This window comes from Atractosteus spatula, chromosome 6, assembly GCF_055471065.1.
Source record: "Atractosteus spatula isolate fAtrSpa1 chromosome 6, fAtrSpa1.hap1, whole genome shotgun sequence".
Lineage (NCBI taxonomy): Eukaryota > Metazoa > Chordata > Actinopteri > Semionotiformes > Lepisosteidae > Atractosteus > Atractosteus spatula.
Genome location: NC_142711.1, coordinates 9,443,672 through 9,507,761, shown reverse-complemented (window position 1 = coordinate 9,507,761; position 64,090 = coordinate 9,443,672). Strand labels below are relative to the sequence as shown.

General features: G+C 39.1%; 2 protein-coding genes and 3 non-coding genes across 8 annotated transcripts; 2 read left to right on the top strand and 3 right to left on the bottom strand.

Annotated features, from left to right (window-relative positions):
- Positions 1-4,247: 4,247 nt before the first annotated feature.
- trnay-gua (transfer RNA tyrosine (anticodon GUA)) lies at positions 4,248-4,333 on the bottom strand. Its single transcript is given in 2 exon segments — positions 4,248-4,283; positions 4,297-4,333. It is a non-coding gene; the product is annotated as a tRNA-Tyr (tRNA).
- Positions 4,334-6,681: 2,348 nt separating this feature from the next.
- Positions 6,682-6,754, top strand: trnaa-agc (transfer RNA alanine (anticodon AGC)). The gene has a single exon. It is a non-coding gene; the product is annotated as a tRNA-Ala (tRNA).
- Positions 6,755-8,356: 1,602 nt separating this feature from the next.
- Positions 8,357-34,763, top strand: LOC148831784 (tripartite motif-containing protein 54-like). 4 transcript variants are annotated; one of them, XM_088919374.1, is made up of 11 exons: positions 8,357-8,706; positions 8,888-9,060; positions 15,590-15,767; positions 17,836-17,931; positions 20,924-21,157; positions 22,384-22,406; positions 22,502-22,626; positions 23,190-23,407; positions 26,190-26,459; positions 28,193-28,283; positions 34,013-34,763. In XM_088919374.1, the coding sequence occupies exons 1-11, from the start codon at positions 8,542-8,544 to the stop codon at positions 34,021-34,023; spliced, it is 1,584 nt and encodes a 527-aa protein (XP_088775500.1). In that variant the 5' UTR covers positions 8,357-8,541; the 3' UTR covers positions 34,024-34,763. The 4 variants fall into 4 exon arrangements, with proteins under 4 accessions (XP_088775500.1, XP_088775497.1, XP_088775499.1 ...); XM_088919371.1 differs by lacking the exon at positions 28,193-28,283; XM_088919373.1 differs by lacking the exon at positions 28,193-28,283 and having other exon boundaries at positions 8,370-8,706; positions 15,593-15,767.
- On the bottom strand, positions 26,792-26,864 carry trnaa-agc (transfer RNA alanine (anticodon AGC)). Its single transcript has one exon. It is a non-coding gene; the product is annotated as a tRNA-Ala (tRNA).
- Positions 34,529-36,435, bottom strand: LOC148831783 (corticoliberin-like). Its single transcript, XM_088919376.1, has 2 exons — positions 36,304-36,435; positions 34,529-35,463 (listed from the first exon to the last, which is right to left on the bottom strand). The coding sequence occupies exon 2, from the start codon at positions 35,441-35,443 to the stop codon at positions 34,943-34,945; it is 501 nt and encodes a 166-aa protein (XP_088775502.1). The 5' UTR covers positions 35,444-35,463; positions 36,304-36,435; the 3' UTR covers positions 34,529-34,942.
- Between the last annotated feature and the right edge of the window lie 27,655 nt (positions 36,436-64,090).

Below are 64,090 nucleotides of genomic sequence, written 5' to 3'. Positions count from 1 at the left end.
ATCAGTCTTTCATTCTTTTCACAAAATAAGTGTATAAATCAATTTATGTGATTTGTGGAGATAGTTCTCTAATGTGTGAAGCAATGCTTAAGTGTTTTACTTTCAGCATTATTCCATGTATATATTTATTTTTCTCATATAAATGTGAATAAAGGATCTGGGATTTCTAGATAGTATTTCTTAATCCCAGAGAGCTCTGTTGTTGTTCACGTTGCTTCAATTCATAATAAACATAATAAATACTACTTCTTTGAGTCACTATTTTTTGAAATTTTAAGAATTAGAATTTTGCCTAATTTCATAATATCTTTGTAACTTCACACAACCTAGGAATTAAAACAAATGTACGTATATGATTGACAAGGTCTGTGTTGGAACATTCAGATAGAGTTCCATATAGAGCATTATTCAATAGTTCAGACCCAAATTAGCCCTAATATTAATACTGGTCATTCCTAACTTTTGAATTTGAGTTCCTGCTATTTCTTGATTCTAGCTGAAATGATTCCTTTCGGATATTAAAACAGGAAATTTGTTGTATTTCCCTTGGAAAGCTACCTTAAGTCTTCATGTTCAAGGTCTTACAAAAGCAACAATTGCAGAGAAACTAACTTTAAAATTCCCACACAAATGACAGACGCAGAAGCACATCAATGTAGACCAAGGTATGAATGTTTCATAGTAGACCTAAGCAAAGAATTCAGCTGACTGACAGGTCAACACTGACAGTGACGCTGCCAGTTATCGCCAAACGTGGCAAATGACACAGAACGGTAATGAACATTTTAGAGCCTGGGACAGGGAATCTCATTGGTGTCCCCAGTGTTTCTTTTACACCTAATGCTTGGGCATTGAGTAATGATCAGAGTTCATTGTGCCTATATACTGGCATAGTATCTTGAGAGCAGCCAATCAGCCCTAATTTGCACGATTTTAGGAGGCAGTGGGAAGTGGATCCCCTGAGAACACCCAGGGAGAACAGACACACTCAGCAGAGACAGGCACCCCAGCCTGGACTCGACACAGGGACCCTGCAGCTTTGAAGCAGTAATACCCAGCACCACGCCCCCTTCATGGGCCAGTCTCTAAAAGACGACACAGAGCTGTGGGGACTCTCGTAGGGAACGGCAGGAGAATCCAACTGGGCCGTACGGACGGTTCATTTCACGTTACCCTCTTCGTACAGTATGTTCATGGGGTTCAGGGAAAAGCAGGACTTCCCAAGCAATGGAAAGCATGTGTAAAGCATGAGCACAGAATTTTAGGAGGACTTGTCGAGGTCAAGGGGGGGTGAAGGTTTTGGCAATTGTGTTTACAGCTAAAAAGCTTTTAGACAACAACCACTGCAGCCTGAAAGCCTGTGTTTCAGGAGTGGAGAGTCCTGCAGGTAGCGTTTGATTAGCAACCACTTAAGAAATCAGAGACATTACTCTTCTACTAACATATTCGGACAACACATTTATCCAATTGACATTTGCAGCTGTTTATACATCTTTGTCTTTGATTTGAACAATGGGGGTAAAGTCCATTGCTCTAGGATACGACAGCTCTGTCTCATGAAAGATTTGACCCCACAACTGTCTTGTTATAAACCAAGAACGCTAATCACTGCTCCCCATTGTTGCCTTGTCATACTCACTTTCAATTCAGTAATTAAGATCAGAGATAGGACACAGGGGGACTCAAGGGCTCTGGATGACTGGAGGCACCGATCCCTGCTGTACCTCAGTAAATAACATAATGGTTCCACTTTGGTTCCACTTTATTTAAGTGCCGCAATTAGGAAATCGTGACTGTGTAAGTACACAAGCTTTGGTAGATATCTTTTGAGTCCCAATGCACCAATTCTGTAACGTTTTGTGTTTTCAGAATTAAAAACAACTTGTTGCTTCATTTGATGTGAGTCAACATTGTATGTTCATAATTACTACGGGCTTTTTGTTTAAATATTGTAGGCAGATGTACAGATGCATCTGCCTCCAAATTTATTTATGTCCTCGATAAAGTGTACTTGATCGTCTACATTTTTGGTCAATTTGGCTGAAGCACTTGTATAACAAGAACGGTGCTTTACAATGCATAATTCACTTGCTTTTTCTTTCATTATTCATATGTATGAAGACACAGTACTGTCCACAGTATCGTCCTTGCCTCACATCACCACATACAAAAAATAGTGGTGCCAAACATTAAAATACAGCCTTTACAATCAAATAAGTGATCACACGGATCTAGTTTATTTAGTGGGTGGGCAGTTCTGAGCACCAATGCCACAAAGGTGTGGAAAGAAAAACGTGAGATGGCAGCAGTGAGCTTAAACATACACTACTGTAGTTTGTCAACACATATCAGCTATAACCCAGAGTGGGCAGGTGGGCATCATTAAGGTGGTTCACTATCACGCCATTACCATTATGGACACCTTCTCGCAACTTCGTGTTCTCGTTTTAAATTAGTTCGTTTATCAATCCAATTTCTCACCACTTAATCCAACAGGGGGTCGCTTGGGAGCCGGAGGCCCCGTAGCTTGCATAGTAACGGCAAACCCTTGGTTTGACGGACTTCACTTAACAGATAAAAAACGCTAAAAAACAAATATGTGTCTAAAATCGGAAATACCGGACTTTCCTTGCAATAAAATACACAGAAATATACAAAAATAATAAAACAATACCATTTGTACCTCACACCTTAAACAGGTGTAATGAATATTAAAAGTACCCTATAGGCTAAGGTTTAGCAATATAGGCGGAACCTACAGTATATTGTTTCCTCACGGGACCTATATTAGTGTTGAAGTGGAAAAAAAAACCCTGTGCGAGTGTTTGTCCGAGTCTCACCAGTTGTTCGTAAGATGCACACACAGTTCAAGTCAAGGAAGTTAAGCCTGACAAAGTGAGGTGGTCATTGTTGTAGACGCAGCTCCGCTTGAAACCCAGGATAGGCAACTTTCCTTGCGATGGATGTTGTTTCTCTTTCGCATTGTAACGAACTCCCCCCGTGCGGGAGCTCACTGCAGCGGGGTGTGTTAGTCACAGAGCAGGTGACCTAGCTGGGAAGACTGAGGGAGAAAGCATCCTCTGGGTGAAGAGAAGGAAAATTCAGTGGGAATTCTCCCTCATTTTTATAAGGGAAAAAGGTGGGAACGGGTAATAGGGGAAATGTCGGGGGGCATTTCAATGTCATGCATGCTTTAGCGACTTTTTAAAGATCATTTGAAAAATATACATTAAAATGCTAACAATGTCAGCTGCGATCTCATCCCGCAGCTCACAACGGGCAGCCCACTGAAGCTCAGCAGGTGTGAGCCTGGTCAGTACCTGCATGAGAGACTCCTGGGAAAAACTAAGGTTGCTGCTGGAAGAGGTGTTAGTGGGGCCAGCAGGCGGCGCTCACCCTGCGGTCTATGTGGGTCCTAATGCCCCAGTATAGTGAGGGGGACACTATACCGTAAACAGGCGCCGTCCTTCGGATGAGACGTAAAACCGAGGTCCTGACTCTCTGTGGTCATTAAAAATCCCCGGGTGTCTCACGAAAAGAGTAGGGGTGTTACCCCGGTGTCCTAGCCGGATTTCTCACTGACCTTTACCAATCATGACCTCCTAATAATCCCCATCTATACACTGGCTTCATCACTCTGCTCTCCTCCCCACTAATAGCTGATGTGTGGTGAGTGTACCGGCGCACTGTGGCTGGTGGGGCTGCAGATTGGTGGTGGTGGAGGGGGGCGCTTCGAGTGGAGTGTCCAGAAAAGCGTTATGTGAGTGTAAGGAATATTTATTATGATAATTCTGTAAAATGCAGAAATGATAAAACAAGGAAAAAACTAAAATTTAGTTTGAAATTCGGGAATATAAATGGATTTTGTGTTTTCTATGCTATGATATGCGAAATAAAAAGCCTGTGTCTTTATGATAAACATATACAGTGTAAGTCCATTAAACCGAGAGTTTACGGTATAAACATATTCAAGAATCAGAAACAGATTGAATTATTTTTTTTACACAAGCAATGTCCGAGCACAAGAAAAATTAAAAAGGCTCAATCTACTGAAAAGAAATCAAACCAGTGAAATGGCTTGGTTTAACATACAAGACGCAATGAATACTTGAGATCAGCAGTTGTACCTGAATCGAAGTTACGGTAGGAAATTTAGGAAATTCAACGAGCTTCTTTGATAAATGTTGATTAAGGTATAATTAAAGAGAACAAGTTATTGTATTTAAAAAAAAAAGAAAAAGTTTAACTCCTTCGAGCCGGATTCGAACCAGCGACCTAAGGATGTCAGTGTTACCGCTACAGTCCTCCGCTCTACCAACTGAGCTATCGAAGGGTCATGACTTCTCTCCCCTCAAATACCAATCTAAACTTAAAAATATGGTCATTTCACAATATTTCAGACTGAGTGTTGTATTTTGTTGGAGGCAATCATATTTCTCCCATCCCAGTACTTAGAACCTAATTATTAGATATGAGATGAATTCAAACGCAGTGTGTTTCTATTTTGCCAGAACCTCTGCGCCCACGACGTGACTCGGCCGGTTCCGTTCCCACAATCCTTTTCTTCCTTGAAGCCGAGAGTCTCGGCCTGAGCCAATCAAGGCCCGCATCGCTACCAAGACATTTACCAGGAATTGACCAATCGCAGCGTCTGTTCTTTGTCCTGCTACTTTTTTTCGCCCAATCACAGCCCTCCCTGCTGCTAGGGCTCCGGTTTAGCCAATCACGTGTCTCTTCTGCTGCCCAAACAGGCAACGCGAGGAGTTCTGCTCTCTTACATGTTATATGTACTGTGTTCTCCTGTTTAAAACAGTTTCTTATTTTTCACAGTAATCGCGTCGGCTTGTTCTTTTATTTTAATGTCGTTGTTGATTCTCCCGCGTTCTTTGAAATACAGTTTTTTTTATTTTCAAAAGAACCGCCTCGTCCATTTTTTTCCAATGTCATCTGCCGGCGTCTCCGAAGTATAATTAACATAGAGGAAACACCTTCTGCTGTGTACTTCAAGAAAAGATCCACAGATTTGTGTGTCGATGTAAAGATCGGTTTTATTTTTTACGAATTGAGGATTTAATCGACTTTTTTGTATATCAACCCACTTACGTATATCAACCCATTATACGTCTATGATCTTTATATTATTGACGTTTTGCTTCCAAGTTTATTTTTTACTGTTAAATGATCTTAATCTGGAAACTAACGTTTAAAAGTGAGCCTGGGCAGACATCTGCCTGTACAAGAAGTGATTTGGTAGCTGGTATTGTCCGGGTACAGCAACGGTGTTTCTTCAGGAGTGGGAAAACGATAAATTGTCGAGAATGTGGTTAAAAAGGGGGAGAACTATCGTTTTTTTTTCCCTAATAAAGCGCCTTGTAATCCTGACCATCCTCAAAACACAGTCCATAAATTATACATATAAAAAAAACAGTAAGCAGAAAAGAAAATAGAACGATTTATAAATCCATCCATTCATTTCTAACTGCTTCATCCACGCAGCAGAGCCTACCCGAGAACACCATGGGCTCCAGGCGGGGTGCGGGCTGGACTGACTGATCCATTGCAGGGCCGAGAGACACTCACACCAGGCCTGTGTTCCCACGTCAGTGGGATTTCGGACTGGGGGAGGAATAACTGGAGGAGATCATCGGATCAGTTAACTACTACCTAGCTAACTACCGAAGGGTTAGATGGGTTTTCACCATTCTTGATTTCTAAATACAATTAGATGTCATTGTTACCTTTTGTGCACTAATGAGTTTTTTTTAGTAGTTAAAGTAAACGTTTTACGTAGCTATGAAGGCAAATGATTGAAAAAAGTTTTTAAACAACACTAAAGAAACTGGTTGTTAATTTCTTTTAAATTTGAAGTTTTTATTTTGGATTTTATTCCAATTAAAGTCTCTGGTCATTTTTTAAAATTGCACTGAACCACGGTAATAAAACTCACAAACATCGGGTTGCAAAATGCGAACGCTAACCGCTTTTCCACCCCACCTTTCTCGGGTCATGGATTGTGACATAAAACAATTCTTGGTCACCAAAAAGCCTATGGGCATAAATTTAGACGATATCACGTATCCTTCAAACAAACGTGAGTTTTTATCGACATGTTCAGTGAGCTGTTAAAATTGCCGTGAAAACAACAAAAAAAAGCACTAACTATAACATAAATTTAGCCTAAAGACCGCGTGTTATCAAAATGAGCAATTTTTAAATAAAGGTGGCAAATTCATTGACAATAAAATGTGAAAATGAATCACATCACCCGTACACACAACGTGTCGATGTCTTAAATATTACAGCAAAAATAGATGCTTACATTAATATTGAAGGCTGTGAACTGGATCTTGCGTCAAGATCCCGTATTTAACCGTACTTGTAAATTTAAACCACTAAAGTCATCAAGTGCTGAAGAAAAGTCGGTGGGTGATATTGACGCAATTAAGCAATTTGATATCGTGTTACTTTTTATGCATTGATGATTTTTTTAGTGGTTTGGTGGTGTTTGAAATTAAAAACTGAAACATCTTTTGGCAAATTAGTTTAGTTTACAAAAGGTGTGCATTGAGGGCTGACTGCATATCCTTTTGGGGACAGCACTAGATATAATTTTTATTCAAAGAATAAATAGCACTAAAAAGAAGGATTAAAATAGCAGGAAAAGGGGATCTACACCGTGGTGGGGAATTAGCTCAAATGGTAGAGCGCTCGCTTAGCATGCGAGAGGTAGCGGGATCGATGCCCGCATTCTCCAGTTTGCTTTTTACAAAATCTTCACGCTCACAAGTTTCACTTTCACAAAATAACTTGATAATTTACACAATGTATAAATTCAAGGACCCAGTTCTCCATCTTAGCTTTTAGCCTGTTTCAGGGTTACCATATTTGATCATTCAAAAATGAGAACACTCTTTTGACGCGGAGGAATACGGTTTGGGGGCTGGTGGTATTTGTATCACTACTAAATCGAGTACCTCTTTACAAAAACCGAACAGGTAAGCGAATTAGACAGCCCTACACCTATATTTAACGCACAATCTCTGTCGATCAACACTCCTAATCCAAAGCACCATTTCGAATCGAGAATCTGTGGGGGAAAAAGAGTAAGGGGGAAAACTCGACTTTTTAAAAATTCCTCTCGATAGAGATTAAAGAACCATAAAGGAAAATTAGTCTGGAAAAAAAAACGGATACATGGTAAACCGTTGTAATTTACGATCTTTCAGACAGTTTAAATTCGGGCGATTTGTTTCCATGCCGAGTCAGAAAGCACGTGGTAGCCAAATACCACAATACATTTTAAAAATAAACCTGAGAATCCCAGCCGTGTTCAAATTTATCCCAGCACCATCTGTGAAGCAACTAATTATAATAACATCTGCACTTAAACATTGAACACCAGCTCTAAAAGCTTCTGCATTGAGAGTACTTCGTCTCTTTATAATAAAAGATAAAGATAACATAAAAACTTACATTGCGCAATATGTGTTTATACTTTCTAAATTAAACAGGAATAAAAAGAAAAAACAGTAAAGACAGAAGATCTGAAAATTCTGTTTTATAAAAAAATGAACCTATGTAGTGAAAAAATATTGGGTGGTAAAGTATTTTTGATATTAAGGTTTTCTAAAATTAAAATTTGTGGTTAAATTAAAAAAAAGGAATACAGTATAAATAAATTTAGCTAGACCTAATGTTCTTTTAAAGATTGGGTGTTAGGAAAAATATGATTTTTTACATAAAAGTATCAGTATTTATTGATGGGGCTGGGTGTGTGTTCTATCTGATGGTTTTAGGTCACAAACTACACAATAATATAAGCATAGAATCACAAGATAAATATTAACATAATAAGCACAGATTAACTGATTATGATTGTTGAAGCCATTTACCAACCAAAGCACAGCTGCAGCTAAAAGAGAGAGTTTCATTTTAAAAATAACGGTTTTGATGACAATACCATACCTATTGTTACCCTGAAATTTATTTGAGCAGTTTGAAAGACTCAGTCCTCTTTGTTTTTTTCTGAATAATATGCCTTGTCTTTGGCCTTTCAATTAGAGAAGGCAACGTAATGAGGAAGACGTAGGGCAGTGTAGCGTATTCGAGCGTATTCTTGTGGTTTTAAAAAAGTTCCTGCACCGTGACCTCAGCTGTTGGTCTCCTTAAAGTATGCGGAGTGGCTGTGTTTTCTTTGAACCCACAATGCTCCTTTCTGTCCCTTTCAGTGGCGGAGCAGCTGCCAGGATCTCTCCTCTTGTCATTTTCATATATGGTCAAGTCAGCATGGCAACCTTTGACGTTGGTGTTTCTAAAAACAGCGCCCTGACACTCAGCCGACCGCTGGCCATTAAGCAATGTGATCTGAGTGAAGATACTCTGAGGACGTTTCTTCAGACCCTGGGCTCTGCATTGTTACAAGGAAAGAACCTCCTCCCTCCCCCCCCCGCAGGTACAACTTCGGCGAAACTTTTTTCCCCTCTTTTGTTGGGGGATTTTGCTACGTAAGTCACCTTGCCTTGCGGTTCTTTGGAGTGTGCAATGAGTACTTCCCTGGAGCACTCGTATTCCAAAGAGAATCACACCATGGACAACCTGGAGAAACAGCTGATTTGTCCCATCTGTCTGGAAATATTTACCAAACCTGTGGTCATCCTCCCTTGTCAGCACAACCTCTGCCGGAAGTGCGCCAATGATATTTTCCAGGTAGGTGTTGTAATCAGCCTGGAATTAAACTTTGCATACTGTGTTGATTTGTGTGCTTTTCACTCTAGGTCATTTAGTAAGAATATCTGCAATTAAACATTGAATATTAAGAACATGTAGTGGGATTGCTGGATCATTTTTGTTTTCTGTGCCCTTGTGCTTCTGTTCCTGGTGGGTATAGGCCTCAAATCCTTACTTACCCACCAGAGCGGGCACCACAGTGTCATCAGGAGGCCGGTTCCGATGCCCATCCTGCAGACACGAGGTGGTTCTGGACCGACATGGGGTATATGGGCTGCAGAGGAACCTTCTGGTGGAAAACATCATCGATATGTACAAAATGGAGTCCATCAGGTGAGCCTGCATTTGATGGAAATAATCATGCTACTGTACGGTATGTGAAGTCAGCTGTACTCACGCTCTGTTTCAGTCTACACTACGGTCATAGCTGACTGGAGAATTTCTCTCTTTAGGATACAAATAACTCAAAATGCTACATTGGTAACTGTGATGAGATTCCCAATTCCAAAAAGGCTGCATCACATGAACACAGTTGTGCAAAAGGCCTACCTTACATTCACTGTTGTGAGTTTCACGTCTACAAAATAAGAATTAGAATCACAGTTGAAATCTTTTTTATGTTCCACATGCAGTAGATATTTTCCTTTGACCTCAATGAGACACCAGGAGAATAAGTTGTTACATAGACACGCTTTATCTCACTGCTTTTTAGAAAAAAAATTAAAATGTTTTCTCTTCTAGTATGCTGTTTTTATTTAAAATTAGCTTTTTAAGAGCTATGTTTAAGAGCTTTTGTTTTAGTTCACAACCTTGTGCTTTTGCACAAAAAATTTCGACTCCATCAAGACTGCCCTCAAGAGATACTGTATAACAAATTGGCACAGTTAAACAGAAATCTATCGTCTGTAATGTTGTTGCATGTACAAGACAAAACCCACTGTAGTCATGATGTGAAAACTGCAGCACTGAGAACGTTTCCCCCTACGTGCAAATGAGTCAGCAAAGCAGCATTCAATATCCGGACAGATCCTTCTTTTAGACAACCTTGCAGCTGTGATTTGGACACAAGCAGCGTGACTGAGGTCACACCTTTGATGGCAGGATGAAATTAAATCTCATAACTAACCGTTCGCACCAGGCTATATGGCGCTGGTTGTACTTTTAGTTTCTGCAGACTCCCACATATTATGTGTTTACCGGAGTTGAGCGTGTTTTTTTGTGAATTCTCCCACACAAGCAAATAATGTATGGGCTGTCCCAATTTGTGGAGGAATCCGAAATGCACTGGGCATTGAGCATCCTTTCTGATTATAAACGCTGCCACATCCTGGTGTCCTTTTATGGTTCTAGATGGTAATATCAGCTGAGATCTAACTCTGCTGAAACTTTCTTATAGCTGATTCAGGTTACATTCAGGTGGAAAATGCAAATAACCTTCTTTATCACAGTGCCTGTAATAGGACCCAAGAGATTATGAATGGAAATGTGTACAGTACATCTCTGATTTATGTGGTCACAGATCCACACTGTGAGAAGTGATTGTTTCTTTCTACCGTGACACATTATATTGCAAAATTTAGTAGTAATATCCGTGATATCTTGAAAAATCACATTACTTACACCTGTGTGCTGAACTAAGCAAGCAGAACTTGAATATTGCCCTCACACTTGTTTGGCTTGGCTGTTGGGATTAATATATTCTTCTGATGAGCAGGCTGGTTGAAGTGACTTGATCCCAAAGGACACAATCTGTCTTAAATTACCAGAAGGGACATACAGTACTTGTCACCACAGGGTCTTTATTGGGCCCTAAAATTGAATTAATATACACTACAGCAGTAAAGCTACACCTGTTACTGTTAAATGTTTCAGGCACATTTGTGGTGATTACTTACGTGAATATTAAATGCTCCTCAGGTGGTTTGGATTCACTGACTCCTTTCCTGTCACTTTGAATTTTTCCTCATTTGCCAAGACTTTATTCCTAAAAGGAACATATTTCAACCAGAAAAGAGTCGCTCATCGATTTGTTAACTTATTTAGGTAAATTAAAAATTAAAAATGGCCCAGCTCATCAGTTGAAATGGCACAGTCAAACCTCATTTGGATTGCACTCAGGTGGGGTGGGGATGGGAGACTTTTAGAACAAGACCACTCCACAGAACTGCACTTGAGGTCACGGAGCTATAATGTGTTTTGATGACTCACTTGGCAGGACAACCTTGGCGGTGGTCCCAGCAGATCTTCGCTCCCGGCTAACCTCTTCAGAGGGGCCTCTTGTGCCTGAGTTTGGATACACAAATTTCTCTTTGCTGTTTGAAAGACAGCAATTATCTAAATAATAATAGATTCATGTTTGGGCGTGGAAGAGGCACCTGGAGCTTTTAAAACCGTTCAGACTGCCCAAGGTATTCCCGAGTGCCTTGTTCAGCCCCGGTGCTTTTGCTGGCTGAATCAGTTCCAGGACACAAAGCATCAGTCAGGATTTTTCCGTATTATTTGCTAAAACAATTATTTCTGAACTGTATTAAATTGAATCATTTACGTCGCAGTATAATGCCTAAATGTTATGAGCCAATGTTAATGAATGTCATCATTGAAATGCAGAAGACTGTACGCAGTGCGTTTGGAGAACTATTCTATTAAATGCCATTGCTTTTGTTGCAGTTTCATGTGCGTTTTAGAAGTATTATACTCATTTTAATTTTACCGACACACCAGGGTCATTCAAAATAGCTTTGAGAGGTCCTTAGATAAATGCAAGTCCAGCAAATCAAACTGTTTTCTTTCATTTACCACACTTTTACTTTCTTTATGTTCAGATGCTCTAACTTGTTCGTGCCATTACTCAAAAGCTGCAAATAAATGAAGCCAGCAATCATTGTTTGATTCCATTTTAAAGATAATGCAAACCCGACTTTAAACCCTTGTGTTGTGGCTTAAAATCTGGTGCGATGTTAAATAAATACAAACTACTGTATACATTAAAGGACTTGCTTTAAAATATGGCTTAACCGCTGCAATTGTTAGGCAAGCCGCATCATTTATACAATATATTATCAGGCAGGACTATTGTTTTGCCCGTCATGTTGATCTGCATGATGTGCTCCTCCTAGTTCAACTGGAAAATGTGTGATATCCATGATAACTGTATCATAATGTCCATTACCGCAGTTTTAACAACACACTCCTGTGATTTGATCAGGAGGATAAATACTGATGTGTTTACTGCAGAAGTCTACGGCAGGAGGGGTTCATGTTACAATCGAACAGACATACAAAAAGGAATAGAGTATGAAGAAGCTCTTATTTATGTCTTTTAACTTTATTTAAAAATTCATTTTAGCAGTGTCTCTGCCCCCCTCACTGTCACCAGAATTTAAGAATTGATTTTCTTCTGGTGTAAGATTTAATTGGCAGTTAATCAGGCCGAATAGTGACCACAGGTGAAATCAATGCCTTGAAATTCTAGGGCTTCAGCTCAGCACCTTGTTATGGCAGTGTCTTGTTTACAATGAAGTCTCCTCATGAATCCTGTAGAAAGGCGCTACCGTTCCTCCGCAGGTTAAGCTCTCATTGTCAAAATTGTAATTGTTGTGCATAAGAAAGACGTCTTTGAATTACCAAAAGGGTGGAAACCGAACAGCACAGTAACACGTGACCTCTTGACAATCTCAAAAATACATCCCGCAGCAGAGCATAATATCATAACCTTATTGACATATTTCAGCACAGAAAAAGTCAAGTATTTCCAGGAAGGCATACTATTAACAGCATTCTGAATCCTGAAAAATAACAGGTTTAACTTTAGGACTGTTCAGACTTTTAGCCTGGCTGGATCTGACTAGTACTATATATGTTTAAATGATACCGTATCTCTTTGTGGTCAAACTGGCATAGCCTGTTGTCTGGAGATAAACTATATATGGTGATAAAGCATGCTCAGAAGACTCTAGAAGACTCTTGTAGAAGGAATTTTCAGATAGTTACAGAACCTTCAGCACATGGAATTTAAATCCGTAAGAAGACATTGCTTTCCATTTTATTAGCATTGCACAAAACAGTGAAATTTCTTGCAGAATCAGGAGGAGTGTTTAGACAAAACTAAAAGGTATGTTACTATTAGGAGCAACTAATGTAAAACACTGAAAAATCCAGAAAGCTATTAATATTTTGGTGTTTAGTAGGCAAATGAATCCTGAATTATTCATTATATAAGTTTCTTCTTAAACACTTAGTGTTCTTGGCGTCAATTGTGTCTAACAAAAATATTTTTTTTACTTGCAAGCAGTTATTGTTAGGATTGATTAGTACTGAAATTTTACTTTATTTTAATATTTTCTTCTGATATTCATATTTTTCCTACTTTCATGTCTCGAAAGAAAGCTCCTTTTTTCCGTCAATACTGTTTGGAAGTGTTCAAAAAGCATCAGTTGTTTAAAGAATGTGCTCACGTGGTTTTCTGAAGAATCAAATAGAAGCCCAGCTACATGTGATGCAGAAAGAGCCAGATGAGCACAAGGTTCTGTGAGATCTGAGAGAGTCAGGCAAGAGTCAGACAAGACTACTTCATGACTGTCTTGGCAAAGGCTGATACTCCTGAAAATCTGATTCTATTCAAAATTGACTCCTGTTTAAAACATTTTACTTGAGATTGAAAATGTAGTGTAAAATGCTTAGCGTGGTAAATTATGGGGCAAAATGAAGTAAATGTACAAGAAAAGCTGCAGAGATGTGGTGCAAGTGTAGAATTGTAGGTTATACTAAGCATAAAGGCAGCTCTGTATGTACCCAAAGAAGCATACATAAGTAACAAGTTCACAATGTTATTGTCTGGAAAACGACAGATCCTTTTTTGCAGCAGGAGCACAACATTTCATTAGATATGAAGTAGTTCAATTCGTTATACTGACTAACATTTATCATCAACATGGCTGATTATCTGTGAAAGTCACTGCCTAGTACTATGGTCACTCCTGGAAGTAATACAAGCTGCACATCCACACTGCAGGCTTTGCACCAGGTTGTAGATACTGTCTTGTGGGTTTGTGTCCCATTCCTCTCTCTGACTCTGGATGTCCATGCTATGCGTATCATACTGCCCATTAATAGAGTTCAGTGCAGCTCAAGCACTTACCTGTTCACTGGTCTTGTCACGCCCTCTGCAGCCAGAGGGCGCTCCTTCTCTGTCCTGTCCCTAGTTTCCTGCCTGCTGTCCTTCCGGTCCCTCTCTTTCCCTTGGGCTATATATTTCCGGGTCTTGCACTCTGCCCTCGCTCAGCATTGATGTTCGGATGTCCTGAGACCCGCCTAGCACCAGGTCGCCCCACGTCCCCTACCTGAGGGCATAGGTTTCTATACGGCATTCCTGAACTCTTTGCACTAACGAGCCCGGGCCTTTTTCCCATTCCGCCGCTACGCATATGGGTCTTTTTCCGCTCTCCTGCTCTCCACGGTTAGTCCCTTTGGACGTCCGTGACAGGTCTCTGTACCACGAATGACACAAGTCATCCCCACTCAGTTCACAATTGTTCTATAAGACTCAGAACTGGCAAGTACTGTAGGACATCCGTGACATAATTGTCATATCCTCATCTTGCAAAAACCCTGTTGATACATGAGCCACCTGAGGATACTGTATGTGTTGTCCTGCTCAAATGTGGTCACATTAGAGTGAACCTTCTGGGAGTGCGGCAGGTGTGATGCAGTACGTGATCTGTGTAGCGCCATGCAGTCAGGCCTCCACTAATCACTGCTGGAATTCAGCAGTGACTAAACACTCCTCCCCAGACTAGCACACGTGAAGCTCCCCATTGATTGGTCTGCTGTGCATTACAATTAATGTATCGTTCTGCACATCCCTGAAACTCTGACATCAGTGTTGTCCACATTAAGCTTTGATTCATTCCTAATGAGGACCTGGCCACAGAGAGACACAGTGTCATTTTTGCTGTAGTTCCGAGCTCTGGGAAAGTTTCCTGTTATGGTTTTTAATGATCGATTTTGAGAAGATGCACAGTACAGGTGTTTCCTGTATTGTCATTCCAGCAGATGAATCCCGTGGTTCTGTCTAGCCTTCTCTGGATCCCTGTGGAGTGTGTAATGAGAGGGGAGTTCATTCATCCCCCAGTTTCCTGTTCATAATTCTTGTCTTCCTCTGCTAAACATCTTCGCTTTGTTCCTCCCCCGTGTCCGTGCATTTGTAAACTTCTATCATTACATACTGCTCCTTGTTGCTTTACTGTAAGAAAGGCACAAGTGAAAATCATGAAGATACATTTTCCAACCAGGGATAATGAAGGTCTTTCACCCTCTCATCGGGTTGCAGTTTGATCATCTTTTGCCAAAAAGACAGCCCGATGTGACTCTGTTAGCTAGACATCTAATTATCAGCGCTATTAGCGGGGTTTCCACTGATAAACGTTTTTCATCTTATAAAATATGGTAGAAAATACAAGTCGGAGCACTTTCAGCTATTTTGGTAACTTGGCTACACTGAACTTTATCTAGGCAGTGAGATTGGTCTTCAGGGAACTAATAATCCCATTGAGATAAAGTAGAAAAGTACTATGGCATTTAGACAATGTCATTTGTATTTTAGTAGGTACCTTCAAACACAAAGACTGTACCATCTACTAAGACGAAAGGTAAGTCAGGCCATGATGAACATAACCATAAGCTGTAATCAACTGCCTTAAAAACAAATAAATCAAAGCTCACGTTTCTAATCGAAAGCCATACAGCCGTTAACATTGTTTCATGGAGAAGGTTTAAGGGTATCTTATCAAATATTATGTGACAACATGAAATAGCAGCTTGGAGTGGTCTTGGAACTGAGTCCCGGCCACGTGTTTCTCTTCAGCAGTAAATCGGGCAGCGAGAGGAAGTGTGAGCAGCCCACGTGCGAGGAACACGAAGATGAGAAGATCAACATCTACTGTGTGACATGTGAAATACCAACCTGCTCCCTGTGCAAAGTGTTTGGTGCGCATAAAGACTGCGAGGTGGCGCCGCTCTCAAACGTTTACCAGAGGCAAAAGGTGAGGTCCCGTCTTCTCAGCCGCACTGTGGGTTGAAAGAACCAGAACGGATTAGAGGGAAAATTACAACACAGGTATTCCTTCATGAGGAATAGCATCACCTGGAATTAAAATGCATTGAAAGGATGGTTAGTTAAGAGTTAGGAGTAGTAAACTTCGGCTTATCCCTCTTGGCTGACAGCCAACCTCAGCCTCCTGGCTGCAGGAGGAGGAAGTTAGGACCCCAGGACAGTGAGAGACGTTCACTAAGCAGGAGCTGCGAGGGTGGAGGGATGCAGAAAGACCAATCCGACTAAGAGAGAGGAGCCAACAGTGGCATTTATAGTGTTTTCAGGAGTGACATCATGCAGAATTCCACGGTCGAGCAGCAGAACTGAGGAAGCGCTTGGTTGCTGTCATCCCTTCCAAACCCCATTTGTCTCTTTTGTTCATTGACAGCTCAACAAGACCATGGGAAAGTAGCATAGAAAAGCTTTTAACTGACTCATACTTATAGTATTCTTGGTTCACCTGGAATTGACAACAGCCAAGCATTAGGGGTATTAAAGGTTTTATTGAGAATTTCATGTTATAATAATTTGGCTCAACCAGACTAGAGTGACCAAGGGGCAGCTGCAGAGGTGGAGATGGGATGGAGGAGGGAAAAGACAGTTGTGAGGGAGAGAAGGAGATTATGTATAGTATTTCTTATTTTAATGTGAGGAAACAGCATCAAGAATGATTACGGATTACTGACAGCTAAAGGTTGATTAACCTCGGCTGTTGCCATCCCTCCTGAAGCTTCGTTATAAACTCCATTTTCTGTTTACATTTCACAAGTTTCAAACACTACCTTGTTTAGTATGTGAACAAGAGTGCCTAAAACGAATGGCAAATTTTGTTTAATTTGCAGGGATTAAAATAGAGTGTAGAGCACACAGACCTTTGAAAGCCTCTTTGTTAAATGTGTGAAATAATTTTATCACAATGAGACTTATTAGTCTTTCACATTAGAAGTCCTTTGCAGGACTCCAGATAAAGTTATTGTAAAGCCTTGATATGGCTGCTGAAATGTTTTTGTAACATTGAAAGTGGCTTGATGGTAACAGTTCTGATTAGTGTAGCACAAAATGAACAGGTAAGATTTTGTGGCAAAACAATAAATCTTTAATAGTACTGGTATTGTCTCCTTTACAATACTCAGGTTTGGAAATGCAATATCGTAATGATGCCTTCAAACACATACTGTAGCTAACAGCTTTGCAACAAGATGTAAAACAAGACAAGTAAAACACTAAACTTTGCAGATCATTGCACATAATTCAGAAGTGGTCTGTAGAGCTTCAGAGCTACTGAATCTCTCTGAGGTCATGAATTCTGAGGTTTGCACACTGACCTTTGTAAATGCAGAAGCTCTCATGCTCCGGAGTGTCAGAAAATTTAGGGAACACCACTGCTCTGTTCATTCCAGGGTTACCAGCTCTGGAAGGACAGAATGCAGGGAGTGTGACTGGACAAGGAAGAGAGCTATGCTGCCTTTGGTTATTCTTTTCATGTTATTAGATAAGATGTCAGGGGACAGACGTAGCTCACTGATATGTTGACTGGGGCTGTTTTTCAGCTCCTGTCGCACATGTGGCTGTGTCTAGATCCTGCTTACAAATACTCACAGTACAGAACTTTCGACTGCTGCTTTGGCCAGTCTCAAGCCTTGCACGTCACCGAACAGCGATGAATGAGTTCAGGCACTGACTGCAATGCCACCCTTCAGTACAGAATCTTTGAGAGCTAGGGGGATGTTCTTGTCCCCAGGTGTGACAGGATATCACAGACGTTCAATTTGCAGTGCAGTCAACACTGGTAGAGCCGTGTTACCACTAACAAGCAACAAATACAAATGGGATTTTGATTTCTTGAAATGGGGACCTGTCATTTTGACACAATCCGCATTAAAACTGCAGTTTTTCCACACATGACTTTCAGATGAGCGTGATTATTTATAAGCAATTCCAATCATGTTTGATTCATTGTTGGAAATAGTGTTAGAAAAAACTAGTCTGCATAATACTGGTGTCCATACATTTTTCAGGCTGAACTCAGCGATGGAATTGCAATGCTGGTTGGGAACAATGACAGAATTCAGGGCATTATTAGTCAACTGGAGGAAAGCTGCAGAAGCATTGAGGTAAAATTGACTACACTGCCTCATTCACGTTCTTGGCGAAGTAACTTTCCGTACAGACACTTTTGTTGTTCAGTCAGATGCTTCACTGTGTCAAGCTTCTCTTTGGTTTGTGTCTTGCCAGTATGTGGGTGATGTTGAATTCTAAATCAATTCAGACCACAGTTTTGAGGATCAAGTTGATCTATTCTGTGATGCTGGTCTGTTTGACAGTTTTTTAATTATGGGCATACAGAAATAATTGTTTGAAACCTATGCCTCATGACTCTCTGGCCTAGAATTAAAATACCATCTTCTTTTGTCTATTTAATTAGCACATTGCCACCTCCACGTATGCAGAGTATATGCTCACCCAGCCTTATGTGTTAATTCAGTGATGCCACTAATCTGAGATACGAAAGTAGTTGAGCCTCCTTTAAATTAAACAGATGGTACTATTCACTGGCTTCAATGTAAATGGCCGAGTGTTACCCTCAGTGTTCAAAAAACACTGTAATTAAACCATTGAATTAAAATGTATTGGGGCTTATACAGTGCCCATTAAGAAACAAATGAAAGACCCTAAAACAGGCATTGAAAATAGAAATTATATCTGTTATTCACCACAGACATGTTTCTTGCCAGTCATGTGGTTCAGACAGCCTTATCCAGTTTAGGGGGCTGAATCCACAAGCATTTCATTCACAGCTTAATACAGAGTTTGCCCTGCATGTTTAAGCTTTGTACTCCCAACGGGCCAAGTTACTCTGTCCTGATGCCGAATGTGATGTTTTTTCCACATGTGTTCTATTGGGTGATTGTCAAGTCCATGATGCACCATTGCTCTCATGAAGCTTAAAAAATAGAACCTCAGGACTGTGCGCACACAGTCGTCATCCAAAGGGTTGTTGATTTCTTGTGTGAGTGGGTAGAAAAACCTAGATGCGTTACCTAGCAAAGGCTTCATTTTTCACTTCAGCACGTACCATGATAATGTTTTTGCTCTTATTGGTGATGTATTTCCAGGGCCTGCTGGGGTGTGTGTACAGTATGTGGCAGGGTGGAGATGTTCTATATAATACGTGCCCATCAACACTGATTGTGAATTAATGCTACAGCCTGAAGTCATTCCATCTCCTTCCTTATTATAACTGAACCCATGCTTTCTGCTTGAAGAACTGCTTACAGTATTTATGACGGGCCTTCCCGCTGAAGCTGTCCATCCACTCCAGTTTCTCCAGCACACTTTTCTCTTTTCTTTTTCTCACTTTTCTCATGCCAGTCCTTTTTTTCTAGTCCCACTAGAGTCCTTACTGCCACAGGCGTCTGATTCAAAACTTTTCTTCTTGCCACCTGCTGTATCAAACTCCGCGCTCCTAATTATCTCCAGTCCCTTCTTCTTCCCTGGCAACGTCCCCTCTCGCCCTCTCTCCTGCTCCACGTCCGCCAGACTTTCTCTTCTCCTTCTTCTAGAGTTTGTTCACTCTCCTTCCTTTGTTCAGAATTCAGAGCCACCTTAGAGCATCTCCACAGACTCATCTGCTGAGACAGCGCCAGCGATTTCTCAGCTTTCGGTTCCTCAAACACTGGATTGCACTCTTAGACTGGTACATGGATTCTGATTGTCGCTGTAGTTCTTGTTGCTTCATTTTGTTTAGCACAGTGCTACAATTGCAGGTCCAGTTTATGCCGGCCTTCATGTAGTTTTATTAATTTATTCTTGTTGTACATACGGGATGTGACAGCTCCTTGCATTTACCTCATGTAAACATCATTTATTTTATTGTAGTTTGCCCAGGAGAAGAGCATCTACTGTACCAGGCCAATAAATGATTATAATTGAAATAAAAACATGGGATTGGGGAATTAATCAAAGACAGAGCTCTTCAATATGCAAATGCAACTTTGTTAAGTATGTGTACTGAATACATAGTTAGGAATCTAAGTCAAATATGCATAGCCAGAAAATTAAGTCAGAAATGTAAGTTTTATCCCACAGTTTATACATTATCTATAAGGTCAAATATGAATCATGGGTTACATACGGATTTAATAGCAACAGGCACATGCTGATCCTTGTTGTGTGGGTGGTGTTAATGTTGCCGCAGATACAGTCTTGTACTAAACCTACTGTAAATTTTTTTGTATTGAGTAACTTTTAGGAACAGTCTGGGCTGCCCACGCACATACTGTATGCACAAGTTCAACTGACATCTTTAAATAGACATTAAAAAATCTGTTGTTTAAATCTTAAACATCCAATGTGTAGATATTAGAAATGATGTCGTGAGGATGCAACTTTGGCGTATTCTCTGAGGTACTAAAAATCTATTGTACATGGAAAATATGTACAAACTTGCCATTACATTCTATTGCCAAACAGATACAAGCTGATTTTATTTTCTTTTTGCAATAGTGATTATGTTTCCACACCATGGTCGAACCTTATGGTGTATACAACTATGTGGTTACTATATTTAATTAATAGAACCATTCAGATTTTTACAGCATTATACTGTATTTACACAGTGTGGTCTACAGAGCCTTCAGGTGAAGTTGATTGAACCAATGCACAGTAGACCGATATAGCTATTGGAGGGAAACGTGAGAATTTCTGTCCACTAGAAATTCATGACTCATTTCATCCTCCTATCATTATTACAGCTACTGTCATATTTTCTTCCTATCTATTTTCTGAAAGGACTTGGGATTTAAAAAACCTTTAGTTTCTGAAGTGAGCACAAAGACAAGTAACTCTTTCTGTAGAATTGCACTTAAATTATGTAGGAAATTGCTTTCAAATGCAAGTTCGTGCCACTATGCCCTTTGAGAACTACTTCGTAATGAGTTTCAGTTGACTTTGCACCTTTTTCTTTGTTCATATTCACAATGTCTGTCATTTGATAGATCCTCTTTCCTTTTCCTATGGTTAAATCTTTATTTTTCCATGAAATATATTCCTTCTAAAAATAGATACGCAAATGAGTAATCTCCAGACCTTTTTTTTTTCCTGCAGGACAACTGCAGGAGGCAGAAGTCACAGGTGTGTGAAAAGTTTGATTGCCTCTACGTGATCCTGGAGGAGCGCAAAGCGGAGATGAGCCAGAAAATTACATGTGAGCAGGAGGAGAAGTTGCATTATGTTCAGACACTGAAGAAGAAGTATGGCGATCACCTAGAGGCAGTGTCAAAGATCGTAGAGTCGGGAATACAGACAATGGATGAATCTGAGATGGCCCTTTTTCTGCAGGTATGCAGAAGTGTTTATTTATATGTGAAGGCTATTTCAAAAAACACTAAAGTTTCAAGGTGTTAAAGTAGCTCTTAATTCTATCTATTGACCTGGTTTTGCAATACCCAGTTTCTTCTGATATTTTGTTCCAATCTGAATAGTAGAGTAGAGAGTAGGGCAGTTTATTGCCATATGTACACGTACATTGGAATTCTTAATCTGATCTCTCGGGACATACGCAGTACATCAGACATCACCACACAATGTAGACGACAGTTATGAATTTAACCTGTTTACGTAGTCAGAGATTTATAAGGTTAATTATAGTGTTTTCCTTCACATTCAATTGCTAAAAACAATTTCTTCATTATTGTTTTTCACACTTGAAATTATGATGTTGATTAATTATACTAATTAAGTATTTGAGAGATTGTATGTAAAATGATATAGAAGAATGTAAAGTCATGTATTAATTTAAAAGGGCGTCTTCCTTTATGGAAGTGATTTACCAACATAAAAGCATAATAACATGAAGAAAATCCTACTAAAGTCTAGTAATATCATGGTATAACCGTGGTAAAGCACATTGAGGTATGATACATTATACTCTAAACCATGGCAAACCATAACAATGAGAGTAAGTGTAATGCCACTGAGAATGTGTGCAAATATCATGTAAATATTCACAGTAGGCTTAATAATGATTCTTACTGTAGGTCATTAACTCAATAGTAGCAGTAGACCATACTTCAGTACAGAGACAATGATCCCAGAGCACCAAGTGGACTGAATAAGGTGACCATATGACTGTGTTCACTGGAACACTTTCAGATAGGACAGGGTTTTAAAATTGCCCTTAATTTGACAGACATTGTTTTGTGTAAATTCAGTATTATGCCTTTGCGGAGTGTGGAAATAAATGTATTGTATAATACCAATCAGCCGATCGCTATTCCTGCCCAGGAAAATGCGCCAGTGATACAGAATCATATGAATGCCCCTTTGTATACCAGTGCAAAGTGTTCTGTTGAATTTGTACAGCTGTACAGAGCACATTTTCACCTCTGTTCCTCTCTTTCCACCAACTAAAGGTAAACCCTGTAATCTATTCAACAGATTACTACAGAAAGCATGCTATAATTCCAAAGATTGATGTGACTGAAGGTCACAGAGGAATACATTTTGTTAAAACAGCTCGATTTCATTTTAACCATTCCCCTCTCATTTTCTTTTCTCTTTTACAGAATTCAAAGCCTCTTTTACAAAAGTAAGTACACTGTTGTCTTACTATAAATCTACAGGGTCATATGTTTCTGACCACCCTTTAGCGTAGAAACAGGAAGATTTTCTTTTATGTTTCAGAATTAGCGAGGCTTCCAACATCTCACACCTGGAGAAAGTGGAACGTGGCTATGAAAACATGGATCATTTCACAGTCGATTTTGAAAGAGAAGGAAGAGCTCTGCGGAACATAGATTTTGAAAGAGGTAAAGAAATTCCAGTGTCAGTATTTAGCACACATTTATTTAGTAATGGGTAGACAATGAGCGGACACATAAAGACATCTTTACCACAGAATGTCAATTTGAGACTCCTCTTTTTATATTTATAGACAACCAATGACAACATGTCATTTCAAACAGCATTATCTATAGCGTAAACTCACAAATAAAAAACCAGCAGCCATCTGAAGTAAAATGCAGATTTGCTGTGCTGAAACTTGCTAATTGTATTTGTTGTATACTTGAGGATGTCTTGCAAATCATCATGCATCATGATTTTCATTCACATTTTAATTGTGCAACATGATTTTTGAGAGACAAATTCTTTTACTTTTTTCACATCTAAACCTAAAACTCACCTTTTTACTAGGGCCTGTGTCTAATTGCCTTACAGTGTTTCCTGTAAGTTCTTGTTTCATTCTTTTTCTTTTTACTTATTATGGTATTTTTTCTCTTTTTCTTCTTTAACACTACGTACAGCATCCTTGGGTTTGGAGAGTCGCTTTATACATGAAAATGATTATTATTACTTTCTCATCCCTGAACAGAGGAGGAAGAGGAAGAGGAAGAGGAGGACGAAGAAGAAGAGGAGCTGGAGGAGGCCCACACAGAGCCGGAGCAGTCTGATGGTGATGGGGTTGGGACAAATATCGGGGTACAGCATCAACAGGCCCAGCAGACACCCCTCCCGGGTACGAATGCAGCTGAAACTGCTGATGGCCTTCCTAAAGAGGACCTTTCCAAGTCACCAGACACAGCTGCACAGGTGAGATCTCCAGATTTTTGTACAACAGATTAATAGCTGCCTTGCAATTCATACAGAAGCATTCACTATTCCAGATATTCACTCAGAAATTCACATCTGTGATGTTCCAACCAGGACTTTATTATGAGAGAAACTCGAATTCTTCTAAATCTTTGAATAGCTCTAATTTAAAAGACATGACCTCTCTCTACAGAGTTATATTCTCTAGTCCCTTAAAGGAGTGAACTTCAATCTTTATGCAGCTCAGCATCAGGCAGAAGATGCCCAAGATATTTTTATCAGACCAGTTCGAGCAGATAATATTAAATTGACAACTTAACCATATGTTTTAAATAGAATTACTACCTCATTCTTTTTTTTACTGTAGCCATCCAGTTTGTAATCATCAAGTCCTTAACCTTCATCTTTCCAGCAATGAGTCTGCCCTCTCTAGCGGTGAATTTTCATCCTGTTTTACAGACCAATACAGACCGTGAATCACATGGTAGCGGGCGACCAATCAAAAGAGACAAAAAATGTTATTTTTTCCTATCATGAACGTGAGTGATGGTGAAAGAAGGGCATAACAGAATGTGTGTAATGCAGGACTCAAGTCCGTTTAAGTGCAGGAAAGAAAAGTGAATTAGATCATTTTAGTGTCACGGATGTCGGAAGGGATGAACCGTGGAGAGGCAGGAGAGCGGAAACAGACCCATATGCGTAGCGTCCGAACGGGGGATTAGCCCGGGCTCAGCAGTTCAGGAGTCGCATAGAAACAGGCAGCGGACGTGGGGCGACCTGGATGCTAGGCAGGTCTCAGGACATCCGAACGTCAATGCTGAGCGAAGGAGAATCAGTGACCCGGAAATATATAGCCGCAGAGAGAGACACTGGAAGGAGAGCAAAGCACAGGAAACTGGGGACAGGACAGAGTAGGAGCGCCCTCTGGCTGCAGGGGGCGTGACATTTAGTCTATAAGAAACTTCCCTTTTAAACTTTGGTCTGACAAGAACTTTTTCTTCTGTATCGAAATACCATTGGGCATAAGTCTCGGCCCAGCAGGAAATGTCTCCTGTGAGCCCACCTGCTAAGTTCAAAACTCCCGGGCATCTTTAGGCTGTGGTTGGTTTTCCTAGAGCAACTATGAACTGTACTGCACTAGATTGGTCAACTGCATGGGTTTTCATGGGGAGTGCTAATGCCATTACACCTTGCCTATACAATTAATAAGCTTATTCTTTTTGTCTGCTCAGAAGTCACCTGCAGGTATTTTCCTCTTTCAATCATATTTTATGTTACAGAGAACCTTTTTAATGATCAGCAGCATTTCGAAGCATTTCACAGTTCAGTCATATTACAATACTATGTGCAGTTACAGCACAAAAATCACAACTTCTGTTGAAAGTAAAGAAAGTAAACAAATGCATGAGACTAGGTAGTGATAAAATTTAAAGCTCAAACATTTCCAAGGAAGTACTCAGATTTATTAGGAAACTTGAGGATCCTGAGCGTGGGTGTCATACAAAAATGAATGGGTTATTAAGAAAACTTGAACTTGAAAAAAAGTGAAAACTGATGGTGATTGGGAGAGATCTGCTTTTTGCAGAAGAGTGGAGGAGTGTCCCTCAAGTGTCATTATCCTTGGCATCCTCGGTACAGAGTTATGACTTGTTCACAGTCAGGGGATCTCATATGCCATATAGAAATAAAAAACAATGATTGATATCTCATTATATTGAGATAAAAAGCAATTACATCGGAGAATGTAATAAAGGATAAAACTATAAAGGACTCTGTAGTTAAAGTGGAAAACGTCTGAATGTGGTTCCCAAAGATGACCAGTATCTAGAGTGGATGTGTTGAATGTACAGTTACAGCCTTGTGCAGAATTCTTTACAGTTTTACAGTTACACTTCTATAGCACTTTTCTGGACACTCCACTCAAAGCGCTTTACAGGTAGTGGGGACACCCCTCCACCACCACCTACAGTATGTGCAGCCCCACCTGGATGATGCAACAGCAGCTATAGTGCACCAGTACGCTCCCCACACACCAGCTATCAGTGGGGAGGAGAGCAGATTGATGAAGCCAGTTCAAAGATGGGGATTATTAGGAGGCCATGATTGGTAAAGTCAAGGGGGAAATGTGGCCAGGACACCAGGGTAACACCCCTACTCTTTTTTGAAATACCCTGCGATTTTTAATGAACACAAAGAATCAGGACCTCTGTTTACTGTATATCTCATCTGAAGGACGGCACCTTTTTTTACAGTATAGTGTCCCCATCACTATACTGGGGCATTAGGACCCACACAGACCACAGGATGAGCCACTGGCCCCCACTAACACTACTTCCAGCAACAACTTTAGTTTTCCCCAGGAGGTCTCCCATCCAGGTACTGACCAGGCTCACACCTGCTGAGCTCCAGTGGGCTGCCAGCTGTGAGTTGCAGGGTGATATGCAGTAGCTGCTGGTGTACAGTATATGAGCTAGAGACCTTTAATGGAATAGAATGAGGATAGTTATTATCTCTAAAAACGTACAAATGTGTAAAACTTTCAAAACCATCACGTTTTATGTTAATCAAACACTTCAGCAAAAAAAAAAAAGTCATAGTAATGCAATAGTGGTTTTGCAAAACGTCCGAGTCTAGTATTTTCTGCTAATCTCACTTAAGTCACTGCAAGGCCGCCAAGAGGAGGTCTGGAAAGGTTTTGTGCCCTGTGGCTTTTGATGGGCAACCGATAATGAAAAGGGTGCCTGTGGTGTGTCTGTCTTCCCTTGCCTGCTGTCCCCGAAAGGGAGCGCCTGAGCAGAGTGCGGCTCCGGCCACCGCGAAGACCGAGGGGATCATCGCCGCGGCTGCAGCCGACCCAGTGCTCTACCCCGGCTGGTACAAATCCACAGCCGGACCGGCGGCCGCTCCCGGTCTTGCCCCGCCCGGGCAGGGCACGGCTCAGCCGGACGCCTCGGGGTCAAAGGAAGGGGATACGCTGCCGGCGGCGGCAGGGGCGACAGCGCAAGAAAGCCCGGCCGGAGCTCACAAGGAGTCTGGCTCTGCTCCTTCCCAGGTCTGTACATGTACCTCGTCTGCTTCACGCCGGGTTCACACGCTCGCACAGACCAGCCGCTTTGCTCTTTCATTATCACCCACGAAGAGAGACAAAGGGATTTTGTGAAACTCTTAGCCCATTCTTCGGTGTCCCTTTCTTTCTTCGAATAATAAACGAGACCTGGTTTGAAATTTTTTATTCAGGACTGGGACAGTAAAAGAAAAGTCCCACTTTTTCTATTCTTTCGTACTAATATGGACTGCGACGCAAAACTATTTGCTGAAATTCAATGTTGTTAGATAGATAGATAATACTTTATTAATCCCGTAGGGAAATTGATGAAAGCAAACTGGAGAATGCGGGCATTGATCCCGCTACCTCTCGCATGCTAAGCGAGCGCTCTACCATTTGAGCTAATTCCCCACCACAACCCTGTGTAACCCTTATGTATACTGTATGTGAAACCTGTATTAGTCACAGTTTGATATTTATTCATCTTTCAACTCATTTTCAAAAGTTTCATGAACTATACTTGACTATACTAGACATCTCTTCTGACCTTTACTATTTCTTTATTGCTCTTGTAGATACTGTCAATAAAACATCATTGACTGTTTTTCCACATTTATATACACAAGTTTTCTGTCAGGGAATATACTTACAGTACATTGCTGTGGCAGCATCACACTGTGGAACTGGAACAAGCAGAGATTAAACACGCTATGAAAATTAAAACGAGAAAAAAAACAACAGTTTGGCTCTGGAGGCTCTTTAGGTGTGTGTGAAAGAAGAAAACAACAGGAATGTGAGGCAGAGAGGTGGGTAAGAAGCATAAAAGAAATATGGTGTGAGAATGGGTAGGGAGAGGTGAGAAAGAGGGTCCACAAAGATGGAAATCCTGGAGATAAATATTAGGGGGATTGTGGAAGGCTGAAATATGTAAACGAATGGAGAAAATTAGAAAGAAGTTATTTTATCTTTTTTTTGGTTTACTATTCATTATGGAATGAACCTTTGCTTGTTTTTTTACAGCTCGGATGCAGAGCAGACTCTCAAGTATACTCCTACTGTACCTCTTAAATGAACCCTTTTCAAATAGGTTCAGAATGGATAACTGTAGTTATGTTTGCATTCATACCTATAATCAGTGTTGCTGTGAGTGAGGGAGATGTTCCAAGCTGTAGGTTTAGGTGAAAAGCACCATTTCGTATTTAATATGACAAGTCAGTATGGGTGAAGAACCCAGTACTCTCGGCAATGGCACCAAAGTTAGTTTATCTGAAAACATGAGGTGGCAGATTTAAAAAAATACCTGCTGTTTCTTTTTTAATAAAATGTTAATGTGGATGGCAGTGTAACAGGACTCATGTACTGAGCAAGTTACAGAAATCACCTCCCTTCTGAAAGCTAGACAGTGTAAAACTCTACCACAGAGGACCATTTGGCATAGAGGAGTTAACTGCTGTCTAGACTGTGGTGCTATAGTTATGTGTGCTTGGAGCCCCCAGGTGGCTGGGATCAATTCCAGTGGGATGACACTTTATTTGAAACTGTTTGCAAGTTGACCAATCGAGCACAAATTATCAGCACTGTGTTTATCTGTCTATAGGAGCGCAAGAGGTTATCATCAGTGCAAACACTCAATGGGCTCTATAAGAGTTAAATGTGACTGTTCAACATTCAGTGTTTAAAATGATCTGGTTTACTAGAACTGTGCAGACATGAAGCTTTGGTATCTTGTTTCTTCACAGGGGCTAGCTTTCTGCCTGACAATTCTGGCTTTGTTTATGATACTCCGTCACCTTTGGAATCAGATTCAGGGCGTGATTGTAACTTTTATGGGTAGGATACTTATTTCCTTTTTGCATACAAACTAATTCCTCCGAAATATAGTTTAGCGCTATTGTATGCTGAAATTAGACTTTGGAGTACTGTTTTGATAAAAAAATGTGTGTGTGTGTGTGGGGGGGGAATTTTCATTTAATTTTTGGCATCCTGTTTTAAAATAATGGGACACTAGTTTTCTAGTTAATAAACAATTGCAAAAGCAGGAAAAGTACACTTCCCTTCTGTAAGATTCCTAAGCATTTTTTTGACAAGTTCACATGCTTATTAAGAAGAGTTAAGTAAAAAAAAACAACATGACAAAAAACACTTACAAATACACTTTCCAATTTTCCTTCCTACCCTTTTAGTTTCACTTACATTTTGGCAGATTGCCTTGGCAGAATAAAATGAGCAGCCATGATAGATATGGATAATAAACACTGGGCACTGATTTAGACTATTAGTGCAAGCGTAATAAAACGTTTTTTCATTCAGTCATGTCATTCATGTCACGTGGGCTCTAAAGATATACCATCACCACAGACTTTACCCATTTTTTCATATTCAAAATGTACTTGCACTTATCTAAATCTATACATATCCATATTGATATACAAGACATACATATTTTATTCTACCAAGGTCCTGTAAAAAATTAATTAACTTGTACATTTTTAAAAAAAATCTGCAGTACAGGTAAATCCCACAAAATAATTGGAATCAAGAGATAACATAACGTCAATAACCAACAAGTAACAGGATACAACCTTTAAAATGTAATATTAATAGTTGGAATGTTATGCTGTAATACACTTCAAACACATCTCCTTCAGTTCAGTGTAGTGTATGACGAAAGATGTGACTTTATGATTTTCCACATCCATTATAGTCCACCTATAAAAGCACAATACATGAGGAATAGTATATATAACTGACATCTTTTGACTAGTAATTGACTAAATCCTCCACCTATGACCAAGGCTTTGCATAAAATAATTGGATATGATGGTTAGTTCAAATTCCTTGGGCTGCACTGCATTCTGATGCAAAAATGGACAAAATCTTTTTATGTGATTTTGGTTTTCTCAAATATTTATGTGCACATAAATGTATGAATGCCTTGTATGAATGTGATAACACGGCAGCAATTTAATTACATTTTTAAAAGACTACATGTGAAATACTTGAAAAAGAAGTCTGTGAAGGTCAATTTTACTCTTTAATGTTCCATTTCTCAATAGATCACTCGTTGGCTATGCCTTGTAGTCAAGGATGACTGTCTTGCATGAACTCGTACGTGAGTGAAAAGACCAATATAGCCTGGCAGTTGAGAAGGTGTTGTCTTAAGAGATCATGTACTGTGCAGTCTGGTCTTGTTGATATCTCTCTGATACACTTGTTTAGCTTACTTATGCTGATACCTTTGAACCTCAAAGCAGTGGGCTTTTTCTCAGATTGCATTATAACTTCCCAGGAGCTGATATTAATGTAACATTCTTCATGAGACACTCCAGAGACAGAGAGAAACTAAATAAATAAGATTTATTAATACATGTAAATAGGGTTCGGCATTTCCACAATGTTAGGAGAGGAACTGACTCCAGCTGTCTGCAAGCTCTATGAAAGTGTTTAACATTCAGCGAGGGTTGTCTGCACTGGTGACAGATTGAACTGGTGAGAGAGCACAATGGGTTGAAGTAAGGTTTAATTTCATGAGGAGATGGAATACAAAAAGGTTAATAATCTAAAGAAACATACCAAGTGCTGCTATTTTAGGGGACACAGTCTCACTTGTTTAATGTATGCTCCTGGCCAAACAGGATTAGCCATTAGTTTAGCTACAGGCATAAAGGGGAAATGGAAAGACATCAGGTTGCATGCTAAGTCAAGGTTAGGAAGCAACAGGGTTGGTCTGGCCTCTTCAGCCTCGTTCTGTATTTCCCTGTAGTAAAAGTGAGGAATTTGTACATAGACCCTCCACATCAAGCTGCCAGGTTAGGACATCTGATATGTCTAGCTGGAAGAAGAAATCCTTCTCTGAGAGCATGCAGTCTGATATTTGCCCAACACAAACAGCCCAGTGGGGCTGTTGATAGATATTCATGGCTTCAATACTTATATTGTCTTCCTGGGAGAGAACACCTTTGTTGTTCTCTCTGTCCTGCCATGTGATGTGTTACATCTGCAAAGAGTGTTGGTGATATAATTTCAGTATTCTGGATGTTTAAAAAAAAATACTGTCAGACATGCGGCTAGAGAGTCTGAAAACCCACCGGGATTGTGGGAGTTGTTCAGTAACAGAAATGTTACAGAAAAAAACAGAAAATCCAGCCGCTAGTGAGTTCCGTGTAAGAATGTGTAAATAAATCATCACCAGTAATATAATTAATGCCAAATTACCACCTGGCAATCCTATTTACAGGTAGTAGAATACATGTGATGTCCTTTAGTGGTAAATTACTCTCTCTATAGCCTAGCCTGTTACACGTTTCCTTTGATTGTTGGTGTGACAGGTTCATGATCACCACTTAGAACAGCAAACTGGTATTCCTTGATCAGTCATCCCAGTACCTACCAGACTCAGCCTTGCTTATGAGATCAGGATAGAAGCTGAGAATGCTGCAGTTGAATGTAAAGCTATACCTCACATTTTGAAGAGCTGTCACACCCATTTTTTGGAAATGAATCAATAGGATGAGTGATCAAGAGTATTAAAGTCATAAAACTGGCATTTGTAACCATCGCCCAGTCCTTTGACAAATCCAGTTTGGCAGGCAGTCACAGTATTACTCTGCCAGACTTCTTACCAATTGTATGGGAAGATGTTAAACAGGCTTACTTGAGCTAATAATTAGTTGCTTTAGCCATTGAGAGCTGTGTTGGAATGAAAATCTGTGGACACACCAGCCCTCCAGGACCAGGACTGGGCCAGAACTTCATGAGTTCATGGTAAAACACCTAGGAGAGATGTCAGAGGATGACATTCAGAGATACACTCTTAAAGAGACTCAACAAAAACCTCTACGTTATACTTATGGAATCTAGTAGGTTAGTGCCTCTTATAGAGAGACTATAACATAACCTTATTTATTTTAGCAAACTGCTTTCCCCTTTCAGCTGTCACATTACAGCTACTAAATAAGTTTCTGAGTGGAATGTTTGCGGGAACTTCTGTTTTATAAATATACTGTCTTATGTGGAAGTAATACCTTCAAGCAATAATCAAAACGTTCTGTGAGGCCCAGTAGATTTAAATATATAACACGATTCAAAGTAAAGTAAATTATTTTTAAAATCAGGCATGTTATTAATAATAATAATAATAATTAAAAATAATAATTGCTTACACTTATATAGCACTTTTCTGGACACTCCACTCAAAGCGCTTTACAGGTAATGGGGACTCCCCTCCACCACCACCAGTGTGCAGCCCCACCTGGATGATGCGATAGCAGCTATAGTGCGCCAGAACGCTCACCACACATCAGCCCTCAGTGGGGAGGAGAGCAGAGTAATGAAGCAAATTCATAGATGGGGATTATTAGGAGGCCATGATTGGTAAGGGCCAATGGGAAATTTGGCCAGGACGCCGGGGTTGCACCCCTACTCTTTACGAGAAACAGCCTGGGATTTTTAATGACCACAGAGAGGCAGGACCTCGGTTTTACATCTCATCCGAAGGACGGCACCTGTTTACAGTATAGTGTCCCCATCACTATACTGGGGCATTAGGACCCACATGAACCACAGGGTGAGCGCCCCCTGCTGGCCCCACTAACACCTCTTCCAGCAGCTTCCAGGTACTGACCAGGCTCACAGCTGCTGAGCTTCAGTGGGCTTCCAGTTGTGAGTTGCAGGGTGATATTGCTGCTTTTATTCCATTTAAAGTTCTGTGTCAGAGTTCTTGTACATGATATTTCTCAGGAGAAAAATATAGCAAGTGAAACTGTTTTAGAGCACAATTTAAACTGTGAATTTAAAGATAAACAAGCAATGAAAGTACCAAATTTTCTAGATATTCAAAAAGCAGGTATCCATTGCTTGCATCCTATTGGCTGAAAACAATAATCTAATTCAGCATTTCATTTGATTCCCTGACACTGCAACAAGTGCATGAGAACAATGCTGTGATTATTTATTGAGAACCTAAGCTCTTTAATGAAGCTTTAACATTACTGCTGAATTGGTTTTAGTGGTTTTACTACATTCAGAATGATTTCTATGATGTGAAGAATCTCCAGAAATCGATATATGATTTTTTCACATAGGACAGCATGTACAGTAGACATTTAGCAGTGTGTTGACTGTCAAAGTCTTGGTAAAGAAAGGGAGAATACTTGTTAAATTCCAGCACTGGGTAGGTTGCATTTTAAGATTAACTGTTGTTATTATCCAATATAACCTATAAGAGTAGAACCACTAATCTACTCCCACGTACTGCTTTTTATCCCATTTTATGTACAATGTTCATGTATAATATATATGGACCCACTATCATAGATTTCCCTGATATATTTTATGATGAAATTCATTATACATATTAATGTTATCTGTGCAGTGTGTCAAATAAATGGCTCAAAACATACAAACCATATCATGTGCATTTTATATTGGATAATTGGATACTAAGGGACAGATAGGTGGCACAGTGGTGCAGTGGTTACATTACTCCCTTGCAGTGCTGGGGCCCTGGGTTCAATTCCTGGGGTGCTATCTGCATGGAGTTTGTATGTTCCCCCTGTGTTTGCATGGGTTTCCTCCCATGGTCAAAAAGCATGCTGGTAGGCTAATTGGCTTCTGGAAAAACTGCCTCTGATGTGAGTCTGTGTCAATGTGTGCCCTGCAATGGACTGGCAACCCAGTCCATCGTGTACCTGCCTTGTGTCTGTTGCTTGCTGGGATAGGCTCGGGCTCCCCTGCAACCCTGAATTGAATAAAGTAATTAGACAGTGGATGGGTGGACTAGGAACCTGCAAGTAAAGTGTAGCTGTATGGTCCATCCGGTTTCCACAAATTATTCCTCATTGTTTAATTCATAATCAAACACCCCTCAAAAGATGTAAGAACAAAATACTAAAACGTCTCTCTCTCTTTCCGTCATTGTCTATTAGTACAGTATGTGTTTTTCAGAGCTGATGTTACTAAAAAACAAAATAATAGCTGATTTTTATACAATACTTTCTTACCTGGTAACAATTTAGACTTGGGTTTTTAACGTTGGGTCAGCAGCGTTGGAAGCGGAACAAATTTGCAGTATAAACTACAGTACCTCAATTGTAGCGTAGGCGATTACAACGATACGTTATACTGTACACGATTTGCTCCTGTGTGCAGCGCTCGCCTTTCAGTATGTTGATGTCTTTACTGAGTGCACACAGCCGCTTCTACCTCTGGCATACAACTGTAGGCTACGATATTTGTGTGCAGCTTAACTTCATTTTCAAAAAAGAAGTTTTTCAACGTTATAAAATATGTCAGAAACATAATTTTATCTTACTCCAAAAATGTGAGAAAAATACCCTTTGTTAAGTAAGCCTAGAATTACTAGAATTATTATAGCCATAGTAAATATAAAGTTTCAAATTCAAACTAAATAACAACATAAGGGTACCAAAACCAACAACATATCCAGCTTTATTATTATATCTAGAGTAATGTAGTTAACTTTTGTTAACTTTGCAGTGGAAAAACAGCAAAAAGGATATTGAAAATACACCAATATTTCCTCGTTTCGTTTTGAACAGGCTGGTTCTGAGAGTGCGGCCGGCGGACCGAGCGAAAGTCAACAAAACACAGAAGACAAAGGCGGCGACGGACCTCGGCACGTCTTCTCCTTCTCCTGGTTAAACTCCCTTAAAGAGTAGCTCGCCTTGTCCTCCAGACATGGAGCCTACAACAAGCGAGGAGCGACGGGTGAAGACAAGTGCCTCGCTGTGCTGGTGTATTAACTGTACCGTTAGGTACACGCACGATATGACGGAGATGTGACTGAAAGAGCGGGTTGGGGTTTATAGCAATTCAACACCTTGTCTGAAACAGCTGATGCATTCTACATGGCTAAAGAATGTGTTGCTTGTGAATGAATGGATGCCAAGTTAACACTTTCAACCTTGAAAATACCACTGATAAATCACCTAATGACATACTTTTGGTGTTGGCACTCAAGAATTTACACAATGAAATGTAAACATAACTTTCAAGCTTTTATTAAAAATATAAATATTAGACATTCTCTTGCACAACAAAAAAATGACTCGTTGCTCATATTATGTTTATTATCAAACGTAAACAAGGTAGATTACAGGGAAACTGAATTTCAGAGAGGGCATCCATTTCTGAATACGGCGTTCTGAAATTAGTGAATTTCCTACAATTCTACTTAAAATATATTGGGTTTTTTTTGTTTTGAAAATGTGAAAGGTTTTGTGTAAATGCTACGGTTTTGTAATATCACTGTTACAACAGTTATACAAATTAAAATGACGCATTTATCTTGCATGTATGAGCCAGTCTGATTACCAACCATCGAGCGGGCTACGATTCCTCATCATTTTCCTTCGTTTGAGGTTTAAAGCTATAAAAAATAAATAATGTAAAAGCAGCGCTATGGTACAGGATACTGTGTATTTTGTGCTAGATGTAAAACTTCTTTGGCAGATGGAGCTGTGTCACGTTCACTTCCCGATGATTTCCATCATTTTTCTGTTGCTGTGCGCTTGCTGGGCAAGCTGCTCCGCCCGGGCCATTTCCAAAACTTCTCGTAGCAGGTGGAAGGTCAGATCCAGGGAAATGGGAGGCTCTTCGGACCGCTTCCCTCTTCCCGTCAGGTCTTCCAGCTGGTCATCGTGGCTGCTCAGAAGCCGGTTGGGGTGACCAACTTTGCCTTGCAGGAGACGCTGTGTGAGCTGCATCTGGAAAGCCCTGTTGACGTTAGCCGGGGACGCGTCGGGGGACATGTTGGGCAGGTACGAGGGGGGATTCTGATTTACGTTGCCCAGGCGAATGAAATACTCCTCTCCCAGTCTCACCAAAAGCGGAAGGGAAAGCTCCTGTAGCTCAGATTCGGAACCCCGACCGGACTGGACAGCCCCTGGGCTTTCGATAGCTCTACATTCATGACGCGGTAAGAAGGCAACAAGCAGGATAGCAGTAGAAACAAGGAAATTGAGCTTCATGACAGGATATCAGCGGGAACCTGAAGAGGAAAGAGATTAGATTTTTTTTTGTTTTAAAAACTTAAGTTTGCGTGTTTCCAACAGACACCAAAAGAACTACGTTAAACAAAACTCTTACCCTACCGAAAAACGTCATTCGGCGTTTCGTGTTGGAGAGTGGACATTCTGTGTATTAATTGCCTTTCCGAGGTTTACAGGCATCAAAGGTATTTACTGAATTGTACTGATATGTACAGCAGATCAACAGTCAACTTTATGACAGTAGGCGCTTCAGCCAGAAATAATTTGTATAGAGACTGAGATGCTCCAAATTGTTTGTTAATGTGTGCAATATTTAAAAAAAATCTACAGTATGCCAAAAATTCAGAATGATCATTTTAAAGTGTTTCCCTTCCTTTTAAAAACATATAGAAAAAGGTAAAGGGATTGCAATGCTAAAGCAATACGAAGGCAAACTTATATGTACAGTACACAACACACATTCAGCTGTATATTCCCTACTATAAAGGCCCATACTTCTTATACATTTGAATTTCTAATGTTAATAACCTGTGGATGAAAACTTTAAAATGTAGGAATCTGTTGGTGTTACAAAACTAGATTTCTACTTGTATAAAAAAGAAATTAATCCGTGATACCAAATAGCAGTGTCGGAGTCTCACACTGTGTTTTAAAACAGTATTAAAAACAGATACACTTCTGATTTCCTAGCTTCCTGCAGCGTCAGTTTCGGAAATAAGAAATAATAAACGTATAACACTGACACTTTCTCTGTCGCTATTTAAACACTTATTATAAACGCAACATATTGCACCACAAAATTACAAGGCTCTTAAAAGATAGTTTTCAAGTTCCCGTACCTGAATTACAAGAGAATGGCCGTACGTATGTCCGTGGACGCTGGTGACCAGATAAGGCTCGCAGTTAAGATGCTGTTTTCTTCCAGGTTTGCTACCGGTCTGTAAAGACACCTGTAAACGAACTACTTCTTCAATGAAAGCCTGGTTGTTGGATTTTTATACCCCAAGACCTGTGACAAGTGTCACGCTCTGAGCTCAGATCTTGCGTCTGCGCAGTGATTTGCATGGGTAGACACCTGAATGAACAATAAATTTTAAAAGCTGGTGGGCAAATTTATTCCGCAACAGGAGTCCAATTATTTCCAGAAGCTTGTGTCCGATCGCCGTGACGTAATTGTACGCACAAGTAGTGCCACCGTTTGTAGCTTTCCCCATTATTTGAATGAATGTCTCTCGCCGAAACTGTAGTGAAGTTTTCAGATTACGGAAGCAGAAATCGATCGCTTTCTCAATTAAGATTCACCTGGCTCTGTCTGGGTTGTTCATCAGTCCTTCTTTAACGCCTGAGCATCCTAGAACATTCGTTTTCGCATCCTGTGGTCAAAAATAAACAGAAATTACTTGTCTCTGTCCTTGGTACTGAAAATGAAACCGCAAAAGACTTGAGCAGTTCTTCCCAAAGTTCGATAGTCGCAGTTTGTAAAAATAACTTGGCTCCAAAAAAAAGGAACAAGTAAAGATTTATTGCACGCTGAAAAGAGAAGAAAGGAAACACAATGTTTCGGCTGTGGAGGCTTCCGTAATGTTGTGTTTCCTTTCGTCTCTTTTCAGCATGGAATAAACCTTTACTTGTTCCTTTGCAGTCTACGCATGCTGGCGCAGCTACCCACCTGAACTACTTCGCTACAAAAAAATCTACTTTACTCATTGTCTCACAGCCCGATAAATATTTCGCAGTTTTCCATGCTCTTTCATTCTACAGTAAATGTTTCGAGATTGTTTTCCCGTCTGAAAGTGATCTGATTTTAAAGGTTGATTATGTTTCATCCATCCTTTTGGCGTTTAATCTTACAGGAAAAAAGAACTAAGCTACTAGAGTATACAGTATGTGTATACATCACAAGTGGTTTATAACACGTTTATTTTCTCTTATTCTGTACTGTATCTCCGTCATTGCTAATTTTGATTGTGTATTAAGGCATGATCAGCGTTATTGTTTCAAGCGCTTTCAAATCTCGATTTAGAAACGAGCCATTCTGTGTGGATGCAAGTTTAGATTATATTGTAAAATACCATACAAGTATGAATAATTTAATCAAGTAATTTCCAATCCACAATCTGAGTATTTTTGTTTATTGAATGTTAGTCAATGGCGAACCATGCACTGTAACTGTTTTTCTTCATGCAAACTGACAAACTTTTGACGTTTCTTCTATTCCACAGGAGGAATAACAGAGGAGCAGCTCTGTGAATACTGTTAGAAACGTGATCGGTGCTCTGTCAATAGGCTAAAACACCCATTTCAACCAGTTCTGCATTTCTGTACAGTTCTCACACTGTACAAGTTTCATTCTTAGGAATCGCTGCATCTCTTTGTCGTGGCTGTGTTTTTAGAGAGTATTTCAGACTCCATTGCTCTAATGCTCTAAAAACACGGACTGAGCCTCAATAATAGAAATAGACTGTAATAGCTGGTCTCGATGAAAAAGACTCTTTTCATTGCCAGCCCGTGAATTGAATGTGTTAATCCCATATGACAGAGATTTATTTCACTCATAATCATCTTAATCAGTTTTTCAAATAGGTGATCCTGTGTTGTTTTCAGATCATGAGTCAGATATTAAATATAAATTAATAAAAGGTGAGTAAAGCAAAATAATATTTAGAGATCTGACTCATTATGCTGTATTTCCTGAGAAACGAGGTGACGTGTGCATTTAGCAATTATGGCAAGAATGATCAAGTAGTCAACTATTGCGTGGTATTATCGTCTTTTAATTTGTAATCCATACATATACATATGTAAATATGCGTTCTTTTTCAAACATATAAAGCATAAACACATCACATACTTTAATAACAGAAATCGGAGTGGTTTATGGTACACATCATTTGGGAGATTATAATTAGGACTCATTCTATTGTATGTTTGTTTTAACTCAACGGATAATTTAGCATTTTTTCCAAACCGGTCTTATATTTAAAATGCATTTAAAGGGATAATTGTTCTCGTTATCTAACAGGTTTTAGCACATTGAGAACGGTAGGCGGCGTCCTGTTCATCAGCACCATAATTCTTTGACAGGACGTCTCTGGGACAAAGATATTCTGGTACAGAGATACAGCAAACGAGATGAGTCATAGAAGAACTGCATGGTATATGTAGTCTGACTTTTTTCTTCTTTCACAACAGAGCAATTATATGAAATAGAGCAAGCGACGCAAACAAACATTTCTCATAACCAATTGGTTTTGACAGTTTATTTTTAAGGCATTGTAGGAGGAAGACTCAATTACAATCTGTCTGTGAGTTTACTGGAACGTTGGTATTATTTTTACAATACAAGTTAACGCGGCACACAGTGTTTCAGGATGTCTTAGGAAACAGTTTTCAGATGGAAGGCTGAAATACCTGGGTGGACATGAGAAGATAGCATCAAGCATGCAATAGCAAAATCAACCACGATAGTACAATTGAAGATGTAGCATGCTAAATGTGGATGGATTGACTTTTTATTATTCTAACTACCTTCGTTGCGGCATTACTGTACAACTACGAATTTCAGTTCACAATTGTAAGGTCTCGAACAATTGTTTTCTTCTCTCTGTGTTGTGGACACTGCTCAGAAGTCAAATAGAACCCAAACTGAACACACCGACATACAATACAACTGTTCATTCTGCTGAATGTTGCTTGAGGGATGCCAGAGAATAACTTAACTTCAATAGCAAGGCTGGAAAGCTTTATCGGAGATGCTCTTGTCTTTCTGTAAAGAAGCAGTCCCTATGTTTAGTACTGCACACGTTTCCTCCTAACTTACAGTTGGATATGTCCCTAGCTCTTTGTGTTATGTTGGACCCTGGACTTTGTGACGTGTCAGCCTGTTAAATGCTTTGCCATACTATCTAGGTGAGGACAAATCGACAAAGACCTACAGCGCAAAGTTACTGGGACAAGAAAGACAGAACTGTTGTTTTTGCTTTACAGTCAAGCAATTTCTATTTATCGTTGTGATCGTTGATATGAATGCTATGTACAATGTAATAAGTACTTTATTTTTGGGGTAATTCCATGCATAAAATCATATAACAACAAAGCCATAGTCTGTGTTAAGCCCAATGATTACAAGTGACCATAAGTACTGTGGAACATTCACTTCAAGTAAATTTCAGAGGTAAAAATCAGTATTTGGCTGCCTGTCCTTTTGAGGCGATAAATCACAAGGAAACCCATTAAGCTCCCCAAAATCTTAATCATTTGAAATGGTTGGCCAAGCTTTTTCTGAGCCACTTTGAGGCGGCTCCTATTCTCAGAGTGCTCAAGGTTTCACTTGATTCTATTCCACTTGTAAAATACATGCTCTGCTGGATTTAAATCTTGAGATTGACTTGAATAGTCATATTTTTAACTTCTATCCCCCTGATAAACTTGGATGCATGAGCTATAGTTTTGGGTCACTGTCAGGCTGCGGGGTGAAGTACTGCCCAGTAAGTACAAAAGCATTTTGTTTTACACGAGCTGATGTTTTTTTGTGTGTCAATTTAAGATTTCTTTGTGCCACTATCTTTAGTTACATTATCAATATAGAAGTGTGGGCCAGTTGCAGAGGCTGCTATGCAAATCCAGCCCATGACATAACCTGCACCATGCTTTACAGACGAGGGGGTTTCCTTACAAATTCCAATCTGTCTTTTCTGTTCTCGGTGCAAATGAGAGGCTTACATCTTGCAGAACAGCCTTTGTAATTCTGCTTTCCCAGTCCGCAAACTGTGGGTTTTGATACTGTACCTTCTCCCCTTTATCTCAGATAACTTTACTGCCATCAACTACAGCTGTTTTCCTTGCCTGTGCTGGGAATGGCTGTAATTATACTGTACGTCTGGTTTCCTTCTTCATCAATATATTCCAAAAAGTTCATTGTAACATGCCCAACGTCTGGTGCTATTATGTTTGAGACTTCTTCTCTTTCAGATTCAAAGTTGTGTGCTTTTCTTTCACAGAAAGTTATTTGATTTTTATCTGGACTATCAAGCACCGACTCCAGACACTGAAGTCAAAGTGAAACCAGTTGGTAGAGTGATAACGGCAATTGTGCTAATACTGTTTCCTTTTCAAAATTAAGAGAGTTAGCACTCTTAACTTTGTTTATTGGCCCATGAGGGCAGACTTGACTTTGACATTATTAATAACAAAAGCATAGGTATTGAATATAGCAGTATTTATTTCAAGAGAAATTAATATTAGAGCTCATAGTGAAAATCCCATTTTAGACTTCAATGTCACTGGTTACCCAGCTTTTTCTTTTTCTGAATACTGCATTTGCCATGTGTCCACCCAGTTCTGAATAATGTATAATTTGATTTTTGTATTTCTTTATTTCTATTTCTACTTCGCCAGAGTCAGGTTACCTTTAACTAGCCCTATTATGTGAAATATAAAAGTATGACAATAACCTAAAGGTCCATATAGAAATGCCACAGCTCTTTATAGAAACCTACAGTCATGTATAAGTTACAGATTGACCATCTGCTCCTGTTTTCCTGTTGCATTACTTGGGTGCACAGCTCTGCTTCTTCACAGCAAAGGCATCAATCAGCCTCCATGCTGACATGTAGCAGGACAGTCAGCAATGGTATTTCAACACGATGCACAGCTATCACTGCAATAGTGGGGAATAATACGACCATATCAATGCTCCAATGCTCCATGCAGCCAAACACTTGGAAAGCTCAGATGTTCGGAGTAAGAGTCTTTGCACATACCTACAGTACAGTTGCTACCAAAAGTATTCACCCCCCTTGGTCCTTTTCACATTTTATTGTGTTATAATATGGAATCATAACTGGGCCTTTTTGTCATTGATTGACACAAAAAATGATATAATGTCAATTATAAATATAAAACTGATTAAAGAACTGATTGACAGGTATCCAGCCTGACTGGAGAACTTATCTTGACAGTGAGACGATTCTGTGTCACTTACAGAAATTAGGGAATCGAAGTAAAAATATTCTTTCTGACCCCTTATAGGATGCTGAAATAAAAGAGATAAATGTCTGTGACAGAAATATTCTATCAATATCATTATACATCAGCTGTTATAGTGAGTACTATAACAAAATGCAGGTGAGAGGTCTGGACTATACCAATAAATTAAAAATACTGAAAACGTTACATGAACATACTGGGAATCCTGACTGGTTCAGAACCATGGTGTAATGTATTAATAAATTAAAAATAAATTATTTCAAAGATGGCATTATACTGTATAGCACATGGAAGCTTGCAAGACATTTGAATGTCAAAAAAGACTTTATGTTCATTTTCCAACATGTTTTTATAATGAAGGCTATGATGTTAATTTGCCCCACTGCTCATCTAAATCTAACACAAATCATAAACATTTTGACACATAGCACAATCCATTAACTTTTTTTTCAAGGAATAAAGTCATCAACAAAACTTGTAAAACTAGCATATGGTGCTTGTAAAACACATTGAGAATTTATATATCTGTATTCAGTATAAGCCTTTATATTGTTAATTCAATTTTTCCAGTTTTATTGGCTTAAATTCTATATCTCGGTTATTGCCTAAAGTTTAATGTACTTAACACAGTTTTAAATATTAAACTTTCATCATCCTTAAGATTTATTTTTTTGCTGTCATTATTCTGTAAATATACTTAACCATGAAAAGGAAATAGTTTTTACCTTTGAAGTGAACCTCATGGTGTTTAGATACAATACTCTTCTGCTAATTAATGGCCAAGATTAGAATCTAAAGAATTTAAAACAAATCAACACTCATATTCTCATTTCTTTCTATTTATATTTGCATTTCTACTTAAGAAGATAAGAATTGTTACCAACAAGAGAAGATCTACCCATCTGGTCGATTTGGTGTTTAAAGGTAATAACCACCATGAAACAATTTTCTTCAGGGGGCTAGCTGCTGACTTGCTTTTCTTCAACTCAGGGGATTCCTCCTGCTAGACTCTGAATTCCCTTCCTCCTTCCACGACCTGAGGGATGGGTCCACTCCCGGGCGTGAGGCAACGCCTCTCAGAATGACTGTCTTCAAGTCAGGAGATGCTTAATGTTCTGCTCCATTTCCAGTTTTCAGTAGGAGTCCTTTGGCTACTCCGAAAGTAACCCCAGCAGGAGTATCTCTGCATGGAACCTTTCTCCCTACTCCACACCTAAGGGCTCAGTTCTAAGTCATGAAGCAGTGCCTCTCAAAGCAACTCTGCGCAAGTCAGAAGTATTAATGTTTTCAGGACCTTGGGCCTGCCAAGCCAGGAGTGTTTCTTGTTTACACAAGGAGTGTAATCGTACTGTCCACACACCAGATTCCCAGCTCAGTTCAGGAGCCCCTGTCCTATACTCTGTACAAGCCCCAGTTTCACGTAGAGAATCATGTAGATATCTGCTGCATTGCCACTGATTTGAAGTATTTTCAATACTTGTGTAAAGTTCCTTATAGCCTTCCCTGCTGAGGACTAAAAAGGCTCAGACTCTCAGTGTAGCGCTTCTCTTAAAGTCCCAGAATGCATCAGGTTGCTCTTCTCTGGAGAGATTCAAGAGCGGTAGTATTTTTTTTATCATGTGGTGACTGAAATTATGTGCCATATAAATGAGGCCTAACTAGTGCATTTTTAACATTATGTTCCTTGATTTGAATGCTACACAATCGGCTGTATACTGTAGCCTATCATTTTGTCTTTTGATTGCTTCGACTCATTGTGGTGTAGATGTAAGTTATGTACTGTATTAACATAGGTCCCCAAATCGCTTTCATAAATTGCCTCTTCTAGGTCAGTGTTTTCCATTTGTATTAATAGTTATTTTTACTAACTGCATGCAAATTCCTGTTACATTAAACATCATCTGCCAGGTGTTTGCCTGGGCTTTTTAAGAATAGGCCTCTGAGATTTTAGTTATTAAATTACTCTCTTCATAAACATGTGTGTTTCAAGGTATAAAGTCACCGTCAAGAAACTCAGAAAACCGGCTTGATAAAATTTGTTACAGTTCTCTTTTTTAGTTTTATTGCATTCCTCTATAGAAAAGACGAATAAACGAATATTTTAGTTAATTTAAAGGATTTAACAACTACCTTTAAGTTTTGGAATGCTTAAAAGTATCCTTCAGTAATATTTAGCCATACCTATTTTGTAAAAGATAGGGGGAAGTATATACTGTAAGTAGAATTAATATCTTTTCTGAATCAGTTCCACGTACCACATGTGGGATTTCATTAATAAATTCCAGGCTACCTCCAGAGGTCTATCAAAAATCTGAGCGTGTGCTGGGATGGTTTTGTTTATGATTGAAAAAGCCATCACATGCTGTTTGGCGAGTATAAATAGATCAGTCTAAGAGCAATAGCTGCACTCTTAATTGGCAATCTGGCATATAACGTTGGTGGTAGCTCTTGAGAGTTAGGGACTATGGAGACACCACTGACCTTTTCACATCCTGAAGATTTGTATTAAATTACTGTCATTGCATAGGTAATAGTGACAATCCATTCAGGAATAGGTAAAAAAAATAATACCTTCTTGTGAAAACAGAAGCAATGAAACCTAAGGCCAAGTGAAACTGTATATCTTTATGTGTTTGATATTTCTTCAGACTACTGAAGCAAAATACAGTAAAACTACATTTTTTATTATGTTTAGACAGAATCTATTGTAATATTTCTTGACCTGCTCTTAATTATGTAAATACAAAAAAAAATGAGGTTATAGGAACTTGAAATTTGTGTATTCTCTCTGCTCACATATTACGGTTTCACTTTATGGCACAATCTTTGCGAGCACCTATATATATTAAATTCAGAAAATGTGAAAGAAAATTACTGAAACGAGCACAGTGATTTTTCAGAACCAAAAGTGACATGGGAGCAAAGCAAAAATAAAGATAGCAAGATGTCCTAGCATTGTTATTTAAACACCGTGCTTTTTCTTCTAGCTTGTGAATTGAACTGCCAGTCACAATAACTAGCACTTTGGGCACTGCTGAAATGCAGCTCCTTTCAATATTTTTATATAAGTCTTACTGAACTTACAAGGGAGTGTGCATCTCAGCTGGATATCCCACCTCCTCCTAGGTGTGAAGAAATCAGTGAGTAAAAATGATGTGTTGTGTTCATCTCTACACAGTGACCATTTTTGCGTGAAAGAATCAGAGACAGAAACAGAGGCTGAAGTTTTCAGAAAGCCTGGTTTATAATATATCTCCTTTCAAAGCCTGTTTTGTGATGTTTGGCCAATGGAGAGGAGAAAATGGCAACCCTAAGACTCTTAGTAACATCTGATAAGGGTTTTGATACTTTTTCCTGTTTGAGGCCTTAATTGAATTTTACAGACCTTATTTGATATATGAGTATAGATTCCTAACTGATGCACCCTATTTCTTTCTTTCGTTTCTTTCATTTAGAAATTAATTTGATTTCATAAGAACACAAGAAAGGTAACACATGAGATCTAACCCATCTTGTTTTGAGTAGCTACAGTATCAATCTTATGATCTTGGCTGAATGGTATCGGCTTCAGTAAGTTGTTTTTGCAAACTGCATGTAATGCCCTGCACTGGTCTGAATTGAATATAATCTGCCATGTTTTCGCCATGTCTTTGAATGTCCTTTGCAGCTTCTTCTGTGTTCACTAATCTTTCTAATTTAACATTTGAAAATGTCACCAATTTATTAATTACACCAGAATATTACAATATATATTTTAGAATATTAATATAAATTAAGAAGAGCTGCAGCCCAAATACAGATCCCTGTGGTACGCCACTAATTATGTCCCCCCAAACATTTTATTGTTTATTTTAAGGTCCATTTCAATATTGCTTTCTACATATATTTTAACCTTTCTAATATCCTTTAATAACCTATGCATGTAAATCTACATCTAACTTTTAACTGGTTTTGTTTTATAAAGCCGTTATTAAATGTTCCTTTCTATCCCTTGATTTGCTTACTCTGGGGTTGAATCTGTCATGTGTTTCTTCAAACTGTACCCATCCTTTCTCTACCGATACTATATCCATCCTTCTCTTAAATTTCTCTTACATTCTGTCTCATTCTTTCACAGTTTGCTTCCCTGAAGTTGTTAACCCTTGATTTGGATTTCTGTTTGGATAGTTCCAAAATATACAGTACATTAAAACATGTTACAATCCCGAACACACCAGGATCACCATTACCTAGTGGTTTCTCACCTCAGTTTTCTAAACTTGTCCTCAAAAGGATGCATTTTCTCTTTTATTTGATCTAACAAACTGAGTATGAAAGCAGCTGCCAGCCATGTCTACTACTTCATTCTCAGCAAGATGACTTCCATTATGGTTCTTACCAATGTCTGTGAGGAATTTTAAACTCTCCCATGATCATTACTTTTTGCTTTTTAGATTCATGCCTGTTTTCACAAGTGCAAGGCTGCATTATACTTGGTGTCTGAATTTGGTAGTCTAAAGCATCCTACCAGTGCTGTACCTTTTGAATATTATTGGAAGTATAACAAGGGTAGATTCTGAGGCAGCAGATTTGACCAGATTATGTTCCTATAACTGAATGCTCTTTTTGAGGCACAGTGCTTCCTTCACCTCGACCTCTTCTATCTTTCCTTTCTTACTGGAACACCCTGCATTTGTCAATATTGTAGTAGTTCAAGTGGGTAGCTGTGAGAAGAAAGAAAACACAACGTTTTGGCCGTGGAGCCTTCTTCAGGTCAAAGAGACGTTGGGCAAAACGTTGTGTTTTCTTTCTTCTCTTTCCACATGGAATAAACCTATTACTTGTTCCTTTGTCAATATTGTATTCTTCATCATCGTTTTCCATTTCTCATGTATCTGGGATTCCAGTTCCATTTTAATCACTAGCTATTTTAAACTCTTCTATTTTACCCATTTTGCTCCTGATACTCCTAGAATGTAAGTGTAAGCATTTAATTACCTGATCCTTTGATGTGTCGTTTTGACTCTTCTCCCTGTTCACCTCCCTTGCAGATTTTCATTTTGAGTTTCTCTTCTTTCATTTCAAGTGTTAGTGTTTTTGATTTCTCTGCAGAACCTTGCCTTTAGCTATGAGGTGCCCAGCTCATGTACTGTAGCTGTAATCCATTACATATTTACAGATAGCTTGTTTTCTTACTAAGGTTTCCAATGACAGATGTAACATTTTCGCACATCATGTTCCATATGAAAACAGTGAAAATCATTCTATAATTTCCTTTATTTAACTAAACTTTTGAAAGTGCGTAATGTTTTACATGTTAAAGGGTGCAAAGATAAGACCATCTTCCTTGATTGGTTCTTGATCCAAGAACCTCAAGTGGGATTAAAATAATAGGATTATGGTTAAATAGAATGATTTGCTTTTATTCATATTCATCTGTTATTATATTAATCAAATTAAAATCTATTTAATACAAAAAGGAACAATAACCCTATGTTCAGTACCATCTATGAGAAAGAAAAATGAAAGACAACAGAGGAATGACAACTATAATACCAACTATTAAGATAGCATTGTCTGCTTAACTATAATATCTTTTTAAAGACTCATGAAATCACCTCATTCCACATTGACCTTCATTTTTCTTGACATTTAAATGCTTCTTTAACAACCCAGCAATCTGCCATCTTTTATACTGTTTCACATGGGAGGGATCATCTTATAGTTTTATAGTTCTTCTCAGTCGTTCATAATCTTTGGAGAACGGGTATAATGGTTAGAGCTGAAAACAGAAGATGTGGGTTCATTCTATGTGAGTGAAAGTTTTAGCTATTCAAAAATGTCTTGCCTGAACCCAGCTTGTGTGCAGGGTCACAACAACTACCTCCATAAAACTTCTCTTTCACTAAGTACATACTGTAGGCATTTTTTACATGACATTTTTATTATGACTATCTATTTTATTCTAAATCCATGTAACAGAGGAGCTTTCACTGTGTGTGTCTCTGTGTGTGTGTGTGTGTGTGTGGGGGGGGGGGTGATATGATATGCACATGATATGCACATCATTGTGCATATTGTAGCACGGTTAACATGTCCTTTTAAGATGCAAGGTGTGCATATATATTTGCATTGAGTATTGGGAGTACATAATAATTAATGCCAAGTACACAAATTTATATAGATCCCAGAGTTCAGGGTGGGAGGTTTAGACAAGTCTGGGAACCTTTGCCGAAACCTATTTGCTGGTGTGAGACACAATTCTAAAAAAATAATTTGTCCATTACCATATTGTATCATTACATTACAATTACTAAAAGGAATTTGTCTAGAAGTGTCTCATGATGTAAATCGAACCTGAACACCTTCATAGAAGGAAATTTGAACATGTATTCATTTGCAACCTCCTTCTAAGAGTCTACAATTCAAAATAAATTGCCTCTAATTTAAAACTTGGTGCGTTGATGCTGCTTTTCAGCAGCTGATCTAATTTAATGTAATAATAATATTGCTTTATTAGCCCTATACAATTTCTTGCATTAGGAATTCATCTTTTCGCACACCACAGCATGCTCTCCATGAGACACAGACAGGGAGAGAAGCTTGGGGTCAGAGCACAGGGTCAGCCATTGTACAGCACCCTTGGAGAAGTTGGGGTTAAGGGCCTTGCTTATGGGCCCAAAGGAGTAGGATTTCTCTGCCGGCTGTGGGATTTGAACCAGCAACCTTCCAGCCACAGGCACAGATCCTTAGCCACAGAGCCACCGCTCCGCCCATGGATAAATGGAAAATTCATTCCATCATTTTCACTTGTTGACTTCTGAGTCATTGGAAATGCCTTTTCACACTGTGCAGTTGGTCATGCTACAGATTTCATCCTGTAAATACACTTTAACTGAAGTAAAAGTTCATGAGTCGATAACAAAGGCATTGACCCTGGTTCTTCATCACGAAGAGCACGATAAAACATTTCTCTCTGAGGTGTTGGTATCGAGTTGGGCGTAGGTCTACACGATATCAAATATTAAACACATTTTATAATACAGTATAAAATAAACAGGAAATGTGGGAATACAATTGTGTTTATAACAGCACTATCGCTTCAGTGAAATTACAAAATTTTCACTTACTTTTTAAACTTTATTTGTTTAACTAATGACAGTCATCATAAAGGTTTTAACAGCTTCAGTGCACATGCAAACTTATTTGAATTTAATTTTGTCTATTTTCCTGTACTGGATATCCTTTACGATGACAGAGTGCTCATAATTCCTTCTGTAGTGCTTTAGCTAATTGTCTGTCATAACAAACGGTGCATAGGTCAGTGACACTGTGCACTGTTTGTTATGACAGAAACTGAACTATAGAAAAATGATATATGGCCATTACTTACAGTTTAACAGTGTGTTGGATTTGCATACAATTAATAGAAAATGTGTCAATTTTCTGATGTCTTTGTATTTGGGAAACTATCAACATTTTATTTTTAACTGCACTTTGTCCTTAACCTTGGTCTTGTTCATCAGTATCTCTTGGACACTGGTCCAACTAGAACCATTCCAAAGATTTTATTGGTTTCTCCTGACAGCTCCACTAACTGCATGCATGCTGTTTTAAGTGTGAAACATTTAAATATAAGGTGTCTACTAGGATACACATATTATTAGCTTGCATTGCTGACAAAATTGAAAATGGATTTTTCTGTTTGGTCCAGGTTGTTTTATGGGTCATTCAGAGTACGGTCAGAAATATGGACAGATGGCCAGAGATGTGGAAATATATTTTGACTCTGTGGCCAACAGAATAACAGAGAATACTGTAATGGATAATAAGCCTTATCCATTTGGTTTACCCTTAACTATTCTTTGCTATGGATTTATAGGTTCAACAATCACCAATTGTCTAAAAACACAAAATTGCGTTTCTGGCTGTGTGGGTCTCCTTGTATGGGTGTACGTTAATACCTTTTGCTTCACTGTTCTTTCCATGTAAACATTAAACAGCAAGTCATGTGTTGAACTACAAATGTAGCGTGTTGTCATTTAGGCAACTTCCATTACTGTCTTTGCTGTCTTTCAGTGGTTCTGTACTCAATTGTGCAGGATATTTTAGAATTGTTGGGCAGATACTCATTCTGATAATCAGAATATTTAAGAGTAGACCAAAAGGTTAAGTATGTTGTATGTCACAAGGCAGAGGAGAGAGTCACTGTTGGAAAGGCAAGCTGACAGACCTGATCAGAACCATGACCACCGTGTCAATACTCACCACCAGAGTGGTCTTGCCAATGGAAGAGAGATACAATACTTCTTCAATATCCTATTGGAAAAAAATAGGAAACACCTCCAGTCTGACAGAAATAAAGGAATTAACAAGGACTATACTGTATTGTATCTACCAAGGCCTTAAAAAGATTGGCTGTATCTGCTCCTCACTGAAATATCCAGTTGTCAGCCAATTATTTGTAGAGGTTACGCAGATTTGCAGCAAAGACCCTATTAAAACATCCAACCCCCATGTCTTTAGCCCACATTCACGAAAAAGAGAAGTTGTGATTTCACAAAAAAAGAAAGATAGATTCAGTGTATGTTGAAGTCCCTCCCATTTCTAATGAGTGCAGTGGCTTTTTAAATTAGCATCATATAAGAGATCTATACTATGGGGCTTTCATTCCCATATTATTTAGGAGAAAGGTGATACATCACTCATCTTACAAGCAGTGTCAGGCTGGGAGAGTATGCATTATTACGTAAATAAAGCAAGGTGTATATTTTCTTCTCTGGGGGTCATAAAAAAGATAAGGATCAGGAAGAACAGTTGTGGCTGCAGCCGAATCATCATTTCAGAGACAACAGCCCACTTTCTAACTAATAATTTAGAATGATCTTGACAAGCATGTGATCGACTTTACTGATTCAACACAGTGACTGAACAAGGTCATGGCTCTTTGTTCTTCTAAACAAGACTAGGAGGGGTGATAGAGATCTTCCAACAATAATTTTCACTTCATTGCTTGCTTTTTTTCCCCAAATGTCTTGACAGTTATGGAAATTTCAAAATTACTATGACATAAGTTAGGACACCATGCTTTGCTGCTTTTGGTTTCAAAAAGGCATAATTGCTGCCACAGCAACAGAGAATAAAGTAATTGGAATAAGTGGCTTTAAAAGTGCACTTTGCATAGTTCTAGCAGTTATTTCTAAGTGCCCTTTTAAAGATGTTAAAGGTATTTCTTCTGAGTTAGAACAAACTATTTTTCCTTGCAATGCCAGATAATAATAACAAAATAACTCTCAATACTTTTTAACCAATTAATAAACTGAAAACACTTTTTACATAATTGGTTCTTTTTTTCGGTGAGATAAGAAGTGCTGTCAAGGCAGATGAGTTGTTGAGCGGCAAACTATGAAGATTATTATCTCAAAGTTTCATCTAGCTGTCTGTTCCGAATTAGTTTAACCTAAAAATGTGTTATTTCACTTTGCTAATTAATAAGCAGAAGGGGAAAAAAAAACAGTTTCAGAAAGTTCATACTAATACACACATTTTGAGTTTTACATCACAAGCTCATCGGGTATATGTATAATGTTGCTTAATTTCAAAGTGTGAAGTGATGATGATTATTTAATAATAATAAAGTTAATTTATATAGCACATTTCCTTACAGTGAATCTGAAAGGGCTTCACATAAAAGAAAAATCTAAAAAGAGAAGTGAAGGAACTAACCAATAACTTAGAAGGAAAAAGATAGGGAAATAATTTATAGTGCTGGATGTTGATAGGCTTGTTGGTAGAGAAGGGTTTTTAAGATCTCTTTTAAAGGTTTCAGTTGAAACTGCTTGTCTAAGATGACCAGGGAGGCTGTTCAACAAACAGGGAGCAGAGACAGAGAAGCATGGTCACCCACAATCAACAGCCTGGTTCCAGGGACCTGCAGCAGATTGAATTGACCGGATCTTAAAAACGAGGGTGCACTTTGAAAAAGAAGGTCAGAGAGGTAGGCAGGACCTTTGCCTTTCAGAATCTTAAAAAAACAGGAACACTAGTTTAATGTAATAATTAATAATTTCTTACACTTATATAGCCCTTTTCTTGACACTCCACTCAAAGTGCTTTAAAGGTAATGGGGACTCCCCTCCACCACCACCAATGTGCAGCATCCACCTGGATGATGCGACGGCAGCCATAGTGCACCAGAATGCTCACCACACATCAGCTATTAGTGCGGAGGAGAGTAATGAAGCCAATTCATAGGAGAAGATTATTAGGAGGCCATGATTGGTGAAGGCCAATGGGAAATTTGGCCAGGATGCCGGGGTAACACCCCTACTCTTTTTGAGAAGTGCCCTGGGATTTTTAATGACCACAGACAGTCAGGACCTCGGTTTTACGTCTCATCCAAAAGACGGCACCTTTTTACAGTATAGTGTCCCTGTCACTATACTGGGGCATTAGGACCCACACAGACCGCAGGGTGAGCTCCCCCTACTGGCCCCACTAACACCTCTTCCAGCAGCAACCTTAGTTTTTCCCAGGAGGTCTCCCGTTCAGGTACTGATCAGGCTCACATCTGCTGAGGTCCAGTGGGCTGCCAGCTGTGAGTTGGAGGGTGATATGACTCTGGTCCGCTCTCTGGTGGAGGGAGAGCCAAGGGAGCTGTGCAAGAACGGGGGTGATATGGTCTTGCTGTGATGAGAACCATTCTGCTGGAGAAGCTGTAATTTAATTAATTTGCTTGAGGGCAGACCACACAGGAGAGCATTACAGTTGTCCAGGTGAATTGAAATAAAGGCGTAAATTAACTTTTCTATATCTGTAAGGCAGAGAGAAGACCTTAACTAGGAGATATTTTTCAAACAGAAATATGGGGACTTACAGGTGTTATATAAAAAATTTGAGAGAATCACCGAACTTCATACCCATATTGCTGATCACTGCGGACAGGTGGATAACATTTTCATCAATGATGGGACTACAGTTACTAGTGTTGGATATCTGATTAGGTGTTGCAATCAGCATGACTTCTGTTTTGGAACTATTAAGCATGGGAAAATTGTGGCTCATCCATATATCCTCCTGAGAGCTGTTTGAAGTTTCCAAGGCAGTGGACACGTCAGGTTTGGCTTTAATATACAGCAGTGTGTCAGCTGCACAGCTCTGAAAGTGGAAGTCCTAATGCTGCATGATCTGACCCAGAGGACGCATGGAAATGAGGAACAAGATGGACTCCAATACTGCCCCCCAGGAGACTGTAACGAACAGTTCTTTCCGGACCCTATGCGGACGACACAGTCCGACGGAGTGGGGGGAACACTAGGGAAACGTCATGCAGGAAAACGGGGCTGAAGACAGGGGGGCGTGTCCAAGGTGCGCTGGTGCACGGGGAAGGTGTGGCCGAGGCGAACAATCCAAAAGAGTAGTCCGTAGGGAAAATCCAAAACACACGAGTAAGTCCAAAACCAGGAGATCCATCAGAAGAAGGATTAAAAACCACGAAGGCCGGGTCGGAACCGGCGGACGGGGAACGGGAACGGGAACGGAGGTTAAAACCTTAACGGGACCAGGCGCTTCCTGGTCCCGGACTCGCATGATATGGAAATCAGATGCAGAGCCCGGATGAGCGTCAGCGCCTGGCTTTTAAGGTGGGCTGGGAATGGGAAACAGGTGCAGAGAATAAAGTCTTAGTGAAAGGGCTGGAGCACCCTTAAGGAGGGAGGACTATAATCGTGACAGAGACACCACAAGTCACTGGCAACAGCTCTAATTGTTCTCCAATAGAGACAAACTGCAGCTTGTTTGAAGGATAGGAGGAAAACCATTTCAGAGCTACAGTATGTCTTGAAGTCCAACATATTCCTTCAATATCTGCAGAAGGATATTGGTGTCCACAGTGTCAAAGGCTGCCGGGAGATCAAGTAGGAGAAAAATGTATTGCTCCCAGTATTGGCGCTACAATTCCTTGTTTCCTTGCTTCCATTTTGGATCTGGGCTGCTATCTGTGGGTTGGTATTAAGCATGGCTTTCCAGGTGCTTCAGTTTCCTCCCACAGTCCATAGACATACTGATAGATTAATTGGCTTCTCGGAAAATTGGCCCTGGTGTCAGTGTGTGTGCTTGTGTCTGTGTTTGACCAGGGCGCTGTCCAGGGTGTATCCTGCCTTGTGCCTGTTGCTTGTTGTCTTGAGCTCTGGCTACCCTGTGTCTCTGTATCAGATGAAGCAGTAAGAAAATGGATGGCTGTATCTATTTAATTGACTGTGCAACTTTTTTATATTGGACTGTGAGGATTGATTTGTTTTTATTTTTTCATTTAATAATTTTATGTTAGTCTTTTTTTTGTATTAATGGATTCCCTTTGAATTAAATGTATTACGTATTGTGCACGTCTCGTTATCTCCCTGAAAAGCACACTTTCCATCTGGGACAATAAAAGTAAAATAAATAAGTAATAAGTAAGTAAATAAGAGCAGTTTAAAGGTGTGCTGGTACTGAGTTGGGAGCTTCCTCATTTCCGTGCCCAGTAGGGTTGAATCCTGACCTGGATACTGTTTGTGTGGATCTTTATAGGGCTTGGGTCTATGGTGCGTGCTGGGGGGATTTTTGGGTTGGTAACTGTGTTTCTTTTTTCCGGATTTGTTCTGTGTTCATTCATTTAAATCAATAACAATTTATTCATAGAAAAAAATAGTTAATAAAAAATCCGATGGTAGAAAAACCTCATCAGTAACTTGACCCTGTTGCAGAAACAAGAAGGGTGGATATGCTGGGGTGACTACCCCTCGGTCAATACAGCACCTGTTTTTCTATTCTGCACACAGGCAATCCTGTGTGGAAAATTGGGAAGCGCATAAAGAGTAGAACACGGCTTTGGTACACCTGCCTGGAAAGATTAATGATGTAGTGCCAGTGAAAAACTGAGGTACAATTAAAAAATTGAATATTAAAATATACTGTATACTGTAGATTAATATATATTTTTGTAAGAAAAACTCCATTAATCAAGATCATATACAGTAACACTGTATAAAAAAAGCAAAGCGTGTGTAAAAGCTTTTATTTTGTAACGTGAAGACAGACGAAGTCTGTTGAACAACAGTAGGTTTGGAAACTAATGTAGTAGCCTCTTCAGCAAATGGATAGAAATAAGAAATTGCAACCAGTGTAAATAAACTCTGGGAAATCACAATCATCAAATAGACAAAAATACTGAAAAGTATAACAGACTGCCTACAGTATGTGAAATACAGTTTATTTTTAAATTGCTTAACTTTCACATAAGTAGATATGTTTACTGTATATGAGGAATTGTTTATTTCTGACTTCTAAAATAAGATGTACTCTATTTTATCTTTATGCTATAAGAAGTATAACATTTTCAGTTGATGCTATACAGTATGTCCTTTTGCTTTTTCAGTCTTTCAAATGGTTTATTCTTAATATCATCTCCCTAATTGCCATGCTTCAACTTGTATTTTTGTTCGGGTTCTTGTCAAGACTTATTTAGGTATGCAGTGCTGAGAGACTGTAAAATGTATCCCCAGTGTCTGGAGCACAAAGAGGTATACAGCCTTCAGAGCTGCTTCAAATAGTTTGTTACTGGCACTTCATTAGAAAATACGTCATTGCTGCTGTCAATCTGGCTCCCACAGTCAGACCAGAAAGTTGTCTTTCAAGCTGTGTAATGTGTAGCACAAGTTTCTATCCTGCTCTGAGAATCTCAATTAGCTCTTTAGTGTGGGGGGACTCTTTTCATCCTCTGGTTGGGACTTAGAGATTTGAGAAATGTGTGTGCGTTCTGATTCATGTTAATGCCATGCTCACACAATCTTATCCTTATCTTCTCAGGGGCTCCTCACCCTTACTGAAATGCAAAGTGTCTAACGAGAGACTGCCCTTTACTTTCAGTGAAGCCTTCAGTGAGTGACTGGAAGCTAATTGGGAATTCACTGGATATCTATTCCTTGTCTATTTCTTCAACTTCCTTAAGCTGAACACCATACTTACAAATTGAAGTGCACACACGTCGCCAATGAAGTTTAAAATTGCAGCAGTGAGATTTTCCACACTTGGAAATTCCATCAGGAAAAACTAAAATTTCCACGGACTTTATTTTTACGTTCAATTTTCTTATTTATGCCTCTAAATACCTAGAATAACAATTTGTTTTAGAACAACTGTTCTGGGCACTACTGAACGGTACTTGGATGTGAAAATCTGAATGCTGCTCTAAGAGGTGCCAGTGAATGAGTAAATAGGACCCTTCCTTTTGATAGAGTCTGCTGGCAGAATCTGTGTGTTACTCTGTACCCATATAGTGGTAGGAGCTGTGAACTCCTGCTGAATTCACATGCTAAACTCTCACCTTCACGCTTGCTTTAGCACAGATTATTCCCTGTACTGAACTCCCATCTTCTGTACTAAACTCCCTGATGGGGACGGGATGTTTATACTACACTCCTGATAAGAAAGGAATGTTTTAAGTGCTTTCTGAGTCCTCTAGTTTCTTGAGAAAGTTACCTCAAAGACAGGAGGGGGAGGGTGTGGAGAAAAGTATATGTAAGCAGTGTAGAGCCATATCCCCTCTGAGCAATACAACTACTGTATAAGCCTCAAATACGATGCTCCTTGTATGCATACAATAAAGCTTGGCTTGATGAACGGACACTTCAGGCTCGAATCTCTTGGTTTCTACTTTCTACAAAATGCTTTTGTGACAGAATTTTCCATCCAGTGCTCCATTATGGAGAAGGGGGTACTGTGCTGCAGTAGGGTGCTATCTTTTTGGAGAACAACTTAAAACACGGCTCTGAGTACTTGGACCACTAAAGATCAATTGGTAGTGATGAATGAAAGAGTAGCAGTGTCCTGGCAAAATTCTCCTCTGGAATTTTATAAATTGGCCTTTTCTAAATATAAGTGTTAAATTAAGCGGTGAGCATCAGATCTGCTATCTACACTATGTCAACCAAATGATGCTTCACTTCAGTAGTGAATGAAGTGAGTCCCTTCCTTAACAGTAAGTAGAGAACTTTCGGGGGGAAAATACATTTATAATGCTGTTAAATTGTTTCACACATGCCTGTGCTTTACAAGCTTTCGTGTGGCGATTCTTAGATACCTTAGTAACACAATCTTAATTTGCTAAGTAAATAAATGTCAAAAAGTTATTCACACAGAACACTGGTGGTGAGTATGGTGTACAACAGAGGGATCAGAAGACAAATGCACATAATAATATATTTATAGACAAACGATAAATATGTAAACCAAGTATGGTTGACCAATGGACACCAGACCAATGTGTATTTTATTTTACACAATAAATGACAAAAATGACAGTAAGTTGCCTGGTTGTGGAATCCCCTTCCTAAAGTTAACATACAGTATTATGTTAAATATAGTTCTCAGTCCCCTAACTTGAATTGTGCAACATGTGTGGCATTTGGAAGATACCCAGCAACAGCTAAACTACATCTATGAAAACTTCTGTAGAATCAAGCTTCTTTTTTTTAAATTACTACACTGGAGATGGAGCCACAGACACTGAGAGAACACCGCAAAATGGGGTAACTCGCAAATCCCACAATCACGGAGGTGTGCACCCCAATATGTTAGTGCAACAACACAGAGAAACTGACAGAAAGAAACCACTCCCAGGCTGTCGAAAGAAATACATTACAGGGGCCTATCTGGTCAACACCTCCTTAGCAGGATGGTTGTCATAGCACACGTTTCTTACACACTGGTTATGGTTCCAGGTCATGACCAGGAAACAAACTGATTTGGAGGGTCAAGGCAGCATCTCTCTCGACATCACAGACACAGGAGTCCAGACACCCATCACAGTAACTTTCATCAGTGACATTGGCTTCCAATCCCCAACAAAAGGTCATGGCTGTTGAATATCCTATTCTCAGAAATGCCACAAGGACTGAGATAAGCAGATAGTAACGGTATGCTGTCTCTCTTGAGATGAAGTGGCTGAGATGGTCCAAAGAGTAGGCAGGCTCCCATTGCTTGTCTATGTTGGGTCTAATGGCACTTTTCACACCAAACCATTTCAAACTGCTTAGTATGGCTCAATCAACGGTCTTCCCAGGATTCCTGCCTCAAGCAAGCAACTTCAAATGTTAGTCAATACATTCAACACATGGCTAAGGACATTGACATTGAACACTGGAAACCTTCTTTCTAGGGCAAAGTCTATCTGCAAAGACATGGCATATTACATGTGGATGAGTTGGTGCAAAGACCTACAGAGAAATTCAAAGATCTCTGAACTAGAAAGAAGGCTAAGAGGCACAGAATATTTTATTTCCAATGCTCCTGTGTTTGAGTTCTCTGGGGAAATCAAACAACAAATTTACTTAAATAAGTTAATATTATATGTTAATGGCTTTTTTCAGCATTGAATGGTTGTACAGACCTTTTTAAAATGTTCATTTAAGTTTTCCATTCCCTACAGGACGTTTCCCTTGTCCTCTTGGATTTCAATGACCTCCAATGAGCCTTCTTTTGTACTCATATTGATTTTCTTTTACCTTTCTCCTCAGGGCGTATATGATATATTCCACCTAGGTGCCCTTTAAACCGTAGTCACAACGATACCTGAATTGCATAGATAATTGTCTACCAGTGCTAACTGGCTGCGTTTTTAATAATAATAAAAACTGTCTGCATTTTTAATAATTAGTCTTATAACATAGTTAATTTTTATTTCAGATAAATATATTAAGCTGATAGTGCTATACAGTGCCTTGCGAAAGTATTCGGCCCCCTTGAACTTTTCAACCTTTTGCCACATTTCAGGCTTCAAACATAAAGATATAATTTTTTTATTTTATGTGAAGAATCACCAACAAGTGGGACACAATTGTGAAGTGGAACGAAATCTATTGGATTTTTGAAACTTTTTTAACTAATAAAAAAATGAAAAGTGGGGCGTGCAAAATTATTCGGCCCCTTTACTTTCAGTGCAGCAAACTCACTCCAGAAGTTCAGCGAGGATCTCTGAATGATCCAATGTTGTCCTAAATGACTGATGGTGATAAATAGAATCCACCTGTGTGTAATCAAGTCTCTGTATAAATGCACCTGCTCTGTGATAGTCTCAAGGTTCTGTTGAAAGCGCAGAGAGCATCATGAAGACCAAGGAACACACCAGGCAGGTCCGTAATACTGTTGTGGAGAAGTTTAAAGCCGGATTTGGATACAAAAAGATTTCCCAAGCTTCAAACATCCCAAGGAGCACTGTGCAAGCGATCATCTTGAAATGGAAGGAGTATCAGACCACTGCAAATCTACCAAGACCTGGCCGTCCCTCTAAACTTTCAGCTCAGACAAGGAGAAGACTGATCAGAGATGCAGCCAAGAGGCCCATGATCACTCTGGATGAACTGCAGAGAACTACAGCTGAGGTGGGAGAGTCTGTCCATAGGACAACAATCAGTCTTACACTGCACAAATCTGGCCTTTATGGAAGAGTGGCAAGAAGAAAGCCATTTCTCAAAGATATCCATAAAAAGTCTCGTCTAAAGTTTGCCACAAGCCACCTGGGAGACACCCCAAACATGTGGAAGAAGGTGCTCTGGTCAGATGAAACCAAAATCGAACTTTTTGGCCACAATGCAAAACGATATGTTTGGCGTAAAAGCAACACAGCTCATCACCCTCAACACACCATCCCCACTGTCAAACATGGTGGTGGCAGCATCATGGTTTGGGCCTGCTTTTCTTCAGCAGGGACAGGGAAGATGGTTAAAATTGAGGGGAAGATGGATGCAGCCAAATACAGGACCATTCTGGATGAAAACCTGTTGGAGTCTGCAAAAGACCTGAAACTGGGACGGAGATTTATCTTCCAACAAGACAATGATCCCAAACATACAGCAAAATCTACAAAGGAATGGTTCACAAATAAACGTATCCAGGTGTTTGAATGGCCAAGTCAAAGTCCAGACCTGAATCCAATCGAGAATCTGTGGAAAGAGCTGAAAACTGCTGTTCACAAACGCTCTCCATCCAACCTCACTGAGCTCGAGCTGTTTTGCAAGGAAGAATGGGCAAGAATTTCAGTCTCTCGATGTGCAAAACTGATAGAGACATACCCCAAGCGACTTGCAGCTGTAATCGCAGCAAAAGGTGGCTCTACAAAGTATTAACGCAAGGGGGCCGAATAATTTTGCACGCCCCACTTTTCATTTTTTTATTAGTTAAAAAAGTTTCAAAAATCCAATAGATTTCGTTCCACTTCACAATTGTGTCCCACTTGTTGGTGATTCTTCACATAAAATAAAAAATTTATATCTTTATGTTTGAAGCCTGAAATGTGGCAAAAGGTTGAAAAGTTCAAGGGGGCCGAATACTTTCGCAAGGCACTGTATGTTGTTTTTTTTTAAATAATAACCATTGAACCGATTAGTATTAAAAATTAACATTTTCCAGGGCATTCCTGTGTGTTTTTACTGTTACGGGTTGTTCAGTTCCATAATAAGAAAAACAAACAGAAAAAAACAAAAAAACTTTTAAGATGCATTAGGACTGCTGTTTGAAACCACTGCTTGCTCAGCATTTGTTCTTAATTATAATCTCATTTTAGCATTACAGTAAAGACTTAATTCTGTTCTCTGGTTTTTTTACTTACACATTCTATTCACAATTTTAAAAAAATGAAAAAATGAAACAAAATACACTATATGCAAGTGCAAAAAAAGAAAAAAAATGTTTAACCAACTTTAAGCAAATCTTTTAAAAATATTTATTTCAGAAAAACTGAAAAAATATAGATCCCAGATAAATGATCCCAATTACATTTAAATTGCTACCAAACTACTTACATTGGTGGTGATTGTGATATCACTGAAAACGGTCAGAAGCATTACATAAGCACATGCAGAAATCTAGTTACAAAACAAAAGAAAAAAGTAGTAATTTAAAGTCAGTTAAATTCAAAAGATTGAAACTGGGTATTTTAATTGTGATTAGACATGAAATATGAGTGGGAAACAGGGTGACAGAACACGAGATGTTGGATGATAATAATACATCTAACTTGTGAAACTCTATTGCTTCCTTTTACAGTCATATGGAATTTTGTCTCCTGCCTAATCTCCACAAATTGTATATACAGTACAAGATGGAATGCTTTAATGATTTTATCTGCTTTTTCATGCAGTTTTTGAGCTATAGAAGTACCTCTCCTTCAGTATTCATTAAAAATCCATATCCATTACACAGAAATAATCAGTTTAAATTAGATAGCAGGACCTGTAGAGAGTGCTTACCCTATGGGTCCCGATGCCCCAGTACAGTGACAAGGGCACTGTAAAAAGGCGCCATCCCTCGGATGAGACATAAAATCGAATTCCTGACTCTCTTTGGTCATTAAAAATCCCATTTCTTAAAAATGTCTTAAAGAAAGTGTAGGGGTGTTACCGCATTGTCCTGGCTAAATTTTCCCCCTGGACTTGACCAATCACGGCCTCTTAATAATTCCCATCTATGAACTGGTTTCATCACTCTGTTCTCCTCTCCACTGAGAGCTGGTGTGTGGTGAGTGTACTGGCGCACTATGACTGCGATCACATCATCCAGGTAGGGGGGGGGCTGGTGGATGGGAGTCCCCATTACCTGTAAAGCGCTCAGAGTGGAGTGTCCAGAAAAGGCAAAGGAATCATTATTATTAGATAGACCATACAGTATTCCATCCATTTTCAAAAAGAGGCTCTTTCCTGGTAAGGGCCCTGACCTGGAACAGCACACAGAGTGGGAATACGTCACGAAAGGGATGAGAGTCCATCTCAAGGAACACACTTAGGAACAATTTAGACTGCTCATCTTATGAAGGCAGAAGGAAGCTTGAGAAACCAGAGAAATGCCCATCCAAATGAGGAGAACAAACAAACTCCTCACAAATACTCTGTAATGAGCCCCACTTTTGGGTTTAGAGCAGCAGGGAGGAAAGGGGTTTCAGTTTGCATATACTGTAGGCTCCAGTCTGGATGAAAGGAGAAAGAGAGCTCCAGAGCTCTTCCATGCTACTGTGCCAACCTTAAATGATAATATAGTCTAATATTAATGTAGAAAATAATTAAGATCCAGATTGAACAATGAGGTTAGGGGATATATTCTTATAGGTATTTTCAGCAGGCCATTTAGAGGCAATGTTTTAGAAATATGCCACAATTTTATTGTGATAGTTTCTCTATCACTATCTTATATCACTAGTTATCTACCATCTAGTAGATCTAGTAGATCAGTTTTCCCATTGTAGTTATGCTGTTAGAGCTGAAGCTTTCTTAAAACTCTTTTTGACATATGTTTCTGTCCCGTTGTAGTAATGTTTTGTGAAACAGATCACAAGAAAGTCCCAATACGTGAAAAAGATTTTAATTCACAGATGATGCCACGTTGAGTTAAACAGGATTGCTCATATGCGTTACTTTCAGTGAAGATGGATAATTGATGATTGAATGTGTGTATCTATAAAGGCTGAAATTTAAATGCGTGCACTGTGGCCTGTCTTCTTTTTGCTATTATTTATCTTAGAATCTTTAGCAGTAAGGTCTTTATGCATTGTGAAATCTCATTCATGTCCCAGTTGAAATAAGAAAATTCCCCCAGTAGAATCAGTGTGAAAATGTTGATCCAGAGTGAAGGTGTTAGCAATCTTTAAAAGAACATGGCTTGTGAAGGGCATAGGGTCAGCTTTATATTAATTCATGGCACACACATCTGTTCTTGCAGTGGCAATAAAGGAAAGCTTTTCAATACACCAACATTTTTAAAGATCCCTGGTGAATATAAGATTCAAACAATTTTCTCGATGAATTCACACATCATTCAAGTGTATTTAACAGGAAGCTTATAAAAGATCCCCAAATAACAGACCTAAAGTTATTTGTGCAATACTTATAACTGGGCCCTGAGGCATGGAAAAGTTTATGGAGCCAATGACAAGTAAAGTCTGGTACAGCGCCAGTAGTTTCTAACTTTATTACAGTTAATGACAACATTTGTCTTCTGATCTAAATGGTAGAAAAGAAGATTAAGGCTGATGCGTTGTTTGCCCATCTTGGATTATTGCACAATTCTGTTCGTACAGTATCTTGTTAAAGAAAATAAGATTTAAAAAGACAGACATCTCTATTCAAAAATGCTCTGTACATGCTAAACAAAAATGATAGGATTTTGACATCTAAATGTATCCAAGGGATAAAAGATATATATGATTTAAAGGATAAAAGATGTAATTTAATTTAATTTTATTTCAATAGTTACAAATTTCATTTTCATATTTCACGTGAAGCATTTAACTTCTTACATATTTAAATTTATTTTACCTAACATAATATTACTGCTTGATATGAACGTGAAAGCATAACAAACCGTAGTAAGACGTGATGAGGTATGATGGAAGAGGGGTAAAGCATACAATAGTAAATATATATGGTACAAGCATTGTAAAATTAGAATACTGTGTACTGTTTTAATTAGTGATGGTAATATATTAGAAAGACTTTATGTAACTAGATAAATTAAGAATATTTTTTTATTCAGAAGGACTGCTTAAATAGTTTCCATGTATATAGCAGAGCATCTTATAAAGTGATGCCGGTATCCTATTGATAGGTTCAACAGTAGTTCCCCAGCCTGAATTGAGGCTCACAACCTCGTAGTTGCGGATTTCTGAGTTCTAATTAATTTTCCGCGTTGCTGCTCAATCAGGAGTCCAAAACAACTTACTTCTAAACCAGCGGTCGATTTCATGCTGTGGTGAGCCCTTTGTTAGGAACTCTGCAGCCAGTTGTGTTCAACACACTGCACACTGGCCTGACCATGATTACAGATGCTTTAAAGGAGGAGAATGGCAGGAAACAGGCTATAAGGTAAATAAAGACAAGGGAACTTTAGACCTGAGAGATTTGGAACATTTTGTATTTGGCTAAACCACTAGCGGTTATCACTTACATATTATATCGCTTATTAAAATGGTTTGAGACCTTAGTTCCACATACTGTATCTCCAAAATGAAAGATTTCTTGTATTGTACACCAGCCACTATTACTTCACTGAGACACTGTTTCATGTCATTTTAGTTCAGGGAATGGGAGTGCTACAAGCTGGCTAAATAAAAACACTTCAAGCCGCAACCTGATCTTCTTTCCAGCCCTAACTGAATATAATAAGATGTCATTTGGGCTGAATTTCTGAAATCTAATAAGTTAAAAATCTCAAGGTTGTACAGTATCTCTGTCAAGTCAATAGATCCAGACTTCAGGTACAGTGCCGAGAAACAGTTTGTGAACTCCTAAAATAATTATGGGTATTACAATATAGTTTGAGAGTAGTATTGGAAAGTTGGGAAAAAAAAGCAATACTTAAGAATCAGTCTACATGAAATAATAAGTGATCTCCTCTCTGATATCATAAAGGGCTGGGGACTTCATTAGGCATGTCTAAGGACTCTTCGGCCATTGATAGACAAAAGACTTTTATCTAATGGATATTCTTTTATTAAAATGGTAAGACTTCTAAAATGTCTGATAGAGCTCCACAAAACAAAATACCACTCAAAATGATCCTAATTTACTTGGTACAAATAATGGGTTAATTAGAAGGTAATGGTTATATTATTTGGCAAGAATTAAACAAAATTGG

Excerpts from the sequence above, each read along its gene's own strand:
- LOC148831784 (XM_088919371.1), top strand. The coding sequence starts at position 8,542 with ATGAGTACTTCCCTGGAGCACTCGTATTCCAAAGAGAATCACACCATG. Across the intron at positions 17,932-20,923 it reads AAAGCTGCAGAAGCATTGAG|GACAACTGCAGGAGGCAGAA; the intron begins GTAAAATTGACT and ends TTTTTCCTGCAG. Across the intron at positions 22,627-23,189 it reads GAACATAGATTTTGAAAGAG|AGGAGGAAGAGGAAGAGGAA; the intron begins GTAAAGAAATTC and ends ATCCCTGAACAG.
- LOC148831783 (XM_088919376.1), bottom strand. The coding sequence starts at position 35,443 with ATGAAGCTCAATTTCCTTGTTTCTACTGCTATCCTGCTTGTTGCCTTC.